Source organism: Anopheles coluzzii, chromosome 3, assembly GCF_943734685.1.
Source record: "Anopheles coluzzii chromosome 3, AcolN3, whole genome shotgun sequence".
Taxonomy (NCBI): Eukaryota; Metazoa; Arthropoda; class Insecta; order Diptera; family Culicidae; genus Anopheles; species Anopheles coluzzii.
Window position 1 is genome coordinate 46,123,996 of NC_064671.1, and position 71,240 is coordinate 46,195,235.

At 42.1% G+C, this 71,240-nt stretch overlaps 5 protein-coding genes across 11 annotated transcripts; 3 read left to right on the forward strand and 2 right to left on the reverse strand.

Annotated features, from left to right (window-relative positions):
* Positions 1 to 1,448: 1,448 nt before the first annotated feature.
* LOC120957353 (dual oxidase) lies at positions 1,449 to 34,025 on the reverse strand. 5 transcript variants are annotated; one of them, XM_040379525.2, is made up of 14 exons: positions 33,892 to 34,025; positions 25,162 to 25,784; positions 12,117 to 12,200; positions 6,980 to 7,534; positions 6,502 to 6,905; positions 6,159 to 6,436; positions 5,920 to 6,087; positions 4,875 to 5,844; positions 4,598 to 4,801; positions 4,220 to 4,529; positions 4,026 to 4,149; positions 2,879 to 3,962; positions 2,676 to 2,804; positions 1,449 to 2,599 (listed from the first exon to the last, which is right to left on the reverse strand). In XM_040379525.2, the coding sequence occupies exons 2-14, from the start codon at positions 25,256 to 25,258 to the stop codon at positions 2,471 to 2,473; spliced, it is 4,536 nt and encodes a 1,511-aa protein (XP_040235459.1). In that variant the 5' UTR covers positions 25,259 to 25,784; positions 33,892 to 34,025; the 3' UTR covers positions 1,449 to 2,470. The 5 variants fall into 5 exon arrangements, with proteins under 5 accessions (XP_040235459.1, XP_040235463.1, XP_040235458.1 ...); XM_040379529.2 differs by having other exon boundaries at positions 33,876 to 34,025; XM_040379524.2 differs by having other exon boundaries at positions 25,162 to 25,920; positions 33,876 to 34,025.
* Positions 34,026 to 34,737: 712 nt separating this feature from the next.
* LOC120957551 (glycoprotein-N-acetylgalactosamine 3-beta-galactosyltransferase 1-like) lies at positions 34,738 to 41,573 on the reverse strand. Of its 2 annotated transcripts, XM_040379806.2 has the most exons (6): positions 41,194 to 41,573; positions 39,354 to 39,890; positions 37,827 to 38,225; positions 37,618 to 37,756; positions 37,172 to 37,550; positions 34,738 to 37,091 (listed from the first exon to the last, which is right to left on the reverse strand). In XM_040379806.2, exons 2-6 carry the CDS (start codon positions 39,370 to 39,372, stop codon positions 36,786 to 36,788), a joined length of 1,242 nt encoding a protein of 413 aa, XP_040235740.1. In that variant the 5' UTR covers positions 39,373 to 39,890; positions 41,194 to 41,573; the 3' UTR covers positions 34,738 to 36,785. The 2 variants fall into 2 exon arrangements, with proteins under 2 accessions (XP_040235740.1, XP_040235739.1); XM_040379805.2 differs by lacking the exons at positions 39,354 to 39,890; positions 41,194 to 41,573 and adding an exon at positions 38,311 to 38,378.
* Positions 41,574 to 42,409: 836 nt separating this feature from the next.
* LOC120957912 (SWI/SNF-related matrix-associated actin-dependent regulator of chromatin subfamily A containing DEAD/H box 1 homolog) lies at positions 42,410 to 46,614 on the forward strand. The gene is made up of 7 exons (XM_040380366.2): positions 42,410 to 42,929; positions 43,255 to 44,708; positions 44,776 to 44,922; positions 45,048 to 45,205; positions 45,274 to 45,421; positions 45,511 to 46,012; positions 46,113 to 46,614. The coding sequence occupies exons 1-7, from the start codon at positions 42,866 to 42,868 to the stop codon at positions 46,244 to 46,246; spliced, it is 2,607 nt and encodes an 868-aa protein (XP_040236300.2). The 5' UTR covers positions 42,410 to 42,865; the 3' UTR covers positions 46,247 to 46,614.
* A 2,046-nt stretch (positions 46,615 to 48,660) lies between these two features.
* On the forward strand, positions 48,661 to 55,036 carry LOC120957092 (zinc metalloprotease ZmpB-like). 2 transcript variants are annotated; one of them, XM_040379089.2, is made up of 4 exons: positions 48,661 to 48,774; positions 48,913 to 49,061; positions 52,891 to 54,648; positions 54,745 to 55,036. In XM_040379089.2, the coding sequence occupies exons 3-4, from the start codon at positions 52,893 to 52,895 to the stop codon at positions 54,816 to 54,818; spliced, it is 1,830 nt and encodes a 609-aa protein (XP_040235023.2). In that variant the 5' UTR covers positions 48,661 to 48,774; positions 48,913 to 49,061; positions 52,891 to 52,892; the 3' UTR covers positions 54,819 to 55,036. The 2 variants fall into 2 exon arrangements, with proteins under 2 accessions (XP_040235023.2, XP_040235024.2); XM_040379090.2 differs by lacking the exon at positions 48,913 to 49,061.
* A 727-nt stretch (positions 55,037 to 55,763) lies between these two features.
* LOC120957093 (putative uncharacterized protein DDB_G0289963) lies at positions 55,764 to 57,338 on the forward strand. Its single transcript, XM_040379091.2, has 2 exons — positions 55,764 to 56,846; positions 56,951 to 57,338. Exons 1-2 carry the CDS (start codon positions 55,946 to 55,948, stop codon positions 57,085 to 57,087), a joined length of 1,038 nt encoding a protein of 345 aa, XP_040235025.2. The 5' UTR covers positions 55,764 to 55,945; the 3' UTR covers positions 57,088 to 57,338.
* The last annotated feature ends 13,902 nt before the right edge of the window (positions 57,339 to 71,240 follow it).

A 71,240-nucleotide genomic window follows, 5' to 3' on the forward strand; every position in this document is an offset into this window, starting at 1 on the left:
AAATAGCCTTGACTGGTAATAGATACAGATTTATCTTTTTATTTGGCAACAGCAGCAGAGATTGATGAAGATGCCTTTTATGTTTGAAATTTATTCTTTCTATTTTTTAAATTTTATAATCAAAGCCTCTAAAGTTCAGCCAAAATACATAGCAAATAATTTCTTCCGTATTTCGTAGCATTGAGATGAATATTTTTAACGTATTTTATAGCTCATAGAAGTAGAAAAAGTCAAATAGAGGTGTGATAGTTTTGTGCTTTAGATAAGAATGAAGTATTGCATTTAATCAGCATTCCAGTTACAAACCATCAGTGATAATCATTGAAGTAAATGCCATCACAAATACAGCATGAATGAAATGTCAAACTGGACGGACGGACAACAAGATGGGTTTGCGTCCTGTTGATTGCAATGTCTTGGACACAACGCTACAACCAGGGCCATCGTTAATAGAACTGATGGCTACAACTAATAGGACTATGATAAAGCACCAGCATCGGATTGGCCGAGTAGAAAATAGGGTTTCATGCGGTTCAAGCTCTCTGCGTGCCTGCTTGCGATGAGTACGAACACTTGTTTCTCCCTTTTGCCTAGTTAGTAGTGAAGCAAATTCCTTGGCCTAAGGGCACAGTGATTTACTTAGTGCTTGGTTTTGATGGTTGGTTTCTTCATCGCGATGTAATTATGTTGCATCATCGGGCATAGGGCATAGTGCAATACTGTGCTTTAACTTCTGTGTGCAGAGCTAAGAAAAAAGATTTCGCTGTAAATGTCAGATGACATTGGAAAAGGGTAAAGGTTTAACTTGACTTATTAGACGATAACATCAAATTGGCCTTAATATAATTTGATTAAATTTGTAACAAAAGAAACAGGTAATTTTTAAATTAACAGGTTGCTGTCTATCGTATCATTTAAATCACTTTAGTGTTGTATGATGAGAAACATAGCTCACAGCTCACTTTTATCTTCTCACAAAAGCTTCTCAACTCACTGCTACCGAAAGCTCTGTCACGGTTTCGTTTGTATGAAAAGCTTGTTTTATAAGCTTTTGGCAGTGATGCCAATCTGGTTTAAAAGGATTGAATATTTTTTAGTATGAGAGATGTATTTTAAAATTATTGTTTTAGAGCACTGAAGATATTATATAACACAACAAAACTCAAAACAATGCAGTAAATTCAACTTTTTAACGACCACTTTCCGAATGATTGTGGAGGTCGCATTGATTGTGCTTAAGGAAACAAACATTCATTGTACCAAATCAATATGTTGTTTATGTATGCCATATCTGAACAGATTCCTGAATCTGCTATGTAATTTTTATATGTAATAATATGTTATTTTCTTTCAGGCAAAAACATTGACATCTACCGCTATTATTGCTTTTCGAAAGATGACATATCTAACTAAAATGCTCACAAAATATAAAACCAAACGCGAATAGATTGTTGTTGTAATGCTTATATTTATTTAATGTATACACGGTATAATAAATACAGCAACGAATTTAATGCATATTTACATTGATTGCTAACTTATTCGCCACGGTGAGCAAAGACTTACTCGATACATGTCAGCGTAAAAAAGGCTTGAGCAAGAGCAACAAACATACCGATGTGAATAAAGACATAATACAAAAAAACGAACTTTCATTTACAATGAACAAGACAAGCTGTACAAAAACACAAAAAGGTACATTTTCTGGCAGTTGATGTGGATAAACTTTGACCAGTGTAAGTAAGATTGCTTGCATTAATCGCAAACTGCTCCTAACGGCGTCTTCTGCAAATCAACGAATGCTAGCTCAGTTTTCTTACGCTAGCATATGGGTGCGATTAGTTGTATATGTAATATCACGCATCATGAAATGGTAGGCATCCGTGTGAATATTGCTTCTATTGATCTTTTAGCGATATATGCTTGCAAGAGACTTTAAAACTAACTGTTCTGCGAGCGAACAAAGCAAAACGATAAACGTTTACTATCGTGAACTGGGTAGCGTTTCTGCTATCATGAACTTGGTAGGAATAGGATTTAGTTTTGCTTTTTAAGGATTTCTTCCTTCTGAAAGGAGAATAAATAAGCCTTTTAGGCAGTGTTTGGAGGGGAAATACAACGTTACGCAAACGAAGATCTGGATATTCTATACCTAACGTTAAAACGAACGAAACGGACACATTTGATAATGACGCTGGAATATCAAATGAGACTAACGCAAATACTGAAACTGCTGGTTTGATGCCGTTGCCGCTCCCTACCGAAAAGCTACACATACAATCAGAAACGCATACAAACATTGAAAACTAGGTTATAAAAAATAATCGACGAGACACGCTTTCGCTTTCGAAATTAGAACAAATCAACCAATCCTCCCAGACTGGTGCGTTGCGATTAAACGATAGCTTATTAGTATGGAATGAGAAAGGACGATGAATGTGTGAACAGCCTTTTCTTGTTTGTTGTTCGATTAGCCAAAGTTTTCGAAATGATGAATAAAGTACGGCCATTTGCGGCTCTTGTTCACTTCATCACATGCCGACATGACACTCTTGGTGAGCGGTCGTGGTCCACAAGAGAAGACTCCAATTTTGGATACCTGTTAATAGTGCGAAAAAGATTAATTACCACTTCGTACGCTATCGTTAGCTATATCGTTAGCTGGCAGAACTCACATAAGAATGCTTCTTTTGGACGAATTTCAGGAAACTGGACATATCGGGACGGCCAAAATGATTCACTGCTTTTAGCCCGGTGAACATAGACGTCTTGGAGAGTCGTTGGAAGTGATTTTCACAAATGTACTGCAACGAAAGAGGATACAAATATTGTATTTGTAACACGTTCATTAGCAACCCTTAAAAAAATGGTGACTTACCAGCATGGTTGTTCGAAGATCAAATTTATGGAAGAATTGTGTGATGAAAATATGAATCTCTAGCACATTCGTAACATCCTTCTTCTCCACATCCCGCAGTACGTCGATAAACCACTCGAAATGCTTGTGCGACGGGCAGATCCAAAGGAAGTATACCTTCTTACACGCCACTCCAGAGTACCGGTTGGTGCTTGTACCAAACACCAGATCGTTCAGAATGGAAGCGTACGGTGTCACACCGATACCGCCACCGACCATAACAGCAACCTCAAACTTGTACCAATCCTGATTGCCCCCACCGAACGGTCCCTCGATGCGTATCTTCGGCTGATCGTCCGGGTTGTAATTGCATGGGTCGAAGTAGTTGCGCAACTTCCATGTCCACGGTCCCTGCGCTTTAATGTGACAGCTCAGGAAATTCTCGTGTGGTGCCGAGGTCAGCGTAAAGCTGTGCATCTCTTCGGGCTTTATTTCCGTGCACGACAGTCTTACCCACTGACCGGAAAGATACTTTAGATTCGGCGGACGGTAGAACTTGATCTTGATTACGTCCGAGGGCAATAGATCCGTTTCAATGACATCCAACGCCATGTACTTGGTGCGTAGTGAGACGATCTTATCCAGTGTGTACACGATACCGGGTCCAATAAAGAACAACCAGAACCGGGGGGCACCGGTCAAACGTGCAAGCCCGTGCACGAGACATAATGCGTACAGCACCACGTACAGGGAATGTGCGTTCCAGAAGAACTTGTATGCCTTCTTGCGAATGGTTGGATGAGCGAATGCAAAAATAATGCACATTGTGACGAACAGCATTACGCCGGTCACGCCGGTGATGGTTTGAAACAGCCAGTACGTTATATCGGGCCGATAGTCGGACGTGAAGTGTACTTCTTTCGTGAGACACTTTAGGTTTTCGATCGATTGGGTAGAAACGTGATAAAAGTTCACGATATGTCCGACAGTGTGCAGCAGCGAAAAGAACAACGCAGTGCAGGCAGCGATCTTGTGGAATTGAATGTGTGAATCAAGCGGGATGTACTGCTGGATTGGAAACTCTTTCAGCTTGGTGAGAAGATTTCTGTTGGGGAAGGAATATGGTTAAACAATGGAATTGTGAGCTTACTTCCAAAATCACTCATACCTGGACATGGTAAGCAACAGAAGAGAGTAACAGAATGATAATGAAGCGGCCGAACCACGAGTTATAGCAATACCGACACCCATGATGTGTCGTAGATCGGTGTGCTCTGCCATAAACGAGTAATCTGGAAACATTTAAAAGGGTTATGATGAGTTCATACAAAAGAAAATTCTCACACACAAAGTAATACTAACGAATAAAGCGCTCCACAAACAGCACGATGGTGATAACGTAGAACAGGAACAGATAGAAGATGTTCTGACGATTCTCCTCCAGGAAGGTCGTGTAACAGTCCCACTTTTCTTGCATCCAGTGACGACGCGAGTCCGAAATTGGTTCAATATGGAAAGACGTCATGCGTGCCACATTGGTGGACGTATCGAGGAAATTCTGCTTAGCACCTTTGCAATCCAACCCAATCGCTACAAAGTCGCCCTTGTACTCCTTCATCATGAGCTTGAAGTCCTCGTAGGTGAGATGGTTCTTGTGCTCGAGACCAACATCCTGTAGGGTTGTAAGTGAAAACATGTTAGAGTAATGCGGACTACTAAAGCTCACTCACAATAACATACCTGGAACATGCCATCGATCAGTTCGTTTACTTGCTCATCGGTAACGCTCGTTGTGCGGGCGATTTCCACCAACGATCGCATCATCTCGCTCAGTTCTCCTTTATCGATCACTCCATTTCGATCGTTGTCGCACATGTCGAAAATGATCCTTAGTTTGTCATCGGTTTTGCCACGTGAAAACAATACCACCGTTTCCAAGAATTCCTGAAAGACAAATCCGAGAAAGACATGTTAAAACATCGCTGTTTTTGGTAGGAGTTTTTCGAGTATCTCTTACCTGGAATGATATTCTTCCGTCCTTGTCCTTGTCGACGATATTAAACATCTTCCGAACGAACATATCGTCCTGTTTCATACCGAGGGCCGCTGCAAACTCTGACTTCGACAAACTGGTTCGCATCACCGTCATAACCTCACCATCCAACGATGCGTCTGAGCGCCGGCGACGTTCACCAGGACGCAAACCGAAAGTCAACGCGTATGCCTCACGGAAGAAGTGCTCCAGTCGCTTTTGACGGCGCTCGCGTGTTTCTGCCTTGGCCAGCATCAAATCACGATTCGATTCCACGAATGTCATTGTCTTTTTGTGAAGTACAAGGAAATCTTCCAGCTTTTTGACGAACTTCCTGCGGGCCGAGTTGGACTCTAATTCCAGCACTAGATCGTGATCATTAGGCACACGCAGCAGAATGTATGGCTTCTTGGCCGTGTAGTTCTCCTGTGATTGCTCCACCGTCACCACATCGACGTGTTTCAGGTTGAAGGTCCGCAGCTTCTCTCCCTTGCGATCCACCGTATAGATCGACGCTTCTGGTCCGAATTTTACCGTCACCAATCGTTTGTGATTCGCATGCAACCACTCCCGAGCAACCATTTTCTCCACCGACACTTTAGTGTTGGCAGTGTTTTTCATGGCTTCTTGTTTGATTTTCAATTTACGACGTCGGCTGTTCTGTAGCTTGATCACGCAGTATCCGGCTCCGGCACAAAGAATTGGCACAAAACCGAGAAACACACACGAATAGATATAGGCCAGCTCGGAACCGGAGAAGTAATCGTACCCCTCGAGATAGTTGCACGGTTCGAGCAATGTAGCGTTCAGCTGTTCCGGCTGCGGGCAGGGATCACCTTGCTTCCAGTGGAAAACATCTCGTTGAATCTCATCCGCCTCGATGTCGGTACTGTTCACGATAATGTCCCACAGTGTAAACTTGCGTATTTCGGCTATTTCTTCCTTGGTGAATATGCTGTAAAGACGATTTGATACAGTTGTCAGAATGCCGGTTCAAAATTTTGTTAATCTACAATCACAAATCACTCACCCATTGTCCTCGTTTTCGAACCAGAACCGATCAGCGTCACGAATTCTGGTAAACTGATCAATAATGACAGCTGAAAACAGTTCGCCCGGCCTTCCATCGGACTCCAGCATTCCGCCAACGTAAACGTCCACGTTGTCCAGTTGGTTGTCGTACGTTTTAATTAGCAGACTGTCGGATTAAGCATACCAGGGGCATTGAAATGAAATCTTACCCACCCAAACTTTATCCAACAAACTTACTCCAAAAGTTCAGGCTGCCGTTCGAACACTGCCGGGTTGATGTCGCGCCAACTCTTCTTCTTGGGCAAACGGTAAGCCGCACGTGCCGTGTTGTAATCGGGAAGTCCGTTGTCACGACCGCGCATAATATTCAAAGCACCCAGATCCCGCCTGGTGAACTCCATCGGTCCAAACAGCTTATCGCGCACGTCCGAACACAGCAGTGGGTCCTCCTTTTCGGCTATCTGTGACGCCATACCCATAATAAACTCTTCCACCGGCGTGTTATCGAGTACATCCTGTGAAGTGATTTTAACGATCCAATTTAGTCACCGAACGTTTCTCACACGCAAAGCAAACCTACATTCGAATTCCACCAGGTAGAGCAAAGCCGCAAAGCTGGGAAGTCCATGTTGGTGCGACGAAAGTTGCATTGACCGTCGCGTCGGAACAGTCCTGGTGGAATTAGCGAGTGTCCAAATCGGAAGGCGGCCGCCTGGAACATGTGGCTCACTCCGGGATGAGTGTCCGCTTTGTAGCCATCGTACGGTGGTATCTCCTTGTCCAGGAACGCTGGCAGATACTCGTATGCGACGATGTTCTGCAAGCTAGCGATCACTACACGTCGTGCTCGTTGGAAAATTTCTTCATCACTCCAATCTCGATGCTGACGACGAACGCGCTTCGCTACCACATTATGCCAACGCAGGAACAGAATGGCAAAGGAGAGCAGGGCTGGATTTTGGTTGGTTCTAGGATCACCCAGAACTGTAAAAGTTTGAAAATGTTGGATACAGTTCACTGCACATTCAAAACAAACGCAATAAGCATGGGTTACTCACGATATAGTCGTTCCGGACTGAGCATTCGCATCACATGCGGTACAGGATTGTTGAACAGTGGCACACGCATCGTGTTCTTTACCGGCATCGTACCCTGCTTGTCCGTCAGAAGCGCACCGTCCTGGAACGAACGCATCGCATTCAGCCATGCCTCCGACGTGCTGTAGATGAAGCTGCCATCGATCCAGGCCGTCATCTGATTGATCTGTTCGCGGGGCGCGTTCGGACTCTGGCCCGTGTTGCGATCGTAAGCCGCACGGTGAAACGGAATATAGCGATCACCACGACACTCTCGATCGTACATTTCGTCACACTTCTCGATCTCGATCCGGTGCATCTCGATCGGACAGCCCGACTCGGACGCCATGACGATCTCGTTCGTCACCACCTGACCGAAGAAAGCTAGCAGGGCGGTACGGTTTTCCATCGATGGTAAACCATCGGTGCCACGCATGAACAATCTGCTGAGCTTACGGGGCGAGGGGCGATTAGAACCGGCCATCACATATACCCCATCGCTGTATGCCGATGGAGCTTTCCTCGTGAGGTGATTATCTGAGGAAGTATTAAAAGAAGGGAAAAATAGTATTTAGAATCCATCAACAATATCTATTATTTTCTTAGTTATATATTAATGTATTGTTATGGAATAAAAACCTTGAGTGCATTGTTGGTTATCGAAAAACAAGAACAACTGACAATTTTGGTTGCTAGGCACCTTTTCCGGTCGTTCGAAAAGCTGAAGCGAAACACCTACTTACAAGTGTTTTTAAAATCATGCTAAAACACAATGCCGCTAGACCAATTTGCTCGACTGCCTTTCCCTGCAACGCGCACCTTAATTGCTGCTACCTTGCGCTTTTTTGCATATTTTAAGGGATAGGTCTTTCTTAATGGATGATGATTTTCTTCACCGTTTTCTTACTACCCTCGGCCCTGCTTATTGGAGCGACCTGGAAGTGAGTTGGTGTGCTGACATTTGCTAAGCGAGCCGTGAAGCCTCAGAAGGAAAAGGTAGCAAAAAGCTACCAAACGGAAGCAGTTCAATGTCAATGGCGAGCTCATAAATAATAATTATTCCTAAATTGTCCATTAACGGTTCCTTCGCATGATGATGGAGACCCGGTACCCGGTTCGGTTAAGCTACGCGGCGCGAGCTATTAGTGTAGGGGTGCAAATGCACTCGCGCTTATGGGTGTCGGGTGACTAGGACGCACTAACTTTATGGCTGTTATGACACGCGTTTCTGTCTGTTTGGACCATAATTTTTATTTTTCCTACAAACTGTTTTTTACGTGTCGGAGCTGCGATAGAACAGCGCAACAGAGTGGACCACCGACGTGGTGCAAAAAAGCGCACAGGCTACGTCATCGTTGCTAGAGATAAATTATGCACCAATAATTACACGTGTAAGTGTGTTGAAACATATGCAAAGTATGTTGTAAAAATGTGCCATTGATTTTGAAGTAGCAGTATACAAACGGGTTTGTTTTACCGGTTTAGTATATCTGAGGACACATTGTGAATAAACCTTGTCGATTGTTGACTGCACTTTGTTCATATATTTTATGCTGCTTGTTTCTTATTGCATACATCTTGTGTATCTGATAACTTATCGATCATTCCGATTGATCTCGATAATAAATTATAACACTTCATAGAACTTAATTTAATTGATACCTCATCCATCATTCAAGCAAGAAAAAGCAACGCGTTACTAGTTTACTTTGCCTCTGAAACGAGACATAAATTGTCATTTAATTTCTACACTCTTGTTACTGTTACATATTAAATACCGCTGGCCTTATCAGGCATGCAGGTATCTAGATCAATGCCAAAGATTACCGCCCGTACGTGCCAGGCCAGCGTGATATAAGTAATTAAACTTTGAGCGAGTGAGTTGTCACCTGTTGGGTCGAAAATGTTGGTCGAAAAGCGAACATACATAATGCATATTTATTGCCAGCCATAGCTCAACAGGATGAAATTGTACGACATGCAATAAGGCAACACTTGTGCCAGAAACACTGTGCGGCTAGAATTTTGCACATTCATCATAGTAAAAAATAGCGAAATGCTAGCAGATACATGTCTATGCAAAGATTAAGTATTAAATGAAAGTTTTTTTTACTTTAAATAAAAGGAAGATAAGAAAAAAATTTAAATCATTTACTATAAACACAGAAATTAGCCTTGATACAAATCATTAACACCACCCAATATGGTACGAATAACAACAATAGACATATAAATGTCTTTTATTTTTCTTTTACACGTAATGCATTGCTTCCTTTTCGGGAATATTATGTTCTGTAAAAGGCAACAGTAATGTTGATGCTTGTTAGTGAGAAGGAATCGATACCACCACACTATTACGGCAAATTAATCGATGAATGGAAGTGAGCATTATCATACCACACAAACCCTCCTTTCGAATGGAGCAGAGAAAACTACTGCCTGCACAAGACAACAGCCAAGAAAATAAAGCATCTACACCATCGTTCGATAGCCCTTGCACATTCAGCATCAGCTCGAAATTTGATTTCGAGGTCAGACGCGAGCAGACCATCAATTATTGCTTTCAGACTTTTATAAATGACTTCGAGCGGGCAAATTGTTTCATAATGCAATAAGCCCGGGGAAGGATTTGTACGCCGATCCTGATGAGTGGCAACAGCCAACCGACATCTCAATGGAGTTGTTTTGTTTTTGAGCTTAATCCTGTTGCATATGCTGCAGAAAGGCAAATGTAAGTACAAATGAAGGCTGTTGAGGTGGTTCAACAAAACTGATTGCCAGGCATAAATTATGTCGGTGAAAAACTGTTTTCTGTGTATTTTTTTGTATTTTTGCAGATGTTTGAATGATATTATTGTATTAAAAACAATGCTTTAAAGCAGGGGTCTCCAAACTTTTTAGTTCGCGGGCCACATTGCTTCACAATCAACGTTGTTGAGGGCCATTTTGACGCTACCTTTAGAATGAGTTCAAATTTAGTTTTAATAAGAAAATACTAACAAAATATATAAAATTTCTGCAGCTTTCTTTTATTAAATCTTTATTTTCGTCTTTCAGAAAAAAAAGATTATTTAGTCAGAAAAGAAAGCTATTTAATTTAACCTTAACCCGGTCATCGCGGGCCGCATTAAAGACTCTTGAGGGCATGCGGACGGCAGGCCGTAGTTTGGAGACTATTGCTTTAAAGAAAAATAATATAAAATGAGCATAAACATAAAAATGATAAAAAGCTTCCCAATCCTTTCAACTTCTGAATACTTTGCCTGAACGTATCGCCACAACAGGTGCATCTACATTACTATGATTCATTCATCCCCGCTTGAACTGCATATCACCAATATGGTGCAACATGCACGCGCTGTGTGAGGCATTATTCATATAATTTAGTAGCTGTTTAGTGGTGGCTGCTGTTGCTCACAAAACAAAACGAGTTTCGTAGGACGTTGTTAGTACCGGTGTACCTCCTGCAGCGTCAGAAGCTACAGAAGCACGGTCCAGCCCTTTTGCTACTAACGGCGGTAGGGAAGGGTGCACCATATCAAGGTAATCCATCCATCCATCCAACCACCCATTCATCGATCCTGCAGTGCGAATGCTCAGCTTAAAAGCTGTCCGGGGGTCTGCAGCTTGTAAGGTTGGATGCAAGAATGCACCTTGGGTGTGATGCACTGAGGGGGGAAGGTTTGGAGGCAGCTACAAAGTTAACAGGCACTGCACTTAAGGTATGCTTAATCCAATTAAGTCACTCTGAATTTTAACTTCACGTGCTATGTGCCTGAGCCATTTCGATACACACACGCACATACGGCCCGGTATAAGAGATGTTTGAACTGTTTGAACACTGCACGTCAAAGAGACTGGCTGTGAGGCACCGAATGATGTATGGTTTGGAGTCACTCCCTGAAATGGACTTGACGTGTGATGCTGGTGGGCATGATGCGGCAAACAGGTACATTTTGCTACATTTTGCACTACACAGCGGGGCGTCTGGCACACACCAGGCAGGTCGGTCGCGTGACTTGGCTGGTGGGTTGTCGCTCACGTGCCACAGATGCTGTATTGTATGTGCCGTGGAGCGAACGCGTTAATCGATTACTTGAATATGATGGAGGCGCAAGTGCTCTCTAGTGCCAAGAAGCTTGAATTAATGTTTAAACATTATGATACAATTGTTCAAAAATTTCATGAACAACATGATTTATATCAAATTGAATCGAAATTTTAAAAGATTAGTAAAAAAATTAATCATGTAAACGTATGCAGCAGCAACAATAAACTCTTCTCTTTGAGATTCGAAAAAAAAAATAATTTTGAGAAATAATATCACTACTACTAAGCAGATTAAACATTCCATGTTTATCTCTTGCCACGAAAACATTCATCCAAATTTAATGAATTGCTCTGCCGCGAATGTGCTACACAGTCACGTTCGCTAATTAGCCATACGATGGGAAAATTGGGAACAATTTAAGTACCCGCATATTCCCGCCTGGACGGAATGTAATCAATTGTAGTGATCAGTGTTCCCTCGCCCAATCGATATGATGGCCGATAATCATAAATAATTAAAATTTACATCTACATTTGCGACTCGACCGATACGAAACGCCGGTAGAGCATGTGGAGTAGCAGGGATCGAGTAAGTGAGGCTTAAAATGCAATAAAGTAAACATACTACTCGGATTTGCGGACCAACCCTCGTTTCGCAACAACGCGGGAGTTCTCAGCAGCTCAATGCAGACGCACCCCGCTGTGCTGGGGTGTTCGAAAATTGAGCGATCGCAGCGAAATCGGCACAACTCGCTGTGACACATCGCAATATTTCTGCATTTACTGCTCACAGGTAAAATCGGTAAAATAGGCACATAAAAGCCCTCCAGTTAAGCAAACGGGGAATCGTTAAAGCACCGAACAAAACAGACTGTCAACGGAGACGTTTATACTCGAATGGGTGAGGGTGAATTTGGGCGGTGTGTGTATGTGTGTTTTTAAGCTCGTTTTGGACAGTTTTGTGAAAAACCCTCCCTGCTGAGATTGCGCTACGTGCGGGTTGTCAGTTGATCGTGTGTGATAAATCAAAAAATTATGACCAAAAGGGTGGTGTGCGCGCACAACTTACCGACAGCTCCCCAGTCCGGATGGGCCAGGTTGTTGTACCATCCATCGTAGCGCTGCTTTTCGACGTGGCTCATCAAGCTCGATTCTGAAATGAGACGAAACAAAGTGAAATTGAGACGGTTTTATGCAGTGTAGGTCCGGGGTTTTTTTAGATCTTTCGGTCAAGATTATGCGGTACCGACTCGGCTAATAGCTGCTGGTTAAGGGATAGGTTACCCTTACCCAGACACCCAGAGATCTGATCGTGAGAACGGGTCAAGGCGAGTGAAAGGAACAGATTATCCACATTTGGGAGTGGAGTAGCTCATGGGACAACACTCACGATGACTCAATATGGGAAAGATGCCCAGATTTTTTAGCCGCTGTCGCCGATCGCTCAAAACGTATGCAGCGAATTGTGAACAAATTGACACATTCCAATCGATCGCGAGCCAGCGGACGCAAACGGGGGATGTAATATTTTGGTAGTAGTCCCGCAAAAGGAACAATTTACTGTTCCATGTCACTGATACCGCGTTGATTAATGTTGCGTCTTGCTGGATCGTAAATCTTCGATGCTAACGTTTTTATATTTTTCGCAACAGTAAGCGAATAATCCCGGCTTTTAACCGTACAACGCCCGCAAAGGTTGAACGAGCTGACCACTCGCATAGATGGTTGGTTTTCACAGCTCGAGGTCACCTTAGTGGTCAGATTTTAATAACATCATGTTCATGTGCCCCGTGCCAGCATTCTCGCATCGCAATGTGTGAGCCCTCGGGACTCGTTTCGGGCCGTTGGGCTTATTCGCAGCGTCCGTTTTCGTTCCGTTTTTGCACCGCGGCTGCTGGCTGGCACGTTCACTTCTCTAGACTGTGGTTTCGTTTGATGTTTAGGCGTTTTTTGAGTTTACCTAGTCCGATGGAGTACGACAGATTTCGCGATATTGTCCCAATGGCTTTAGGCTTGCAAAATCCTAAAGCCATAAACAATGCTAAGCAAGAACAAAATGAACAATGGACGGTCCATTCCAGACGTAGGGTTAACATTATTGAAGATATTTTGGCCATAGTATTTCCATCACGCTCTGCCGTAGAAGCTGACCCGTTGTGGCGGATCAATTTGGATTGGTTTAATTATGACTTTTGTTTGAATACCACCTTAGTTGCTGCTACTGGTGTGCAAATCTGTCAAAACCACGCAGCGTGCAGCTAATATTGCATCCGGGATTAAGCTCAACGCCACTGCTTTAATAAAGCCGTGAGAAATTGTAGCTTCCTGCCGAAGAACCATAGCGGACGCCTAAATTGATCAGGAGAACGAATAAATCTTTTTAATTTGGTAATTTTATTGTTTCCTTCATTGGTGGCTTGGCGATCTGGCGATGTTCATTAAATATCTTATTTTTACACCATACACTCTGTACTGGGGCGGTCCAGTGGTACAGTCATCACCTCGAACGACTCAATAACATGCCCGTCATGGGTTCAAGACTAGACTATACGGCTGCGTGGTAATGAATTAAGTCTAGAAAGCCTGTGTAGGTCGGCATTTATGCGTAGGACGTTAACTACAGAAAAAACTATAGAAGAAGAAGATACTTCGTGCTATGTGCTAGGTCAACTAAGCCTTAATATCTTAAGACTTGGTTCAACATTCACAAAATATTACATATTAGTAAATCCAATGTCTTTCGGAAGAGTAACGGTTCATATAAAGTCCTTAGGGACTATTTCTTCGCATGTGTCAATCTCCATAGTTCCAATCCAAGCCATAATGCCAATATAAGATGATGCTGAGGCATTACTATTGACTAATCGACTACGTGTTATAAATGAAGTGAAATAGCCGGAAGGTTTAACTACGTAGATTGGCTTTTGGCTAGAAGAAGGAGAAGATGATTTTAAATACTTTTTCCATAAACATAACTATTTCAGCATAACTATATCCCCAGCAAAATAGGCAACGATAACCCGCGTTGGGGTGAAACAATTAAGAATCAATTACGGCCAAATCCAATCACTCGACCGAACTCCGCCCATTCCCTTTTGTCCCGTTGGCATTGTGCGAGAAGCGAGGTTAGAAGGCTTTTATTCAAAATCACACCTTAAAATTGGCATCACCTCAAGCAATTCCTCCCAAATCGTTAGCGATACCTGTGACCAGCGCCTCGAGCTGTTATAGATGGTCAGCCCCTTCGAATGGCTGTGTGGGGATGCAAATAAAAAATGGCTCACATGACCAACAGGGCGAACTTTGTCAGAACGTTCGTGCCAAACAAGGCTCATTCATTCAAAGCCACATTCGATTTTAGAGTGTAGCACCAAATTGGATCTCGCTCACGTTCCCACTCTTGTGGCACGGCAGGACAGGCAGGGTCTTGTCTATTTGAATTGGCACCGGGTATTTGGTGAAGTTCCATTCAATTCACGTGAGAATGCACACCCGATCGTGTGATCGGGTGATTTATACGTTAAACAGTTGTTTGATCAACGACCGCACGGCACAGGTTCTGCCGTGCCTTTCGTCCAGCACGGTCCGCGTGGCAAACAAATAAATTCTGCGCGTGGCAAACTAACAGGCGCAAAGGCCTCGGTGCACGCATGCAAAACTGGGCTTCTCGTAGGAAACCTGTCAAGTGGTCGGGCGCGTAGAATCGGGGACAAGTTGTATCACCAGATTCCTCTGGTAAAACTATTTTTACCATGTTTAAACGTTCGACACTGGAACGCGTGAGCTGTTCTTGCATGCGTAGCAACACGATCCTGGTAGCAATGTAAGACCATAAGACAACTGAGGTTGTCCGATGCTCCACTTTTGCGGTCGCAGCATCCACGCAGCGTAGACCCCTCAAGGGTCAAACGAAACCATGGGATCAGGTTCTGGCACGAGATTTGCCTTTCACTTAATACGCGATAATTGCACGAATTCAGAGCCCCGTCGTCACGAGCCCCGGTGTATGTCAACCGTAGTGTCGATACACCGATCTGGAGTGCTTGAAATGACTAGATTATTGGGTTGGTTCTTTTGTATGTTTTTTATGAGGGACAGTAAATACACTTTGCCCTCTCAACAGTATCCAGAACAAACCTTCGAACAAGTCGTTACATCCTTCAGCACGTCTTGTATATCATATATGGTGAGATGGTGCTTGAAATCACAACGCACCTCTGTGTGAACGACGGTGCTTTTCTTGTGGGCGATAACTTGATGCTTAACACGAGCTTTACTTCACGTAGGAGTATCTTTAGACCCATTTCGTACCGTGTTACTCCCACTGGTAATTTGCCGTGATCTGTTGGAACGTTTTGGGGCTTAACAATTTTGGACGGTATTCAGAACATGTTAAACCAGTTTATTTAATATCTGCTCACTGTATGGTAGCTACCAGCAACGGTAGGAATAATTCGCGATAACGCAAATTGTTTCTGTACTCTCCGGAGAAAAAAAAACACGAAAAGCGATCCTAATTGATGGAGCGATAGCGGCTAGAAGGAAAGCGGTGGTTGTAAGTAATATTCATCCGCCCAAAGAACGGCCGATCAGATGCTCCAGATTGGGACGGACGAATTGGGTGCTCGAATTGGGTGTTACACGATCATAAAAGGCGTAATGAAGATAGCCAAACTTGGAAGGAGACATTTTTGACAGCAAAATAAATGGCCTAGCATGAAAGTTTGTGGAGCAAAATTCTTCAAGAAATCAATCAATCTAGACCTCCGCAGAGTATGCTTAGCTATTTAGTTTGTAAGGCCCTAGAAGAGACGGTCTTATATTACTGCAAAAAAATGCGCGGAAAGATCAACGATAGTAACAGCGACCACCCATAAACATTGAGTTTCTTATTTTGTAATATTCTTGTTTTCTGCGTGTGTTGAATTAACCATCGTTAGGCGCTTAGCAATCGGTACGCGTCCCTTTATTCTTAGACTGACGCCATTAAGTAGGAAAATCAATCATGGATTAAGGCGGAAGAAAACTTGTATAATAAATCTACCGCCCAAATCCCACGATTTCAAGTAGCATTCAAAACACAACGAATGGAGGAAATAACAACCCTGACGTACTTCTCCCTCTTTCCTTTCCCATTTTTTTACAGTTTCATGCGGACAGAAGTATTTGCCGTATCATAAAATTTGAATTGCCGTCAATCACGCATCTATTGCGATCGTGTTCGCTGCGGTTCCGTACAATATACCTTGCCCGTTCTTTCGAATCGGTGGTTTGGTCGCGTGCTGCCTGGCATGACAACTGGTAAGGTGTGCGATGATTAAGCCCTACACAACACTAGTCTTGAGGTGAAAAGGCTTTGCTGTCCCATTGGTATGCGATACATGCTAAAATCAAGTGGAAAAGCACCATCAATGTACATTGTTGGTATTCCTTGGACGCTTCAGAATGCATGTTAATGGAAATCACTTTTCACACATACAAAAGGGTGTTAAAGATCAACACGTGCTTCAGCCGTTTCGTTCTGAAGAGTTTCCCCCTACTTTCTTGTACTAGGTCCGGTTCTTTGTATTTGGATGTGAGCAACGCTATGACGTAAATGGACACCACGCAAGACAAGTTTGCTAGATGGTGACTTGGATGGACAAGAGTCTTGGAAGGTGTTTGGAGCTTGCTAGGTCCAATCTTGGGCGGTGTTTCGCAAAGTGTTGACGAAAGATTGATTAACTGAAGATGGAGTAAATTTAATCGCACTCTCGTATTGCTTTACATCAAGAAGCTGGTAAGCGAACTCATTTAAAAAAAATTGTGTGTTAAAGAGAGGTAAAGCGTCCTGGCAATTCGCAACCTGGCTAGACATATTTACAAAGTTTTCATTTCGTGAACATAATCAACAGGATTGTCTATAAACTGAATTTAACATCTTCTACAGATTTTATTATTAACACCGACGAGATGCTCCCAAATCTACTACAATGAGTAGCATAGTATCACATAAATGTGTTGAATAATTGAAGGCTCGTTATTCCCTCAACGAAACAGCGTCGTATAATGGTGACCCTGTTGCTCGCGCAAAAATAAATAAATTTTCTTCTCAAGCTCCCCTCGCAAAGCGTCCCAAGATCAACGATTATGTCTCAATTATTAGGATAGCCAATGGTAAAAAACGTACGTTGCTGCCCATTTATTATTGTGTGACCATTAAATCGGTCTCGTTATAAGGGAGCGTAGTGTATGTTTTATTTTATGCCAACACTTTGTCTCAGCGCTAGCCCCTTGCACCTCGGACGGAACATTGCGAAGAAGGGAAGGGTTTATGGCGATGTTAAACTCGGTTTGTAAAGTGCCACTGAAGGGTATAGGTCAGCGAGCTATTGAAGTTTGATCTGTATCTACTTAAAGGTAAGGCACCACATTCACGAAACAGCTGCAACTCACAATTGCAGTGCAACCGTTCAAATGGTGTGATTCACGCATGACGACGCATTGAACTGCGGTTTAGCTCAGCAGTGTACTTACACAGGTGCAATCGAAAGATCTTATGAGCCGCCCAGCGAAGCCGCTGAGCTTTACGTTTTCTATCAATTAGCGTAGCAGCAGATGTGAAACGAGCAACAGAACGCAAACCCAACTAAATCTTCCATACCCCGCAATGGAAGTGAACGCCAGAAAGACCGAAAGAGATGGGGAGAACCGAGAGTAACAGATGATATATTGACAAAACGTACCGCCATTAGGTGCACCAGATCCGGTTCTGCTTACCTTCGATCGCGTTCGTTAAAATACTTCTAATCGAGATGCTTGTCATAACTGTGGACGAATTCCAACGATGCCTTCTGAGTGCACCGGCAGGCATCGGGTAAGCACTGTGGTGGCGGTGCATTGCAAAGTTAATTAAAACCCATCCGAAGGTCAAAACTGTGCAGCAAGTGGCACAGTTGGATGCTGCGAAAACCGAAACGATTATTAACGGTCTCGTCGTCGCAAGCGTCCTGCAGATATAGGCGACAGTCGAGATGACTCTTACTTTAACGAATATAATTCATCCATTGCTGAAGGACAATTCATTATTTCACTGCTTGCTACAATCGCTCATTACGAATTATCATTAAAACAGTAGTGACAGATAATTTGCGCTAATACAGATTCACTAACTAAAACTAATTTTTAAACCAAGAACTGTACTGAATTATCAAAAACATTGATTAATAAGCTATAGATATAGTATTGGAATTATTTCGAAATTGCACAACACTTCATAGTTCACTGGCAATGACACAGCACTACGGCTTTGTCGTGGCTGCTGATGTCGAAACTAAGCGTTAGATTGATGTGTCGAATTGATTAGCTACGGAGTAGTACGAACTGTCAATCGAATGTATTACCTCATCATTGCAAATACGAATTCTGAATACATCCTTTTCGTTTTCTATTCGTTGATATCGTCTAAAGATGGTCTATTCGTTAGACACATTTGCTCTTACAATGATGCGCAGGATCGATTCCCAACCGGACCGTTCCCTTGTTGAATGGAGATGGTTACCCAGTTACCGAGTAATATTACGGTTTGTTTTTAAGAGGCCTTTTAAACATTCATATTTCTTTGCATAGATCAAATATAGCATAGAACATGACATATTACATTCTATAAACTTTGTAATGATCGCATTTAAAGTAAAATACTGCAATTTGGGATCAAAAAGGCAAAAATATGATTCAAATGTACAGTGCATAAGTGAAGAGCGAAACGATCTTATCGGGTAATATACCATGCCCCGATAAAAAAGAAACATTCACTATTCGCATGCGATTCGGTGCAGATATTTGATTCATTGCACGTTAACCCTTGTTTGCTCAACCAAATTGGGCAAAAACAATCCGCGGAATGTCATACCTTCGTTTCGCATATTCTTCAATATTCCGCGATACCATGCGCAAATATTAACGATTCTCAGCGTTACCTCATCGGCACAATTAAACCGTGCAACACACACGGAACATGCTGCACATTCTCGTGCCAGCACGCCATCATCCGGTGCAGTGTGTTATGCAATTCCTTAACCGGCAAGTGCACGTTTATCGTGTACATCTTGGCGCATCACCTAGTATGTGCGAACGGTACGTCTCTGTCTGTGTGTTTCACTAATGCTTTCGTTTCTGTAAACGTCATGCCGGTTGTGTGCGCGTTTTTGTTGTTGTGTGGTTTCAATTATTTTTATTCAACAACCGGGGCGCAATCTTTACACGTGCTACACGCTTCGACACAAAAGGAATGAACGTTATAAGTACCCGGCAAGTGTGGGGAGACGTTGGTACATATTCGTGTGGATCCGGTTCGGAGCTCGCAGCCGGATGTGGCTAGCCACCACAGATGGACGAATCCTGTCTGACAGGTCACGGTTTCCAAACGTGCGTTCCCGGTGCCTTGTGTTGGAGGATCCACTGGAGCTGGATGGATTGTACATCTCGCGTTGGAAGCGTTCTCAAGGTCGCACTATCTCATTTGCAGAGAACGATCGCAAGTCGATGGCCCAGGTTCTTTGCTCTATTAATGAGCAAATCGATTCGGTTGGATGAACGAAATTGTTAACTTGGAATTGTAAACGTTTGTTTGTTATGCGGACAATACACTGCACGTTTCATGGTTTCGTTTTACTATAACGGCTTGTTTTTTTGTCGATGTCGATGGTTCAAATCTTTCAATCACACGCGTATTCGGTGGACGAAAATTCCAAAATTAAATGTATGAAGCTTCGGAGTGAGTGGGCACATTTTTTGCCGACCATATTTAATTGGAAAGGGGCTTAAGCTGCCACTGAAAAGCAGGATAGCATAACGACAAGAGCTCGATCTGTGGATCGTATAATTAGGCATTCAATTTTTGGGGCGGAGCAGTGAGCCTGCCACGAAATTTAATAAGCATCATAAAAGGCTGAACTACAAAACTGTTCGTTAAAAATACGGTTGCCATACAAGGGCACAATGATCGATATGACGGTATGGTGATGGTTTATGGCAGTTAAGAAAGTATGGATGATTAAAATAAAGTACATTGATTACATAAGATAATAATCATAATAACGATAAAGATTTAAGAAATATTAATTTCGATCACATTAAACGTTTATGATAACAGTTTATATTGAATCATTCACAATTAAAATGACACAAGGTACCCATGTAAACATTATTTGTCCTAAGTATGTTATAAAATTAGTTAAACTGGTTTAGTAAAATGACTAAAAATACTTTTAATCCTGTCCTAAGGTTAGATATTTTCGGTTCTACTAATTACAACCCTAGAAATTGTTAATGGAAAATATAATAGAATGTTTCCAGTTCTTTGAACACATGAAATACTATACAGGAAAGCGTAAAGTCACTGACCAGGCATTCGAATTGATAGATCCTAGTGTGACTCGAAACTATAAAAAATATGTCTGTCGAGAACTACCTCACCTTAAGTCGTTAAATGACTGAACAGCAACAAAAAAAAACATGGAATTGAAATATAAGTTGCTAACAAATAGGATTTTTGTTGCCTAAGGCAATTCTTATTTTTTGTTGTATTGTCATTTCATCGTGCATTCCAAACATAGCAATAGAAATTGAAGAAGCTAAATTGATGATGGCTATTCATCAAGACGCGCTGTAACGTTTGCACATCGTGACCTGCTGCTGGGGGGCAGTTTTGTTTATTTTTTTGCCCGGCATGATTCGAATTGCAACTAATTTGAATAAACAATTGCTGCACACTGCAAACGATCGTACGAAGCATATCATTGCAAACCGTTGGAGCAACCTTCGCATCTAGCGATTTTCTCTGCACCATTAAACGGCAAAGGCATCAAACGGCATCAATGAATAGGAACCACAACAAAGGTAAGATGCTTAAAACTACCACCAACTAATTTCAAACCATTGAAAAACTGCGTGATACTGATCACACAATGTAGTTTGTTGGAAGTTTAAGATTAGATTCTTTAAATAAAAAACAAGGATTAGTCACAGTGTTTTGAGTTTGACCCTGAACAGCCGATTGTTGGTGAAGGCATTTGGGCGAACAAAAATGACCAACTGGTTAGCCATTCGAGGGGCAGTGGGAGCATCGTCATTAAAAGATAGAGCAATAGTGTGGTAAAATGTCTATCCCGACATTTGTGTGCGTGGTGCGCTCATCAACGTTAAATGGAACGAGCTCATTTATCTCATTCGTGAGATCATGCTTCAAGACCGGCATCGATGGATGGCATCGTCTGTTAAAAGCTTCAAGTAACGATTACAACAAATGTAATTCTTCACCCAGCACGAATGTTTTGTTTATCTGGACCCATCTATACCGCAAAGCAAAACATGTGTCGTGTTTCGAGCAGCATAACCTATGCTTATAACCATAACCTTGCTTTTATTGTAACATATTAGCTCTGCGTCACGTTAATACGTAGTAAGTTTCGGCACAAAAAAGAGCATAGCATCAAACAAACACAAAAAAACACATAAATCTAGGTGTATGGCTATAATGTACGTATTAATAGTTGTATTAATCACACAGTCGTGCATACGCCAGCCGTCGTAGCGTGTGCCCTTGCTGTGATCAGCCAGTGGTCAGAAATCAATGATCGGCCGATAGCTGAACCTGTGGCTACTTTTTTCAACGTCCACTACCATGGCCTTGAGCACGACAGATCCGGATGAGCATTGGCCACTGCCACCGTGACTGTTTTGACTGGGGTCAGCGAGTGAAGAATTTATGTCTGCACCAAGCACCCACCAAAATGTCCGATCAAGGCTATTGGGGCACTGCACAGCGTGGGAAATGGTGGTAGGCAAATGAAGCAGAATGAGCTGCAGTTTGAAACAATTCTGGTGTCTTTAAGAGTACAATGAAAAATGAAAAAAAAGTGAGACAAAGTTAAAATCCGTCTATGGGATTAGGGGAACCAGGAAATTGCAAAGATTCCTTTCAGTTTAATTTCACAACCGATTAGGTAGATTGCGATCAATAGATCGTTCGATAGCCGGTTGGAATCGGTTGGTTTCGTTTCCGGCTTGCAGGATATTTAGTGGACCGTTAGCACGGGATAAAACGGTGGAAGGTTAGGGCACCCCTTTTCACAGAACCGTTCACAATTAGCTACAAATGCGATGTGAAGATCGCTGTCAGATCTGTATTAGCTCATGCGTATGTCGGTGAATGTCAGTAAGATTGATCGCGCCTCACAGCAGATCGATTACAGACTGGTTGGCAGCGCACGAATCAAGATATCTTCCCAATTATATCATCACATTTAGTATCAGCGGCAACGGCTGCTTTACTACCCAGCCAGCATAAAATTGCTGAAGCTCAACGAGGGGGTCTCATCCGACCATTCAATCCATCCGGTGGAAGCTCCGAGCACGAACAGTGTGCTGCGATGGGAAGGGTGTTATTATTGTCACGGCCAGACGGAGTGATGTCCTTCTTTCGATCGACGGAAATCCGTGCATCTGCTTCGCTTTGTGGCACAGTTACGAGGATGACCTTTTTTTTGGGTGAGTAACTAATACACCATACATGTTTCTTGTTCGTTTAAACAATATTAAAGACACCGTTAGCGTTTTTATTCATCCAGGCTATAACAAAATGTAAAATCTCTTCTCGAGATATGTATTCTAAAATTCTACTGATTCTACTGAGTAGTAAGGCTGTTTTCTTATTCAACATATTTGCTCATACGTAAACGGTGCTCCATGCTGTTTAAGATTCGGTACGTTCGAATTCCTACTTGCAGATCAAACAATGTCAACCTTGAAAATGCGGCATGTACTCCAGTGCAAGCCAGTTTCATAAATCATAGCTTAAACACGCCTGCACTGCTTGATGGTGAGTAATTGGCGGTTAATGATAATTATTACAGAAGGCTCTCTAGTCGATCCCCTGCAGCGCGATGCAACCACGGTGGCTTCGTGCGCTGCAAAACGATGGAGGTGTCAACAAACGTGAGCAGCAGCAACAACAGCGACATCGTAACGATGGGACCCCATTAGACGACGCATAATGATTGTCGTTCTCTGCACCGGTCGTTTAGAATTCAAATTATATCTATAAGTAGAACGCGAAACGCACCGCGCATGATGGTACACATACACTGTACGCAATAGCTGACGACGTTTATTGCGATTGCGAACCCTAATTAGCTCCCTTTTGCGCTGACCAAGAGAGATAGAGAAGCGCTTGTGCGGTCTGCCTTACAAGGTGTTAAATGCACTGCCAACGGTCAAAGCAGCCCTTGTGTGCATGCATAACCAAACGAACGGCACAACGAATTGACACGCGGTTGATGATTTACTGCGTGGTGACATGCATCGAAGCAGACCTTTCCGCAGATCGATGCGCATGCTTGCGGTTGCTGCAGCGATCAGTTTTTCCACTTTTGCAGCATCGGATGTAGTTTTGAAAACTCTTTCCGCTTTAAATTCCGTAAAAATTGGACGCTTTTAACAACCATTGAAGGACAACTTACATGATCACCATAATTGACTTGATGAAATCAGCCACAAAAAGACGATTAATTCGAACAATAAAATGTATGGTAAAAGTAACAACCATTGCAACCAGAGTACCATGTTTAAGATCGTTTCGATAAGCAGTGTAATGTTAAAATGTGACACAGAAAAAAATCGAACGAATGATTGCCAGATGACAAGCGAACAATGTTGAACTATTGCATAATTTCAGTTGCTGCTGCTAGTTGTACTGTCAAGTCGAATGGATCAATGCAATTCGAATGCACCCGTGCCCGGGATCCACAATACGAACCACCATTGTTTCCCTTACTCACCCCCAAAGAGGCTGCCACACGAGACGGGCTGAGTGTTCCATAAAATGAAGAAGCACGCAATGCGAGTATCTGAGAAGTACATAAATTGCCGTCGATGGGTTAATCCATCTTGATAACGCAAAAAAAACAAGCTTTCCGATCACATCCGGGACGAACCCGGAGAACGGAATGCATTGAAACTGAATTGCAAATAAAGGTACTTTACATACTATGTGAGTGTTGCGGTACAATGGGAAAGATTGTTCAGCAAATGTTCGTCTCTTGATCGTATATTTGTCATACGTACATGCGGCAGAAGGGGCTTATGACTTTTCACGATCGAATGTGAACTTTGAACCCTTCGTAGGAATGCGAATAAATTAAAAAAAAAGTTCACAGATGTCGGCGATTACTGTCAGTGTGGATGATTTACATCAAATAATTGGCAACTGTACTGGTTTGCAAAAATGCCTACCAACATAATTCAGGAATTGGTAAATGGTCAAAATAATAAACTGGTTAGAGACCAAAGTGCAATGAAAGAAATATGTTTCTGATATTTAAAATTTATTTTCCAAACAAACTACTCGATCACGCTTCAAACCATCGACACAACCAGGTTGAATTATGACATATCTTATCGAAGAAAATTGTATTCTATAGTAAATGTCAGTTGGTAATGTCACAAAAGTACTGACAGGATTAATAATGTAATACTCGTTGTAATCTACTAAGGTGTAAAATACCTGATGTTAAGTGAATTTTACGATATTTCAGACGATTCACATCACTTTATACACACACCAAAAACCACAAAAACCTTGCTGTAAATAATGCGCATAAAGACGGGAATTTCGTGTTTTGTACAAATTTGATGGGTGAGAAATTTACGCCTAACTGCCTGTTTTAAATGATTCTGTTTTATAAATCATAAAAATTTATGTTATTGTACTTTCAAAATTATTCCCCAACAAACTCGTCGAAGAGCGAATAAAAACAGACAATCATCGCGTGAGTTTGTTAGAGCTGGTCCCCGTGTATGTGAGGTCAGCGCAGACATAATCGCAACAATGGCATCGCAATTGAAGCTTGTACTCCCGTTGACGTACAAACAGTCACCACTTTAGCTTCCATTTCGCTTCGATTAATGTCACTTTGGGCTAATTGCATCATTTGCCGTAATCGAACCGACAGCCCGGCTGAACGATAATCCTTGCGCTGGCGGGATGGAGCGGGTTAGTGTGCATTACGGCGAACCAGAAAGGTGGCCAAAATCGAACTCGAACTGAAATGAAACGAGCAAGGTGGAACACTTACCGGCGGCACCGACGGTGGCTGGTATCGTAAAGTGCAAGGCCAACAGGCAGGCCGACCATAGCAGCCCGACTGCTGCAGGTCGGTCGAGGGTCCTCATGGTGATAACTCCTGCTTCAGTTCGGCTGGACTGCAGGGACTGCTCTCATTGAATGAACATTTGCTCTTGCTCACTGTTGCTCACAGGGCAGCATCGATTTCGACTGGCGTTTATTTGTATTCCACTATCCGTATCGGGTCACTTCAGTTGGCTTCTGTTTTATTCTTTTGTTTTTCGCGCAAACCCCTCGACAAATTACGACCGATGGTCGGTACAATTCGGGTCGGGTTTTGTTTTCGCAACACAAGGCCCGGACAATGAATATCGGCGCACCAAAAGGAAGCGGCAACTTTCCTCACTTGTGGTCGAATTATTTTTCTGCACACTCTTCCTTTCACTTTTAACACATCGGCAGTGATGATGGCTACCGGAGACGTCGCTGAACACACTTATCACGCACTGAATTTTATCGGCTCTGTTGCCGACAATATTTGCACCAATACTACTCTAAGCCGCTAGTATCACCACCGCTATCCACGGTACCACGCTTTTTACGACGCCTACGGCCCCTTGTTGCCAACGAAGGCTAGCGAAGTGAAACAGAGACACACGGGGTTAAATTCAATTCAATCGAGTATCGAGACACTTTGAAATAGAAAGTGAGTAATTTGGTCGTAAAGAGTATCACGTGGTTTCGATGATTTATTCGCAACTGTCGCAACCTTCACTTAGCGAAACACACAAAGGGGGACACTTTAAAATGATACCGATAAGTACGAGGCACCAAATAGCTGTTAGCCGATTATGTGAAAATGAGGATTGATGTGTATGTGTGTGTGTGTGATTCGTCATTCGACAAAAATGATTACAACTACATCAAACAGTAAAGCTAAGCCTCATTTTACGAGGACGAATCAAGAATTGTTCATTAAATCTACTTCTTTCTATTTTCAAAGGATCCGTTTAATACTTGAAACACATTTTTCACCACTTACAAAAAATTATACATTTAATATACAATTACACTAAAACTACTCTCTGCTCTTATAGCCACACTGCCCTAACCGTGCGATAGTAAAGGCAAAACCCGTCCGTGTGTGCGTCTTTTGGTGGTCAAACACTACGCATTCCTAGATTTCGAGTGAACACCGATTTGAGCCTGTGTATCGTGTCGATGAGGACCAAGGGTAAGTGAGAGGAAAATCGCCACCACGGCACGAGGGGCAGCAACCGGGGGCGACAGGTGCTGGTCGGACTAGACGACGCACAATTTATATCAAGGCCGATTGCCGATGACACGTTTTGGAACACCTTTGGCGTTTTGCGATAAAAAAGGAGGAAAGCAACAACATGAAAAATTCCGTAGTTTGTGTGTGTGTGTCTTTTTTTTTTTAAATATCGTGTATTGCACTACAGTTCACGACGGCAGCGGAGTACCTGTAAGAGAGAAGATGTAAAAGAAAATAATTAATATAAATGCAGTGTAATTTTATGAGTGGATATATAAAAATAAAGTGTACAAATAATCAATAAACAATTATATAAATTGAATAAAAAGAGTTAAAGAAAGAATTTTAAACAATTTTGAACAATTCCCGCTTATAATACTTCCATCGAATGCTACCACTGTTTGACCGTAACTGTAACGCCGTTACACACCTGCGGCGTTATTTTCTAATCACCGAGGTCACTAGAGGAAATTAAAGCCTAACCACGGTTCACTGAATGTCTGGGGGGCTATCGCAAAAATAATAAATCCTCCAACGTTGCTTGTCCTTTATTTTCAACAGCACACTGAGGCCCTGAGGCCATTAAGCCGTGACAGAGCCCATCGTTTCATTTGAAGTGCTAATTTTTTAAACCCGAACTTCCTTTTTTGTCACAAGCCGCATCAAACTGGCTTTCTACAAGTCACCCATTTTTATTAGACGAGGAAGGGGGGTTTTTTGTTGTTGTTTTTTTTTGTTTTACAGTGTTGATTTTTTATAGAAATAATCATTGAAGACACATTCATTGAAGAGGAGGCGTTACATACCAGTACGATGAGGATAAAACCTGCGCATGAGCTTCAGCGAAATTGACATGTATAATTGCGAACAGTTCCACAATTACCTGCGGTGAGGATGCACTTGCGACTGGAGGCATTGGAAGCTCATAAACAACAGGATGGTCTGTGCGCGTTGGATCCTTAGCATGGCCATGTGTCGAGGTTTATGCCATGGGGTGGAATGAGGCAATGTTGGCTTGGTGCAAGTTCAAGTGCCATTAGAAACACTCTTTGAACACGTTTTCCGTTTGACAGCTCTATTGCGCAACAAGTAAGATGAATTCGCAACAAGTAAGATGATCTTTTTTGTTCAAATAATCAAATGATTGCAATATTTAATAGAGGGAATGAAAAAGCTCATCTTATGGTTACACTTCAAACATGCCTATCAGTTATCGACATCATCGATATGCTTTTGTGATTATAAGTAGCTAAATTATTTATGACGAAAGCATAACTCACCCTTTTCAGGCCGGTTTGAGAGCTTTGAGTCAAATATCAAGATGTAAAACCAGTTGTTTATGATAATCGCAGCACGAAATTATGCAGCGATGACGTGCTACATCTTGCTCAATTAATAAGCTTCCAGTGTGATAAGCAATGATAGTGTCACATCAAATAGCTCTTCTCATCAATCGAATATTTTTGTTTACTTACTTAAGTGTAGTCATGTTTGCAGTACTAAAAGCAACACTCTAGACAGGGATTATATCCTTTCTTGTTGAAATTATTAAATTTCAATATTTTTTAACGAGATGGACGCATGCAAATTGGGTAAAATTGTGTTCATCGTAGTTATTTTCAATATTTCTTTTTAATAAATTTTTCGTTTTTTTGTCAATTATTTTCATAAATATACTTCATCATATTATTATACGGCCGAAACCATTCCTTCAGAATTTTAAAAATATATACATTCATAATCATATAATCTTATACAAATGAAGTTAAAAAAAATACAGATGGTCTGCTTCACCAAAGGAAAGTATACATCGCACGAAAAAGATGCACCAGCGATGTGGGACGATGGAGAAGGCACGCGATTGCAATTTATTGCAATGGTCTGTCACGCAAATTGTGTGTAGGTGAACAACTCTATAGACGGCTATCTGACTGTGATATCTTAGGATGGAGGAGTCGCTCTTGGATAAAATTCAATCACCTGGCGGGACGGACACTGCACATACGACGCACTACGTTCGATAAATGTTTCGTTCATCTATTCGAAGGTTCGTCGCTTATTGCCTTGCGAGTCAATGCGAGAAACGTCAAGTGGTTTTGTGGTACCAAGTGTCAGGCTCATGCTGAGTAGAGTAACTCACCCTCGATGACTAATAATTCAGAAATGTGTGTGCCCCTTTTGCAGCACCTGTATTGGTGAATCGATCGATTGTGTGTTCATTTGCGTTTGAATATGGCGTACCTTGAGGTAGGATTGCGCATTAAATTGTAACAAAACTAATAGTAAAAATATTTGAAGTAACAGAGTGTTTTTCATGACTACAAAACTACTTACAAAATGACAAATACATTTGCAAAGAAGTGATCCAATTAATTACACTGCTTGGTACCATATTTATGTATGCAATAAATCGGCCACGTTGGGTGAACATTTATGAGAAATTCATCGCCTTTACCGTATCGGTGGGCTTGAAAGCAACACCAATGGAGAGAAGAAAAAACAAACCGTACAAAGCGGGCCTAGTGCCAAGGTCTGGGATGTGATTGTTATCCGCACTGAAGGCTCTCTTTCGAACCATGTAAACAGCTCACAAAAACAAAAAACCAACCCATCGTAAACAGCTTCGGGGGCAATCGTAATCCACTAAAAATGGCAAAAATAAATAAATAAATAAAAAGGCAAACAATGCAGCAAATGGTACTAGTCTTGGGTAACGATCGGTTTAAGAAATGTTTCTTAATTGTAAACTTTGCCCAGAAATTTTAATACATACATAAAATTTAGAGAGAGAGTGTCATATTTATAGTTAAAACCATTTAAATATTACCTTCTAAACCGCTCTTTATAGTTTAGTTTAGTTTATTAATCAATATAGATTTGCAATAATTTATGGCTCTTAACACCGATATTTATAAATAAAGCAGAGTATAACAAATACTTGTAAATTTTGAGTTTTTTTTTTACTTTGAAGAGAGTTTCTTTATATTATTTATTCTCCTACTAACTTTCCTCTAACTCACTGATGTTATATCAATAGCAATCAATCAACATCAATAACGAGATTCGTTAACGATCGATATTTCATGAACTGCTGCACCTTTGGCGAATGTGAAGGTATGAATCACTTGCCAACAAAAATAAACGAGCGTGTCTAACCGGATCTATTCAATATAGCACAAATAAAAACGTCCTTGCGCACAGTTTTGGCCCCTACACGTTCAATTTCCAAAGATCTGCTGCAAACGATACTATGACACATTTCGTTTAGCGATCATTTAATATCAGGGCAACGTGTCAGCTGCATTGTGGGGTTAAAAAATCGAATCCGTTTCGCACAGCAGATCAATCGGATTATGTCTGTCTGTCTGCTTTTCAGTTGCTAAAACTATGCAGGACAATACAATGCATAAAATCCATGCTTTCCATGTGCGAAGGTGTATCCTTGAAGACTGAAATGCACAGACTTTTGAAAAACTTCAAACGTTTGCTTTGAAAGAAGTGAATAAAAGGGGTTTACAAATAAGAAAACCAACAAAGTTTGTACCGAAACACATTACACAACATGATGAAAATTGCGGCCCCACTGTGCACTGGGCATATGTAGGTATTGCATTTCGATCGTCAAGCAGATAAGGAGCTAAATAGTTCGTTTAGTTGCGTTACCCCTATTGCACGATTTTTCATTCCATTTACCCTCTCGGGATTTAATTCCCCGCAGCTCTGTACGTCCAAATGAAAACCTTCAACTGACTCATTTGGCTGGCAATTACATTTTTCTTGAACTTTATGGTGGAATAGTGGTATTGTCGTCTGTTTTGCAGTGTCTCACGGAGCTCCTCTCTCAACTAGTCACGCATTTTTTTTTACTGGGGTGCACCAGTGCACTAATGCACCTGCTGTAATGCACAGTTCCCGCGCGGAAAGTGCCTCCTGTCAATACAATCAATTCCGAGGACAGTTGGGCTTCGATAAAACAAGTGTCCGAGCAAAGTGTGCCGCTGGTGGGCGATAAAATACATCGAAAATTACCACAGCACTTAATCGCGGTTCAATGAAAACTAATTTACATGCATTAGGCCACGTAAGTTGACAGCCCACACATGCAAAGAACCAAGATTTCTGTCCGCCATGCATTAGACTCGGAATCTTACCATTAGCTAAACAGAAAAAACGAGGTCACCGATACAGGTGCTTTCCGAAAAGAAGCTACCATTCCTCTAATTGATAGTGCTAAAGGTGAAATAATTCACGGACAATCACGAAAGCTTAACGGAACAGAAGATGTGGAGCTAATCTAGCGCACAGCGCGTCCTAATCGCTCGACAAGCAACCAATTTTGCTTGGTAGACGCGTGAGACGACCTTCTGCGCTTGTTTTTTTTTTTCATGGTTGCTGAACCGGCCACTTGATCGCTCGCATGCGACACGTCGACGCGGTAGTGGCAATTCACTTTCAAAAAACCACATTCACGTTCCGTTTCGCACACGTTTTGCTCGGTGCCCGCTTTCGCATACTATGCGTATGGGTTAGAGAGTACACTGTACCAACACAACGCGACCGTACGCGTAAGCGCGCTTACTCGGACCGCTCGCGCGACTCGTGAGTGGTGCCTGCCGTCTTAGTTAGGACCGGTGGGGATCTTGTGGCACTCCCACGGAGCAACCCGTTTGGTAGGTTGTTGAAGTGTATCTGTGCGCTGTGCTTCGGTCGATACGGTGGTGTGCGAGATTCAGTATAAGAAATGTGAGCCATGCTTCACAGCTGACTTTCATCAGGAAACGGCATGGACGGCATGTGTGATAGCAACCGCTAACCACGCTGTTACAGTTTGTTCGTGATGTGAATCACGATTTTGAGGGTGAAGACAAGCACTTTCGATTAAACAAACATTGACGATGATCATTTTCATTCGAAAGGGGATGCACGCCATGCTAAAGACATGTGAGTCAAATTACACTTGTTGGTTATTTTCTTATGTTGATTGCTAGCGAATTAGATCTTAGTTTGTATAAACAGAAATATTTTAGTAGAATATTATTGTAAAGGAAACTATCTCTAGTTCTGTCCAATAAAAAATGCTGAGCTATATATTTTATCTGAGAAATAATTCTTCTTGTTAACGGGGATTCACGCTTATCCGTTCGTTGAAGTCTTTCATTGCTTTGTGTCAAAAAATAGACCATACGCGCGAAAAAATGCTCTCGCAGTTTACTTCCTGCTGATCGTAAAACTCTCTTTAAACTTCTCTCATTTGGCATTTTCTTAGCTCATCGCTCACAGATCGAGAGCACCGCTATAGCTCACAAGAAATGAGTTCCAGCTGAGTGCAACATCACTTTCAGTTTCATTTTTCTGATGCATTTTTTATGCTTTCCTTCATCCATCGCAACGTTAACAAACAGCAACGGTGGAGGAAAACTCTCGCTGCAAAAAGATCTTCGTACCAGCTTCGGCTAGCGAGCAAGAGAGACGGTATGCAAGGGCAGCAAATGTTACCGTGCTGTACGGCAAGGGACTTGATCTTCGGTATGCTGCTGCCATCGGGCGCACCAGACCAGACGCACAGGCAACAATCGACCGCACCGCACAGCAGGCTTTTGCAATTCATCATTGTTTCATCATCATTCCGAAGGTAGCGGCGACCCAAGGCGAAGAAGGTAACGTTTGGGGGGATTAAACCTCCGTGGTTCATCGTTTTGCGAGCTTTTTTCCGTTTCTTGGCGTCGCACACACCGGCACTCGGTCAGTCGCGTGTTCGTTGAGCGACCTAATGATGAAAAGTGGAAGGAAAATCCAACAGCGGTGTGCAAGTGTGTGTGTGAGCTTGGCAAAGGCATCACTACGCAACGAGAGGAAACATGAGGGCAATGGAATCCGCCAGAATCACTACACTATGGAAGAAGCCAGCAGCCAACTGCCCGGGTGGCATCGTTCGTTAATTATTGCACATACATACATATACTCACATTGCGTTGCGCTTTATCTCCGGTCGTATTGCCCATTATGTAACTCGGCCTCTTTGTGCCTTGGTGGTGTCGCACGGTGTTGTGCTAGGTGACGATCTCCACTAAAGATGCGAAGCGGTGCATGAAGGTGGAGGAAATTCTTTAACCACAAACGGACGACCTCCACAGCCACGTTCTCAACCTCAATGCCCGAGGTGTCGGGGAGGGCGGTTAAGCGGTGTAGTTGGTGATGAGTTTTGATTAACTTCCATTATCGGTGTGCGCATGTACGATCAGCTCGCGTCTGCTTAATCAAGCTAAAGTGTGCCACCAGCACAGCGGCACCCTCGTCGTCATCGCGACGAAACAAACGACTTGAACGCCGGGCACGGCTACAAACCCTAACCACCCCTAACGCGCACAGCCAAACAGGGAAAAGCGTTCAGTGTGGACGGACTGGTGCTACTTGGCTGCTTTGGTGTTAGTAACGCGGTGCGGGAATGTTTTCACTTTTCAGTGCCAGTAGCATAGTAAGCTATGCCACACGCATACGATATATGAACATGTTTTGTCTCTATCTCTCTCTCCTTCTTTCGCTCACTCCCGATTTAGGCTGACTATCTTGACTCTTGCAAACGATTCAACTAAGGATGGGGGTTTTCATGCCTCAGCAATACGCACAACTTCTAAGACTACGTTTTGCAATTTTTATATTATTATCTGTTTCTTGTATCGTTATAGAGTGCAATCAGAAAGCAATAGAGACAAAAAGAAAAAAAAAATGAATTTCGAATCCGATCACGACACGAGTAACTTTCGAAAGCTTCCAATGGTGGTGCACAGTCCAAACAAGATCTTACGACCGACTATCACTATATACGGGCAGAAAACGAGACAGAGTATGATACAAAACCAACATCCTCACCTACCAAAAGCAATGCAAAATGGTGATTACTTATGAGATTTTTTTTTTGACTTGGCATTCAAACCATCGCCTCAAATTGGTTCGTTAAAAATGAGGAACTGTAAACTCGAACCGTTTGTCTTTTAATTTCAGTCGCGGAAATCGATTCGAGCCCGCAACCAAGCACTTGAAATTGTGCCCCCGGGGGGCTGAACGATGGGTAACGGGAAAATAACAAAAAACATAAGAAACGAGCACAAGGCAAATAAATGGCACTCTTCTACACAATACACACCACTGTACACTAACACATACACTTATATATACACACTTAAGGGTTGGAGATGTCCGCTGCATGCGTCTCCTCCCGGGCGCGGAGGGTAAGGATGCAAAGGAATGGAGCTGGAGAGGCCACTATGACAAGACAGTCACAGTCATACGCTGGTAATCACCCGAAAACCACCCCTAAAACCTCGTCTCGACGTAGCCACTTAGGCTCCGGTCGCTGCACGTTCGATCGATGCAAAGCTGAACGAAACCACGAAAACGAGTATACGACGACAAAAACACCCCAAATCCGTCCCAGCCGAGAGACCCACCAATACAAGCACGTACGGACGAAAGGAGGGCGGGTGTGCGGGACGCACGCTTTTGTCGAGTTTCGCGGCCAGAAAGTCTAAGAAAAGCGAAAGCACAACCGAACGGACCGAGATGTAAACGAAGACTTCGGTGTAGCGTTGGTGATCTCGCTGGTTTTAGGGGCTGGTTTTCGCATCGCGCGCTCAACTCAACGATCGTGCTCACCCACGGAGAGACGGAGAGAATGAAATGGGTGAGACTCGCTTTCGCGAAACGCGCGAGTACTTAGGAGGTTCGCTAAGTCTCTTATTCCACTCACACATACACATATGGATTCCAGCGGATTAGCCAGATAGTCAAGAAATAGAAACATAAAAAATACTTTAGCCGGTAAAGGTATCTCATTTCGTCGAAAGAGAGAGAGAGAGAGAGAGAGAGAGAGAGAGAGAGAACTCCCATGCAACGATCGATGAGTTTCTTCCAACTAAATCGATGCATATTTAGCTACATCTTAGTATATTAGCATATAAGCATTAAGAAAATTGATCATTATCGATTATGTTTTCAAATTAAACATTACCTATTTCTTGCCTTTCGGCCACTGCTACAAGGCAATCGGTTAATAAGGTGCAACCTAAAGATCAATAGTTACTTATACGGTGTGCATTAGTTTGTCACTTAATTGTACGCCTTTGGGCAGTGGCTGTGCCGCATAAGCATTGTTGAGTTTGCACTAAGCAGTTGTAGTTAGACAAGCAAACTACTGTCCAACACACTGCTTCTGCTCACGGTGTTTATATAGCCCGGCAGCATCCGCCAGACAGCTTGACGGTTGTTAGCGCTTACTCATAAGCACATCTTTATATATCCTTTAGAAGTCAATTTTTTACTTTAGTAAAGATTTATTTTTCATATGCTTTGCTATGTGTAAATGCTTACAGCTCGACTTTGTTCGATCTTACAGAGTATTTTATAGTTTTCTTGGATGTATTAGCCCTGCGACAAAACCTCATCCTGGCCGTTCCTGCGATTCTTACAATAGCTTTAAACTGTTGATATTACTATTGCTATTCACGTCTCAATTTATATAGCTTAAGGGCTACTGCAACTTAAATCAACTACTAATATTCCTGAATGTGATGGCAACTTGTTAATATTCTTGTTTTTTTTGCGTGTTTGATACAACAAACGATGGAAAATACAAAGAACACATTTTTCCACAACATTGCGAGGGATATTTTAAAATAAAGCATACACATAGGTGTTTACGGGAACGGAAATTCATGCGCTCTATAACAGCACACTTATCGAAACCAGTTAAATATTTGTTTTAAACAGTCAACTCAAAAGCTCAAAACATTACTTCATATCATTCTGATTCAACTGTCAGTACGTCTTAGTTAAACCTTGTTATAAAGAAGTTGAATTTGATATACATATCAATAAAAACATTCTCTTTTCAATTCTTTTCTTGGGAAAATGTAAATTTTACAGAAACGTTTCTTACTGTTCTTCATTTAATCATATAAAGCTGGGTAATCTTTTCGAGTACAAGAGATGCCATGAGCCTTGTCGAGTTGTCGTATGCCTTGTTCGTAGTACAAAGACATAATGATGTAGCCATGAAGACCCAAGAACGCATTAGAGCCATTTAAGAAAAACCAACGTTTCTGAGTTTTTTTATATGAATGCCTCAAAGCTATCTCACAGAAAACAAAATTAGTTTCGATAAAGACAGCACAATATAAAACTAATCGAGTATATGTCCGCTAAGGTGTATCAACTGACAGGCGCATAAAAAAGAGAGAAAACACTGTAGATGCACTGTTTTCATTGCCATCTGTTGTGGAATTGTAAGTATTAAATATATTGTAAATGATAACTGTTTTAGATCATGCCAATTTTGACCATTTCAAAATAAATTCTTGCATCTGCATTTGCGTAAAGTGACATCTCCTTTATATGATTTCTCTTTTCGCATTAATATACCCTTTTGTTCGTTTCTTGATGGTTAACATTTGACGTTTAAATGATTTATAACTAAGATACATTCCGGTTACCAAACGTCTAGTAAAAAGCACTCCAGTAAAAAAAACACCAAATTAGTAGTGAACACATACCATATTAGGATTCACTGATTCGCATTTCGAAACACCGGTGTTTGTTATTCATGCAATGTCTGATAGTTCAAAAATTTTAGAAAATAAACAATGAAAAGAAACATTCAAATCATTCAAATATTCAGATTACGATGTATCCGAATGGATTTACAAAATCTTATTTACGGAATTGATAAGAAACGTTTAACGCAATAGAAACATAGCGATTAAAGGAGCATTCACAGATGGAAACGATTGATTGTTCAAAAGGATATTCAAAAGGTAAATTCCTAATTTAAAAAAATAAAATAAAATAATGCAAAAAGTCCAAGGCTAGAGGAATAAAACAACAACTTAGTTTTGAGGAGACAAACTAGCATTTTGAACACTCGCAAGCATTTCCTATAACAGTATAGTTTATCTAAACCGCAGCAGTCTGATAATGTTTGGTATAAGGAGGAAATTTACCTCTTTTTGCTGCAAAAAGTATATATCATTAATGAAAGAAATTCAGCCCTTCTGTTTGTGGTTCTTACTTTCCTGTTATGTATAGGATTTTGTTTTTTTTTTACGTTAGAGTAATTCTTTGTTTTACATGAGAACATTCTTAACACTAAATGACATTCTTTTCAAGCGAAATTGCATCCCCCATCTACTCACTCATTCATAGCAAGCACCCTGCAAAACCATTCACACACCACGTTCATTCATTTGCTAACAGCAAACTATCTCCAAACATTCCATTATACACTCGAGGCGCAAGTTCGCTCTACTTTACTCTCGACCCACGTTGTGATAGAATTTGGTATTACGCACTACACCTAAATCTTACTAGGTATTTGGTTCTTTAGCTTTCATATCACTAAATGTAACTTCCTCCTGCATTTCATTTCCGGCTTTGCCACGGTTACTGCTGACTTTGTACCGTCGATGTTGCTGGGCTGACGGTTTGGGGGTGGTTTTTCCCAGATCGTCCACTCTTACAATATCACCTAAACTGAGCTTCTTTGGTAAAGGCTGCGAGTGTGCAACGATGCCGTACGGTCGCAGATGATAGATCAAATAGTCTAGCACGTACATTTGATTCGGTGACACGTAGTGGAAAGAGATGGCATTATCCGAACAGCATTCGAGACCCTGGAGGAAAGCGAAATCAGTAAACAATATTAGTGACCGGTTCGCTGCACGATATTGCGTTTTTTGTTGTTGTTGCATACCTCATCCGGCTTGTAGTATGTGTATTTTAAATACCAAAAGTCTTTGTCCACGTGATTTGGGATAAGATGGTGCTCAGGTACAAATGGGAAAAATCTTCCCCGTCCGACCGTATCCCTTGAATCACCGGCCAACACTTTCACTGCTTCCATGCATTTTCCCAACTCCACGTCCTCCGCACCGTCACTATCTTGCCGACACAAGGGGCTGGGAATGGCATCTTCGACAAAGCGTTTCACCGCCTCCTTGCTTAGCACATATCCCGCTCCACCGGACATGTAACCTTGCTTTACGAACGGCTTAAAGCGGCACCCAAAATAGATCGGGTGAGACGGCGAGTACGAGTAAAGCATGTAACGCAAATTTTCCACGACCACGTACCTGTAAATGAGACCAATGTTTTAGTGTTAGTAATCGCAGTTATTGTCTATCTCGAAATATGCCTTACGTGTCATCGTCTGCCTTCATGAACCAATCAGCGTCGTCCAGATGGTTCTGATAAATATACTTGAAAGCTTCTTTCGTTTTCGCCCACAGATTATTGCGACCTTCGCTCACAGGCAACGCGACGGAGTCTATGAGGGGATCTGTGGAAAGTGTAAAACAGAATTAGTAAATATTTAAACAATACGATTCCATCGCAAAAAAAACCCATACCTTCTACGGAACTCATGAAAAGTACTTTGTTACACCGACCAGCCCACGTGCGCTTCACGTGTAACGCTTTCGATTTGTGATTGCTCGGATTGGTCATCACCCAACACAGGACGCGCACTTCCCGATGCAACTGTTGCGCAATGGATGCATTTTCGTGCGCGTGCGCTTCTTCGTGGGCTGCATGCTGTCCAACATCCTGCTCAGGGCCGGAGGCTCCACGCAATTCGTTCCCGGTGTGCGGGTCACTTACGATCGACGGTGGCTCGCGCTGACGATAACTCTCGGGCATCCATGGTTGGCGTAAAGTTGTAGATGAGATAAAGGTGGCAAACATAAAGCCCAGTACAGTGCCAAACAGTAACGTAATGAATGTTCGAGGATGACTGCCATTTCGTGGACCTGAAATACAACAGAGTTGAATGTTACATATGTATCTTATTGTTACCTGTTTTATTTATTTATTCTTATTTTTAATGTTTCTAACCCAAGAGAGGCACGTTCATCTGCATTTTAAGATTGACTAACTTAGCAGGGAGATTGAGTTTGAGTGGTTTCAAACGAAGAAGCACAGAGCCCAAGCACAAACCACTTTTTGGGAAACAGCTGTGTAACTGCTATGCATAATGTGCTTTTCGTTTCATTGTTTGTTAAGAATGTTTTACCCCACCGACGTAAACACACGCTGGTGCAAATATGTGAGGCAATGCTCGTTTGAAGGTAGCAGCTAAGGTTTACAAAACATTCTGCCGTTCGTTCTGTCAACGACGCATAAACTTATGAGAGCCATGTGGCACACAATGTGAAAAAAAATGCCAGATTTTATTGGGGCACATTTCTAAAGCTTCAAATACCACCATGACCTGACGGCGCAGTGGCGAATAGAATGTTGCCACGTGATAACCACTGGTTTGGATCGAAATCTATCAACGAAAGTGTAGCCAAGAACGTGACGAAACATAACATTTTGTTTGTTTTGTCTTTGGTGAGGGGATTGTGTGTTTTTTTTTTCATTCATCCAATTCATTTATACGGCAAAACACGATCGAGACGTGCTGCATGATCAATAAAGACCATAACACGACAAAAATGAGTCTAAAGATATCATCAATTTTAATGAATCACTCTTCTGCTCTTATTTTTTAATTTTTCAAAAACTTTCATCCACGCACAGACTAGTCTTTCGACTAACGATCATTCCATTAGTAATTCTAGATAGTAAAACACAAAATATATTAAAGTCTAGAAGATGAACAGTTAAAAATGAGTATAATTAAACATAGGAGCTTTAGGCGTGAAAGAAAATGAACATTATTGTTTTCAATAACAAACTATTTAATAGCAGCTTACAATGTAATGCTTGGACTGTGTTGTAGAGTTCTATACCTTTATCTTAGAAAACTATGTAGTTTTTTAAAGCAAATTGAAGCTGTCGTCTTTTTGTTTTACGACTATCTATTTATGAACTTATAGACGGGCTTGTGATAAATGTACTCTATCCTACAATATGTATAAAAATAAGATACATACCCAAATCAGGAATTTTCATTGCGTTGAATGATGTTTTCTTTTCCAATGGTATCCAATGGTATCAGGGTGCTATGTTACGTTTTTATCAGTGCACTAGTATGAATTAAGATTCTAATGACCATAACCATTTGCCGTAACTTTAGCTCTAACTGTTCAGCACACAGCACAGCTGTTACTGCCAATGAGTGTAGCTTAATTTCATTATAATATCAAACGAGTATTCCTTAGGTTACACATTTACCACTGTGACGACTCGTTTTTGATGCTTTTATACAACGGTCATACGGCTCCGATATTTAGCACAGCATTAAAGCACAACAACGAAGGTCGGTTGGCGATCCGATAGCGTATTGTCCGCATGTGTATTGGTTGATGAAAATCTAAATGAGCTCGCTCGGCCCACTGGTCATTATCATTTGCAAACACCACCGATTTGTCGCTATTTTACTCGTTTATTTCACTATTTGCTCGTAGACTTCCGGCAAATTTGTTTCCGTCCGACAGTAATCGTGATAGTATGGATGTTAGCCAGCACTCCTGGAAATGAGATATAAGCGACAGATTAAATATCGATCGGTGTTAAAACAACCAGTATCGTATGCGTCCACAAAACAAAAAAAAAGTACTGCCCGCATGAACTGAAACTACACTACAAAATGAATGCAAACGTAGATCAACGACACCGCGAACAACCAAAAAATACTAGTTACAGATGCACTAGCGCACCAGATCGCAAACGCTCGTTTATATGTAAATTCAATAATTCCTGCTTGTCCTAGCTCTTCTGTTCTCTTGACGATGCGTACTCGAGCTGGTATTTGCTTAGGGTTGAAATAAACCAAATTACAAACATGCTAATTTATGCAGGTCAAGCTTTGTTCACAAATAATGGACCGGACAGAACGTTACGGTTCCGTGTGTTACAGCGTTCACGAGCACATATGCAGCAACAAGAGATAATTATTGTTACAACAATACTTTGGTTGACTGATCTAACTGGACTGAAAATAGAATATCGTCTCCTATTTTATAAATTCGTTTTTTTTTTGAAAATTCATCCAATGTAAACCATACCAAGAGCGCAGTTTTTATCACCAAATATGAAAAAAACACTCGAAGAAGTCTCACAACACAACTGAAACCAACGAATGAGTTCAAAAATTAGTATCATGGTACATATATGAAACTCAGATCAATCTAAAACTCAATCGGCTCTCCCGTAGGTATAGGACGGGCATAATTATACATTCCTTACCGGCTTTTGGGGATGACTAGCGTACAACAATTATTTGAATTACAGTAATCATACAAACACAAAACGCACTTCAAAAGTCTTCATTGGGCAAGCGTCTACGATAAGACATTTCTGCAAAAGTAATTAAATAATAATGCTCGCAATTTAGGAGGAAACGGCTTTGATGTGAAACCCATGTTTCGGCGATAAAAGTAATGGTAGTTGCAACAAAGCGTTGTTTTGCTGTTGAATCTCTTATCAGGCCGTTTCTATGTGCTATTTACTCGAATGAATCAGGGAGGAATATGCTATATGCGTTGTATAAATTTACATTTCTTCGCACTACACATACGCCTTCCATAGGGGGGTGAAATCACAAAATGTTGTAATAAGTGTGTGTTCCGAAATGATAAAATCGCATGAAATGAATACCACCGGAAACGACAATATGGATGCGTCTGTATCTTCTTTCAAGCATCATCAATTTGGATCAATAAAGGCTAATTGAGTATCTAGGGGATTAGAAAGACCCAAACACAGGAGGCAGTGACGCTAGGATACGAAGCAAGACTGGAGAAAGGCCACCACTTCATTCACCATACTCACCGGCTAGCAGCACTGAACAACTCAGTTAGTTGCGTGCATCTTTCGGAAGAATCCTACAAGCCTGCAATGGTCCATGCACACAGGAAGCTGGAAAGTGATAAGCCGAATCGCGATGTGACTAGCAATGTTGTTGCCCATGCATTTGCCGTATGCTTTGCATGTTGCGGTGTACTGCCTCACTTTTCACAGCGTAAGATCACCATCGGTAGGGCCCTGTTTAGAATGAGATTCTGCGAGATTCACAACTCAACTACGGCAATTTGTTTCCGGACGCCCCTATCGAGAAAAGTCCGCACACCGCGGCTAGCAAAAACACAAAACACAGCTTGGACTCTTTCGATTGCAAAAAAGGCACCAACAAAAGCAATCTACAGCTGTCAAGCGAATCGCGTACAGTCTGTTCCCGAGTTATGCGGTTCTCGACTCGGAGATATGCCGTTTCTTCCCGGGTTGAGGGAAAGCTTTCCATCTGTAATGAATAAAGCCATATTGTGAGCCATATTTATTCGTAGCAAATATGTAAATAATTTGTAAAACAGTGCTAATTTTGGGTCGGGTATGGCCGGGTAAGTGACAGCAAAACATTCGACTAAAACTGCTTTCATTTATCAAAACAAACATCAAACAACAAACAAACAAAATAGATCAAATGTTTATCAAATCAGTAAAATATGCTTAAGAATTTTCCAATGCAGTAAAAATTATATTTTTGGTAATTAAATTAAGGTGAAAAGAACGTGAAAAACGAATAACGCGGATTCCTCGGGAACGCATAAACTGCGTATATCGGGAACAGACTGTAATTGACAGAGGCACGTGTTTAGGTTACCTAGGGTTTAGGAGTGGAGAACGTATGCCCTTGTCACAGCATCAAAAGAGATTGAAGTATTTTTACAATTTGAGACCTTTATTAGAAAACTATGAATGAAACAATTTGTTTTACGGTTATTACTTGAATAAGCATTTAATCTTGAATAAACTTGAATAAGGAGAAATAATCAAATATGGTTGAATTGTTGAACGGCAATTTTACTGTAGTAGTTTTTTTAATCAAATATTTTTCGTGTGCTTAAGTAAAAGTTTATCAATAATTTGAAGCATCAGATTTCATGCAATATTATTTAAAGTTGAATGAAAATTTTTAGCAACACATTTTTGTTGTGGCTCACGAAATAACGTCACGCACACCACTAAACATGATCAGCTGTCAAAAAGCGTCGGCTTTGCGAAATAAAAAGAAAAAAAAGTTAAATGAAGCTGTGAAACAAGATCGTGCTCCACTGTGCTGTGTCGAAGGGAGAAGAAAATCGAATGTTTTTCGAGAAAATTCATGTTCCACAAGTGTACAGAACGACATTGTGAATGATTAGATAAGTTTTATGTGTGCATGTTGCCGGCAAGAACGACTGCAATCGTTGTAAAGTTTTGGCTTTCTGTGCTTGAGACATTTGTAGTCTCCTCTTGTTAGGTTTTTGTTGTGTTAGTGGGTTCGTGGTTTGAAAATTACGTGTATTGTGCCTGTGTGTGCGTGTGTTTATTGTGCGTACGGAAGAAGACGCGTTTGGCGGGATCCAGAAAGGTGCTTTCGACACGAGATCTACAAACGGAAGCTTTTACCATCTGCAATCAAGGGGTGCTTCTAGGCAGGTTCATCTCCACGGCAACCGAGATCATGTCGCTGCGCGGATTCAGAAAGCCTGCACAGAACGGGAATGCCGATGGGAATGAAGCTGGAGGTAAGCAGGGGATGGTCAGATAATTGATGCAGTCAAACAAACGATCTGTTTATGCTTTGGCGAAGGATACACACCTTAGTATGCAAGCCGAGAGCGTCATGGAAGTTTAATCAGCCGGCTCCTATTTTGGATGTATTATGCCGATGTATTAGCTCCGCAGCACAAAAATGTTTCTGTTTGTTTTGATAAATGAAAGCAGTTTTAGTCGAATGTTTTGCTGTCACTTACCCGGCCATACCCGACCCAAAATTAGCACTGTTTTACAAATTATTTACATATTTGCTACGAATAAATATGGCTCACAATATGGCTTTATTCATTACAGATGGAAAGCTTTCCCTCATCCCGGGAAGAAAGCGCATTCAGATGATGGGAGATAGTGATAGCGAGAGTGATGCATCAACTACCCCCATTAAACCAGTACCGATCCCGGTTGTTGGTGCTGTAAAAGAGAATGGTGCTACCAAGTCACCAGCAGCACTTACGATTAAGGAAAAGGAGCTGCGACTTCAAAAGGTAAGGCAGGCCTGCATGGATGTCGATGCAATGCTGCTACAATCCTCGTTGGTATCCAATGAGTGGGATGTTGACAAAGCGATAGAAGAACTGAAAAAGACTGCCGTCAAACGAAAAATCATCGTGAGCCCATCGCCCGTAAAGCCGGCGACCGCCGAAACGGCGACTAATGGGAAGGAAAAAAATCAGCAACAAGCGAAGAAGAGACGTGTGCAGGAACCGAACAGGAGCGATGACGAAAGCGACGTAGACTCGGACCGTCCTGCCGAGCAGGTGTTCGACAGCGATGAAGACAGTGATGGTCACGGAGGAAGCTACAGCCATGGGAAGCTGTCAAATGAGCGCAAAAATGTACTCGAATTCCTTAACACTGCCGGGCTGAACGAGATGATTTGTGTGAAAACATTGTCAATGAAAAAGATCGAACTGTTGCTAGAACAGCGTCCTTTCAAGGATTGGTCGAATTTGGTGGACAAGCTGAAATCTCACCGATCGCTTCAAACGGATATATTGAACTACACACAGGAGTATTTGACGCGACGTAAAAACATAGCGGCAATGATGAGCAAATGTAAAAAAATCACCAAAAAGCTTGAAGAGGCAATAGCGTCCGGCAGCGGCACGTTGGTGGAGCAGCCGGGAAACATAGCGGATGGATTCAAGTTAGCCGAGTATCAACTGGTTGGCTTGAACTGGCTCACGATCATGTACCGGCACAAAATGAACGCCATCCTGGCGGACGAGATGGGTCTCGGAAAGACGATCCAGATCATTGCGTTCCTCGCCTGGTTGAAGGAAAACAATCACCAGGAACGACCGAACCTGGTAGTGGTACCATCTTCCACGATGGACAACTGGGAGCAGGAGCTGGTCAAGTGGTGTCCCGAGCTAGTGATACTGAAGTACTATGGAAGCCAAGCCGAGCGACGCATGATACGAGTGGATTGGGCCAAGAATGGTATCAACGAGGTAGACGTCGTGCTAACCACGTATCACATGATGGGTGCCTCTGGCGAGGAGAAAAAAATGTGGCGCGTAACGCAGTTCGACTATGTGGTGTTCGACGAAGCACACATGCTGAAGAACGTTCACTCCCAGCGATACCAGAACCTGATACGTATCAATGCAAAGTATCGCATTTTGTTGACGGGCACTCCGCTGCAGAACAACTTGCTCGAGCTGATGTCGCTGCTATGTTTCGTGATGCCCAAGCTAATTGGCAGCAAGGTGGAGGATATCAAAACACTATTCCAGGGCAAAGTGGTACGGGTGAAGGAAAATATGTTTTTATTTGGAAATTATGTTAAGAGCAAATTTTTACCCCTTTCAGAAAACAAACAAAGGAGAAGGGGAGGAGGAACTGTCCTCGTTTGAGAAAAATCAAATTGATCGGGCAAAGTTAATTATGAAACCGTTTGTTCTTCGCCGTCTCAAAAAGGATGTGCTCGCGTTCTTGCCTCCCAAAAAGGAAGTTGTTGTAAGTGGTTGTTTTGAATAAGATTTACTTCTATTATGTCCTTTCTTTTACTTCTGTCTTTCGATCATCGATGTTGTGTTCATTTTCTTGTGATTAATTGTGCATAAATTGTATAAACATTACAGCTGAAAACCTCGATGATCGATTCACAGCAAGAAAAATATAATGAAATCGTCAACGAATACCAGAATGCAACAGGAAAAGTGAAGGATTATACCGAAATTAGCGGAATGTCCATCATGATGGATTTAAGGAAGCTTGCCAACCATCCTCTGCTGTTGAGGTAAGTGTTGAAAAGAGGTATTTTGAAATTTAAAAGCTATGTTCACCATCGATTCTTTTTACGCGCAGATACTACTATTCTGATGACGATGTACGCAATATTGCAAGAAAATTGGCAACTGATCCAGATTATAAAGGCACCAAAGAGGATGATATTTTCTATGACATTGCGTACCTGTCCGACTTTAAGCTGTACGAAATGAGAGATAAATATACGGTGAGTTGCGAAGCATTCCAGTGCCTTACTTATCGGAAAACAATTTTCTATACAAACATACAATTAAAACTCATTTTTGCCCCTTTTAGACATTGTACGATTTGCAGCTGCCAGAAAAGTTGATCACTTCTTCGGGTAAATTCCGACAGTTGGATGAGTTGCTGCCGAAGATGAAGGAAGAAGGGCATCGCGTACTGATCTTTAGCCAGTTTACCATGATGCTGGATATTATGGAACGATACCTAAAAATTCGTAAACATGGTTTCCTGAGGCTAGACGGTTCGACCGCCGTAACTGAGCGGCAGGAGCTGATCGATCAGTACACGCAAGATCCAGATCTTTTCATATTTCTGCTGTCCACCAAGGCGGGCGGATTAGGCATTAATTTGACCGCAGCGGACACCGTAATCATCCATGACATTGACTTCAACCCGTACAACGACAAGCAGGCAGAGGATCGGGCCCATCGAATGGGTCAAAAGAAACCCGTTACGATTTATAAGCTGATATCGGAAGGAACGATCGAGGAAGGCATGCTAATGATTGCACAGCAGAAGCTGCAGCTGGAGAAGGATGTCACGGAGCAGGACGGTAAGTGGGGCCTACCAAGGGCAGGGTGGAAGGTGTTTGCAATATATTTCCTCATTTAATCAACGTTTCCTCTTCTGACGCTTCGATCTCGCTTATAAAGGCAAAAACCCAATGGATGATCACAAATGCATGGTTGGCTTGTTGACGATGGCGCTCGGTTTGGACGAAAAGAAGGCCGAAACAATACTGAAGAACGAGTCTCCCATGAAGAAGCCGATGCAGGAAGAGTTTTAATTGCCAGCAGCTAACCGGAAGAAATATACTTACTTGGCATCGGTTTTACGTTAGCGTTACCTGAAATCCCCCGGAGCTGTGCGAAGGGGAAACAAGAACGACATGCGGCTACTAGGGCTGATTGTTAAACGTATCTCTCTTAGAATGAGAGCAAATCGTGTTGCTTGGCTAGATTATTGTGAGAAGCTCTAGCTGGTAGTTCTAGATGGACTTAATTTCTGAAGATTGCACATTTTTTTATTATTATTATTATATTTATACGAGCTACGGCAGATGGAGCCCTGTGAAGCAGAGACATAATGTGTAGTTGATTAATGGAAGCAAATATATTTGTCCACTATTTGTTAAGAAAATGAAAAAGGCGAAATGACTTTCTACGTTTTTTTATTGCAATGTGTACCTTTTGACCAGTGGCCAGTGTTTGGTGCGGGGCTGATTGATGCTGTTGCGACGAGAGTTGAGAAACAAAATGGGCCACGGATCTTATTTACGAGGTGAGTAAACATATCATTCGATTTCAAGGTAAGACATACCTACTGGTAATGCTATTTGAATAGGCTGGCAATGCAAATGCCAGTCAAAGTGTATAACCTTGCGGTGGCTTAATTGGTTCGACTGATGAGGGAAATGAGATGGGCGGATCATAATATTTCGACCTGCTTCGTTAGTCTTTCATAGGCGCTTTAAGTTGTTGATTTGGAGTTTTTAGTCTAGAATGAATGATAGTAACGACCTTCAAAAGCAATGCGGAAATATATTCTTATCTAGGTCTTGTAATTAATTATAATAAAGTACTTTAGCTAGAAGATTTATTGGACGCGTTATGTGTAGCATAACTGGTCGGCTGCTGGTGGACGAGGGAATAAAGGTTTTAAATAGATGGTGCAAACATTATTCTCGACCTGCATTTATTTACTTACGAGATATGCTTGGGAAACTTAATTTATTTTTTTATTATTTATTTTATAAACCTACCATCTCTCACCAAAATCATCTACCATCTTGGGATGAAAAGAACCAACCGCAAAACTGACGGAAGAAAAGCGAAGCAGAACACAAAACTCCCGGGCAGTTATTAATGGGAAATGTTTACGATTTTTCGGTTTTCGCTTTCCTTTTACCCCGCAAACACCGAAATCGTGTTATAGCATCGTGCTGTATATATTATCTCGTCTTCCTTGCACAATCGGCGCAATAAAAACCAAAAAAAGAAAGAAAAAAGCACATACAACCGTTCCCAGAACATCCAACAAATCCAAACGATCCAGCCGTTTGGCTATCCTTTTACAACAGGCAAGCTCAGATTGATCTCACGCGATCTAACCTCGCAAATCGCAGGAAGTGGTTCAACCTCCACGGCGAGCGCGTGGAAAAAGCCTTCGCCCCATAGGAAACGAAGATGCGAAGCGCTGTTGTGTGCTGTTTTGCAATTGCGCCATCGCAGTGACGCCGCCGCTTTGTTCTCTATCTTCTCCGGCTTCTAAGCGATGAAAAACGGACGGACCCATTATTATGTGTATCTTGTCAACTTCCGTTTCGGCGCTGTCCAATTTCTTCAAGAGAGCCCACAAAACAAGTTCAAGATCAACCAGTTGCCTTTTGCTGGTGCTGGTGACCTCTCCGATCTTCCACCGCCATGATCATCATTCCCTACGATCGTCCTCTTCTGGTTCGTTTATAGGTGGAGTATCTCCATTGCCAGAATGGTTCGATCGCGCTGTGTCTATGCGTTGGAGAAGGTGTCATTGACCCAAGATTTGGAGATGTACAAAGACGCCTCACGAGTTGCCTTTGCGCCTCGGACGATTCAAGTGCCAATTCGCATCTTGACGATCGTTCAAATGGCTCCCGAAATGGCCGGTCGAGCGTATTTTAATTGGATGCTCTCGGGGCTTGCGAGGCGCACTCGATGAAGAGTAGCTTTGCATTGAACGGCCTTGAAAATGATGAAGTATTTAGCGATCTTAAAATGCTTGCAAAAAATTACAATTACGTTTTGATAAAACAATCTGCCTCTGTGGATGGCAGGTTTATTATGCTGCTAATTTTATTTTGCATGAAAAAACGCGTATAATCAAGGCACAACAAAATGCTTTGAAATCTACACAACGCTAAATCGATCGCCAATCTCTGTTCTCGATCCAAAAAATCCTCTGCTACTACTGTTGGGTTCCCATCCGCTTGGGATGAGCGTTATTATTGGCGTGTGCCTTTTGCGCACATGTTGGAAGTTCTTCTTCAGCTCACGCGTTCCCATGTCTTTGCCAAAAATCCTGCTGCCAAAGAGTGGTGGCGGCCGCATACGATCGCCAACCGTCGCCCCACCGGTGCCAGCGCAGCCACAGGCACAAGGCGACCGCGCGCGAAGAAGGGAGCCAGATCGGGGCAGCTATAAAGCTAAGCACGAGATGTGTGCCAGGTTTAGTTCATCGAAAGTGACCGTAGCATAAACAGCTGGAGAGCCCATCCAGCGCGCGCTGCATCGCAGGGGGAACGTGTGTATTTTTGTTTGCTACGCGCAGAGTAGGGTTAGTGTCCGAGTGCGTGTGCGTTTGAAAATCATTCAGTAAAAATAGTGGTGCACGTTCGACGTAGTAGTAGTAGCTCGCTAGAAAACTGGTTTGAATAGTTGTTTTCTTTCTTCCTTTCCATCTACAAACCCATAGAGTGCCCCGATAGCCCCCCCTCTGTTTGTGGTCTGAAGTAGTAGTTGATCGAGGAGTGTGATCGTGATCCGTACGCAAAAACCTGCTCCTCTACGGCAAGCGAGAAAACAATACGCAACCTTGCGCCCTTAGCATCTTGCAACGCACAGGTAGGCACACATTAGCCAGTTAGTGAAGCTCGGTTTGACTATGTGAGTGTTGCCCGCCCGCCCAGGAATGCCCCTGAAACTCGACGAAGGGCTTTCCACGTTACACCCATTCCGATCAGATCGGCAAACTTGAACTAATCACCTTGCGAGGTTCTGTTTTGTTCCTTCAACCGTAATCTTATAATGCGCTTTTTTATTTATGTAGTCAATCACCCAGTGTGGGGCTGTTTTGATTGTTTTCTGTTGACCTCAATCAAAAGATATATGCCCGCGATTAGTGCTATCCATTTTTTTTTGTTTGGTTCCCTTCCTTCTCTCCAGCACAACGCTGGAATTGTTTCGCTAGCAGCCAAAGGTTTTAAGAGGTTTTTTTTTTGTGTGGAACCTAGTCAGGGAGTATCAATACAACGAAAGTGTTTGGATGGACGGTGGACACACCTGCTCGAAAGTGGGAGGGTTCGTCGCTTGGTGGCGATGGTGGCTACTGCGAGATGAGCCTTGCGTAATCGTGTCTTGCCGAACGCGCACCGTTCGGATTCGGAGAAATTATGAAATGCTACTCACATTATCAACATGTGTGTGCACGCGTTAATGGTCGAGCCGAGTGTGGGTCATCGAAAGGGAAATCGATCGTGAGCTGGCTCCCGATGGGTGAGGAATGGTAACCGGGGAGCGGGGGGCCTGATGACCTGTTTTGGAAGAAGGAAGAAGGCCGCATCACATCGCGAATGCTTTCAAGGAAGTTTCCAGTGAAAGTGGTGCAGATAGTGGTTATCATGTGATTTTTTTTATCGCTTGTAGTTTCGTTTTTGCAAGTGACGCATTGCTTCATACCTTTCACGAAGATACGGGATTTAATGTGTGTGATAGGAAGATTGATGTAAATATGGATGGATAAGGGTTATTATTTTTATTTTTGTTCTTATTTTGTCTTGCTCATGAAGTTCAGTCATTGGATGGGAGTCCCAAACCTTCCCGTATGATCATCATCTAAAAACAACCTACCATGAACAGGATATTACCTTTTTAAGATAAATATTACCATGTTTTGGTTCGTTGAGCTCGTATAATGTTTAAATGTATTTGTTTGGCACTTTTCTCATTCAGCACCTATAAAAAGCAGGATCGTAAATTCCTCTCTCCTCACTCCCTGTAGCATATGCTCGTGCTTGATTCCTCTTCAGAACTTCAGGCTGGTGTTGTAAAGAAGCAGACAGCAGCAGCGATGTGTTTTTCCTACGCTTGTTATTATTCAAACATAATTTCGCGTGCCGGTGTGCCTGCCCAAACTCGATTAAAAAAACAAAAACAAAAAAAAAAAACATTGACGCCCGTACATACGCACAAAAAGCGTTAGAAACAAAATGTTAGCGTCCGGTTCCGTGGGTCGAAAGAATGGGTGGAAAAGTATGTGGAGAGAACAAAATCAAAAAAAAAATCTGCATACTTAATTAGTCCTCCACGGCTACCCATGGGAAGGCTACCCCGAGAGTGAGATAGAGAGAGAGACTGTTAAAACAAGCATAGCATACCAAGCCGGGAGGAGGGAGTATCATGGTTGGAAGTTCATTAATTACAGTCTACGCCGAGTTGGCACGAGTCGTCAGTGGGCATCTTCTAACGTCCGGCTCGCTCTGTGAGCACGAAGTGATCTTCTCGCGCGGTAAGCGACGAACCGGCTCGAAGAAAACAGTTTTTAAAGCCGTCCGATAAGATTAGCTCGGTTAGCTTCAGATTTGTAGCAGATGAGCGGAGTTCAAGAAGCTTCTGCGTGGCATTTAGTTTCCTGTCTCTCCCTCCCGGCTTCAATGGGGATGGGGATGGATTTCACACGCCAAACGATCGAATACAAGTGGACTTTAATGAATTCCGATTGTGAACTTCACAAGGTCGCTGCCTAACCAACCACACTTTGGTCGCGTTTCGGGCTTCGGAGGCTTCGAATTTGAGTTGCATTTCTGTGCCCAATCGCCCTGCCTCCATGGCTGTATGTGCTTTTCTTTAGGCTGATTGGGTGGAATTTCTTATCGTAACCTTCCCCGTTCATCCGACACCCATTGTCCGATCGCCAAATGGTGAGATCGTTCGTGGGCTTGGTATTGTACGGTGCCGTTTCGTTGCACTAATCTAATCACCCTTTGTATCTAAGGTCACCATCCGACCCTTTTGAACGACGAATGTTAGGGCGATCGTTAGCCAGGTACTACAGCGCCAACGAAAACAAATTTCATTACTTGCTCCACCAATGCAAACGCCACGGTAAACGGCATCTCGGCATCGACCTCGTTTCGATTTCGGTGCTTTGCAATTGCAGCAGCACCAGCACATTGCCCATCTTGGGCGTTCTTCTTGTGCGCGCACACACACACACACAAACGTAATGCACGGTACACAGCAAGGGGTGGGTGAGAGTGGTACGCCACAGTCTGCAAAAACCAAAACAACATAACACTCCATCATCGTACCCCCAGCACTGCGAGCACCCCCGGGGCGCCAGTTCCCAGGCCCATGCTACACGTCACGTTCTGGGCATTTAACTCGCGACGGCCGCGAATAACAAATTGATCAACGCGCGCACCGCGACGTAATTAGCGTGCTGCCCCGTAAATGGCAGGCATCTCACTCGCCCGAGCTGTGTGACGTCGGTAACGGTCCCAGAAGAGGTCTGTGTGTGTGTGGTGCACCGGTGAGATACGGTTTTATAGAGTGAAACAAAATAAACGAGCAAAAAACAACACTTTTTCAGCGAGTGTTTTGCTTCTTCTCTCTGCCGGCAATGCACTGTTACGTGTGTGGTGGGGAGGGAGGACCTCCCTTGCGCTTAGGAACGCGAGCAACGGGGTAGAAAGGAAGATTCACATTCACTGCACCACCGTCGAAAAACAATTTCAATGGGTGGAGCGCGCAAACGGCCAACCGTAATGGAGTGTCTAATTTCGGGTTAATTCTCATATGCCGCTTATGCCACACGATGTGCCGGACCGCGTGCATAATCGACTGCTGCATGCTGTCATCCTAATAAGCAATGTGATGGGGCTGTGTATGTTTTAAAGCTCACCCAAACCCATCACCTAATGAATCCCATTCAACAGCTCGATTCCGACGGCACCCAATGTAATGTAGTCCGGTACGACAAGCGACCAACAGCTGTTGGGGGTAACCTGTTTCCAAAGAGTTCCTTACCCTCTGGTATGCGACATGTACCGAGGTGATGGCATGAAAATAAGTCATCAATTATGGGCCAAGGCCAAAGCGATACGGGAAATTACGTAGCCAGTGGTTTGCGTGGAAGACAACTTGGCTTTGGGGTCGAGATGCTGCGCTTCGTAACATCGAACAGCTTCGAACGGTAGGCAAACAGGCACCGTAGCAGTGAATACTAATCATCACGGACGCTGCCCCGTAGCGAGTACGAATCACGAACAGGTTTCGAATACACCTGAAGAATGTGACCAGTGGCTTTACGGTTTTCGGAGAAGCATATCCAATTTGCATATGCAAGATGTACAGCTGTCTCAGCACTGTCGATTACTATATCAAGTGAGATGCTCCGCTTAAAATGAATCGACTAACTCGATCATTCGATCGACAACTCGAGCTGGCTTTTCAATTTGCTTATCTTGTGAAATATTGCCAATCGCGGTTGTTTCGTTTTCGAACATCACACGTGATCGTGTTGATAGACTATGACGATTAAAAGGTTGCTAATGGGTTTAATAAGGGTGCACACGTTAAATGTGCATTCAAAGACAAATTGCTTCTGATTGTTCGATGAAATCTATTGTAACACATTACTCACGTAATTACCTTATTATTTGCCCTTTTGCAGCCATGAAGCTTTGCCTGCTGATCGCCACAGCCGTGGTCATTGCCACGAGCTATGCCCTTCCCGTGCCCAAGGAAGAAGTTTTTACCGTGTATCCTGTGAACAGTGCGATGGCCCAGGAATCCTCCAACCTGCCTACCGAAGCAAAGCCTGCCGAGCAACAAAGTACACCCGCGGATGGTGCGTTGGCCAAAGATCTTAGCAATGAAAAGAAGGTTGAAGTAACGGAAAAGGTCGATGATACACCAGTAGAGAGTAAGCCGGAAGAAGTGAAAACTGTATCAGAGAAGGTGAGCGAACTGGCTTCTGTAAAGGAAGAAGCTGTAAAGCCGTCTGATCCGGTGGCAGAAGCAAAATCTGCTCCATTGACAGAATCCTCCGATGCAAAGGTTGAAGAAGCTGCTGCTACCGTTGCTCCGAAGGAAGATGATGCATCCACTACTGTGGCAAGCAATGACGAGCTACGACTGGTAGTTTCCGAGTCAGTTGTTGCTACTGAACCGAAAGTTGCTGTACCGGAGACTGTAGCCGAGGAACCTAAATCGGTGGAGGAACTGCCAGCGAAAAGTGTAAGCGATGAAACTGCCGCTAAAGCCGAAGAGCAGGAACCAGCCGGCAAATCTGTCGAGAGTGTTAAAGTGGAGGAAACTAAAGAGGAAAAAAGTGAGCCAAAAGCAGCGGCTGTAGAATCGGAAGTCAAATCAGTAGCGAAGGAAAAGTCGGAAAAGCTCACCGAGGAATCGAAAGCTGAAGTAGCTGCTGAACCGTCCCTAGTTCGTTCTGTCACCGAGGAAAAAGTCATGGCCGATGAGGTTGCCGTAAAAAGTGACGTCGAGCCTACCACAGAAAAGCAAACAGTGGTAGAGAAAGCTCAGGAATCAGTTGCTGCTGCACCTGAAGTTGTGCCCGCATCAGCTGCTAACGAGCCTGTACCCCAAACGGAAGGCGTAGATGAGGTAAAGCCCACCAAAGTTCGTGCTGCTCCAATCGTCGAAGGTCTGAAGGTATCGCAACCTGTTGAGGCAGAACCGGCTACCATCGCTAAGATTCACGTCACCGTTATCCAGGAAGAGGTAATGCTTGATGACAAGAATGCCGCTCAGAAGGAAGCCGTGTCAGCGGACGAGCCAGCAGTGACAGAGGCAGAAGAGAAAAGCACCGAAGCTGCGACTACAACTACTGTTGCCGCCGAGCAGGAAGTGAAAAGCGAGACAAAGGCTTTGGAAACGGTTCCCGAAACGAAGGATGCAGTGAGCAATGATAACCTAAGTGAAGTGAAGAGTGTGGATGCGGTAGTGGAATCCAAGGCAGAAGCTCCTAAAGCCGCTGAGGTTAGCAAGGAAGCAGAAAACAAATCGACACCCGAAGCCGTTGTGATCGTGATGCCAAGCGTAAAGTCCGAAGACGTTACCACGGTCGTTGCAAGCGTTGCTGAGAACACGGATAAGCCCGCCGAAACCGCGGAAGACAAAGCTGTGCCGGAGGTACGCTCTGCCGGTGCTTCGGATGAGCTTCCCGAACCGGCCACGACGGCGAAAGTCGAGGAGCAGCAGGCAAAAGCCGCGGAAGGGAGTTCTCAGCCGGGTGCAAGTGAAAGCTCGGATACCGTTCAAGAAGACGCTCAGGATCAAAGTGACAGTGTCAGTACAACAGTGAGCAGTGTCACGGAGCAGGATACTACTACGGTGAGCCCCGTTACCACCACCGAGCCAGAGTCCGTACCGACGCCGGCGAAGCAGAAGGCCAAGAAGCAAGTTCCGCGTAAGTGTACCCCGTCGCCGTGCCGTAAAGTTGCACAATTTATGTACGCTCATGTTAACGGTGATTTTGTATTTATTTCCCCTTTTTATCAAACAGCGAACCTTAAAGGATACAGCAAGCGTCTGAAGCTGCAGGAAGCGCAACGAAAGCAAAGTACCGACAGCGAGTAAGGTTGCCGTTAGCGGCTACCGCTACTAAATGCAGATAATGCAGCTCAAGGAAGCGTCACACAAGCACGGGGAGTCAATTATGCCGACTCTGGCCGGGTGATGCCCATGCCCATCTAACGTCTTTAGCCTGTAAGATCAACCCGTACGAGATAAGGAATAGTTTAGTAAGGTGACATCATCAGGCCGAATAAAGTATTGTTCGAAATCGTCATACACAACACGTTGCGGGTATTGCTATTGGACTTGGATGCATTGTCGCTTCTGTTGTCATTACATGGTAGTTAATGGGGGGAGCTCTAATATTGCTGCTGTACGTGAAATGCAACGTAATCTCAATCAATGGGCACAATATCACAATTGATATTCAGTGTCGAGAGTTGCGGTTAGTGTTCGGAACTGCTTCGAGCGGAACTATTCCTTTGCATCCCAAGGGATTCACATGTTCTGAATGAGTAAGTAATGTTAATTACAGCAATAGCTATAATTGTTAATTTTTTCAGCTACTTTAATGGGAATTCAATTTTGAAATCACTTGTTGTGTGTGGTATTTTACGAATTTTTCAATTCAAGTTTAGGTATAATTTCAAAATAATAAAAAAGAGCTCATTATTATTAATTTGACGTAAAAGCTTGGTAGTTTTTGATACATATTCGCTTGTTCTTGACTTATTTGATGCACTCCTAATTAACGACAATTATTGTAAAGCTCATTAGGAGCACTATTAGAATGTATTTCATCGAATAGTTTATACCTCCTGCCATTCTGTATATTTGTTTTTTACTGGTTGTCTTATTTACCTGCCTGCTTCAGTAATCATATTGAATCGAGCGTTGCCCACTAAATCTTCACCAGTCTTAGAGCACTAGTAAATGAGTAATCGTCAGCATTCGTTGCGCATTTTGCGCGATAGAGAGAATAAATTAACGATTGCCTATAAAAACGGGCCGCATTTCCTGTCCCTGCGATCAAATCTAGTCGAACGGTTCCACCGATCGGTGGTGGCACGATTCGTTACGCGCTGTGGAAATAGTGAGCTTTAGAAGGTGTTTTTGTGAAGGCGTTGACTTCTGATTGCAAAGCAAGTGAGCAAGTGTACTTGGCATTCCTTAGCAGCTGGTTCGCAAGCATGATCATGACTCGTGCGGTGGAGGTGTTGTTTTTGGTGTTGTGCTGTGCTCTCGTGCCAAGAATTCAATCCGCTCCGCAGCGAAGCATTGACTTTCTGCTGGGTGATGAAGAACTGCAGGCGGTAGTGAAACCGATCGCACGAGATTCACCTTCTACGGCATCTGCACAGGAGCAAACGGAAGCGTATGAAGATGATCAACAGACCGAGGTGCAGGCAACGGTGGATCCGGTAGAGAATGAGCAGCAAACAGAAGAACCACAACCGACCCAATCTGATGCGGAAGATTATACCGATGAGGAACAATTTACAGAAGATCCACAGGATGAGCTGCTTGACCCGATCACAGAAAGCCCTCACGAAGATGAACAAAACACCACAAGTGCTAAAGATTTACCGTCAACAACACCGATCACTACCACGTCCACCACAACGAAGGATACAACAACTCCGGTAACTACGGTAGCCCCTACATCCTCAACAACTGTAGATTCTGTGGAAAATAATTCGTCGGAGGAACAGTTGACGACCAATCCCATCGTTGTGCCTGAAAGTGAAGAACAAACCACAACCGAATCCAACGAGGACTCGAATCAGCTTGCCCAGGATGTGAACGACTTTATTCATGATCTGGCAAATGAAGTGCGATCGAGTGCAAGAGACAAGCAGCAGCGCCCACAGCAACCGAAACCTAGCCCACCTAAGTACTCTACGGTACTGCCCACTACGCTACCGGAACGATACGACTCGAAATCGGTCGAAAGCAATGAAGATGATGATCAGGTGCAGCTGAAAGTGAATCCCAACGACGAGCAGACGACCAACGGCCCTTCACTTACAGAGGATCAGTTCCGTACGCTGTTCGAAAAGTTGCCTTGGATTGGTCAGCAGCGATTCCCAGGTAGGTTACACCCAAGAGTTTACAACTTTTCCTATGATTAGATGAGGTCAGTTACGGAGCATGGTTAAAGAAATTCGTCTGTGCTTTGTTTTCATCTCCGTTAGGCTACGATCAATGGCAACATCAGGGTTTTCCGCAACGCTCCAGCTGGCAGCATCGTGACGATCGTCAACGACACTATCAAAGCCACGGTTCCGACAGCTTCCAAGGTCACGGATTTCACCGCAGCTCTTGGCATTGAAACGTGCGCTCCGCGGCTTTCTATGCTGACCTTACAGAGCACGCGTCGTATCAGTCACCGACAGGGAAATACCCGAAATTTAGCCAAATAGTATGTAACGATAAGAAGAGCAAATGGATTGTTTAGGATGCGACATTCATGTTCAACTGTGATTAAGCGCCACCGATGAGAATAAACTACACAACCATCGATCAAGCGTTAGCTATGGTGAATATCTTGAGAATAAATAAAAAAAAAACTAGTGCACAATACATGTCCGGCGTTTAAGACCATGTGTCATATTTACATATCACGGTCAGGAACCGGTTTTCCTATATGAACCCACCAGAAAGGCATTAGTCATAGGAAGTTGCTGTTATAGCTCTGCTGTACTACGTCGGAAATAGCTCTAGTTTTTTTTTTGAGCCACCTCATATTGATGAATTGTTAATTTCTAGAGCGATCGGGAATGGTATTGCTTTCGAACGTACACGCGCAAATTACGCGAATGTTTCGCTTGGATGATTCACGAGAATGATAAATTGGTGGCAAAAAAGTTTAGAAGGCTTGAAAGATACATCGAAAAAATACTAATTTTGACACACGACTACAAGCTACGTCGCAGGCTTTTGTAAAAAAAATCGGTATGTGTATGTGGTTCTTGTTTGTAAAAATATGCCTAATAGGTCGAGGTGTACGATTCTGTTATAAAATAAATTTAAAATGTATCGAAAAATTTGAAATATTAGAAAAAAAAAACAATTTAAAAAATCCATTAAAATGCAATTCATTTGATATAGTACATTAAAAATAGTAAAATGTCAAAGCTTTGTCTTCCTTTCCAGTGATTATTAAAATAAATAAATTATTCGGACTTAAACACGAATTAATGTTAAAGAGTAATATGACCTATTGTAATAAGATCAAAGATGTGAAAGTTTGTTTTTTGTTTTTATTTTTTATATTTTAAAATATTGTTACAATTACGATACAATAAGGCAGCCGTATAAAGAAATATTAAAAATCACATCCTGGTATTAAATGACCAGACTATTACATGGATAGAGATCAGTGTGCAACGGAAACAACATATTGCATACCGTCAGGCGCATTCCTTTTGAAAGTGTTATACGATAATTATAACAAACAAAACTCTCTCGTTAATTCTGGTTTTGTGATATTAAAAAAAAAGTGTGTTGATTTCACATTCAATTTGAGTCAATTTGAGCGTTTCTGTGCCAAGTTGGTACGATTGGTTTTATAGACTACATAAGCGGTATATTCAGATTACTACAACAGAGTCCTTCCGTCCTGCTTATGATAATCTCAAACTAGAGTAATTATGCCGGTCTCGTAGTACAGTCGTCAACTCGTACGACTTAACAACATGCCCGTCATGGGTTCAATTCTTAAATAGACCGTGAAGCCATACGTAGGACTGACTATCCTGCTATGGGGAGAAATCAATTTGTCACTGAAAGCCAAGCCCAAAAGTGGTACGGGCAGGCCTTGACCGACAACGGTTGTTGAGCCAAAGAAGAAGAAGAGTGATTATGCATTCGTTCATGTATTGTATCTGATTATGGATGTATCTGTGATTATGCATTCGTAGGAATAACATTTATTTCATTTAAACAGTCAAAATGACAGAAATTGTATTCAACATTTGCTTGAAATAATCAGGCAGAACGGTATTCAATAGTTCCATCAACTATTCAACTTAAATCAGTTCATGTTCATCGGGGTGCCGCAAACATACTAATGCAATATTTAAATCACAGAATATATTTATTACATTGCAGCAATTTCACAGTGATCAAATATGCGATGAGCAATATGCACTTGTAAGCATTTTCCTATTTAATATTGCTGTCACTGTATTTTTCGTAATTACTAATCCAGGTTATCATGGAATCATTTAACCGCGATATTACCAAAAAATAACAAAAATTACAATGATGATATTCCAAAACATAATTTAACTTGACCGATCATTTGCTTTCTCTGTAGAATCTGAAAAATGTTAATATGGTACTTGCACTTTCAGAAGGCTGTACAAGATTTGCTGATCTTAATTAATTACATTTCAAGCATAGCAATCAAGGTAGCTTAAGAAAATCGATCGTTGGAAAGGTTCGTCATACAAGCATCCTGAACCACTGAACAGCATTCTTTTCACATTCGGTTTGGATCGCTTACAATGTACAAAATTTTTCCACCAGCATTGTTCCATATTCCAGCGTATAAATGAGGTGCGGCAGACACACTTTTACTTGCCAGATCCTCATCCAGCAATCCTGATGCATTCCTGATGCAAATGGTCCCTTGCATGTAAACCTCAGCGATCAGCGCGCACTTCATTCCGCTGCGAGTACTTTGGGTATTTATTCCGGGAAATTGTCCGCTCCGATCACAAAACTCCCCAGAGAGCGTCAATGTCATCGCGCAGATGAAGTTGTGGCCACAGTCGCACGCTCTTGAGTTTCGGGTGTTTTTCTTCGTTCCAGAATGCGCCCTTGGTGAATGCACCCTAACTCTGTTTGGATGCGGCTGCAGCGAATGACAGCAAAGTGCAAAATTGCGCTTCAATTGCATCGGAACTTGTCGCACATACTTACACCGTGTCGTATGGCACTGTGTACAGTAATCGATGAGCCCGCCCGTGTCCAGTTTGTTGCTGAATGTGGACACTCGAGCATCACGCAAAAATAGCTTACACACAAAGGGAAGATGGCGCCAACTACGCGCCTGGGAGTGTCGGAACAGATGACCAAAAAACACGAAACAGGCCGGTACGGTAGGAGATTTCCTAGAACTGCGCCATCGAGTGCGTTTAACGAGCCAACTCCAATCCAGAGCAAGTGAAGACAGGGCTGTACATGCCGACGTTCTTTCCCGTCCACTGACAATGGTAATTCGTCATTTGAAATTCTTCATCATTTCGCATTCACTCTCGTTTGCGGGCTCTTTGTCGGTTAGCGGTGGCCATGTTTGGGTGCCGAGATTTTTCACCCTGAATTTAGGTACACCGTATGCTTGCAGAGTAATAGTTAGCAGTTCGCCACACGTGTTCCGGTATTTAATAAACACATTTTTATGCGTTAAAGCTTACATCTAACTTTAGCTATGCGTGTACTTAAAACACTACATCAAATATAATCCATAATATGCTTTACATTATCGCGTACTACAGTAGTTTCACCAGTTCCTGACAGCGATGGCTGTTACACGCAACTTTGTTGCAGTTCCAACTCCCAACAGAAGTTGTAATAACCAATACTGATACTCTTCGATTCCGATTCCAAGGATCGGATTGGACAACCTCGCCGAGAGCCATATTTCAGGCTTGGAGCTCCTTCGGCCTTGCAGCAATTTGCATGATGCAATCGTGGCCACCTGTTGCACTGGCCGATCGCAACCCCAGCACAGTCTTAGAACATCTGGCATCAAGCGAGATGGGGTGAGATATGGGTGTTTCCCCTCAACCCCGCACTATCAGTTTGCGATTAACATAAATTTGTAAACTAACCGAACGGCACGGACGGCTTTGATCGCCCAACGAACAACAAATGCTTCAGTTCTGTAAAGAAATTCTACTTTGAACACGGATTTTCATGAATGAAGCAGTAGCTTCAGGAATCAGGAGTAACAATTGCTTCAATTCTGCAAAGAATTTCTTTTTTGACAACGGATTTTCATGAATGAATCAGTAGCGAGATTAGTAGTTTTGGCTCGATGAAGCCATTGAAGTTGCAGTTTTGATTGCCTGCATACTCGCTAAACGAATTAATCATCTGGTCAACTGATGTAATCCGCACCGCTGATTGCATTGCCTGGAATGCGTCGTCGATTTGGACGAAGGCAGATTGCATCGGACCGATTTCCAGCGATGCGAAAGTGTCGGGAAGAGCAGGCAGCGGGGATTGTTTACATGCAAATGACACCAGCTGGAAATAGACTGATCAGTACGATCTCGTCGGCGATCATTACACCCCGGCGTCTGACACTTGTGAGCGAGCGTGTCGTGGCGCAAGTGACGTTGCGCTCAGGAAGCAATCGTAGTGCAGCTGGTCGGAACTCGGGCGGAGCTGGTACGTACGTCTCCCCGTGCGATTCCAGCTGGAGAGTGGCGAACGCAGCAGAGTGTAGTACGTAAACAGGTCAACGAAGGCGAAACCGCTGCATCGTCATTTGCTCCACGCGTGACGCGCTGGGAAACTACGCGTCTCAATTCCGCAGCGGCGCGAGATCGGAACGCGAGCGCGTGGGACGACCCTTGCCCGCCGGGATGGGATGCATCTGCTGATGTGGTTGTTTGGGGAGGAGGTAAGATGGACGATGGCCGATACATGCGAGTTTGGTGATGTTTGCGAAATGCGGCGTAAACTGATGAACTGCATCTCCACGGTACGTGCGAGCTGCATCGCTCGGTCACCCATTACCGGAGTTGTTTATGGCATGCCAAACTTAGGCCAATAATTGCTCAGTTAGTGTGACGGGTTGCTGTGGGTTGCAAGTAATATGTTCACTTTTTTCCAAATTTAAAACATTTCACGCAACAACTTCGCGGTCGAGTGTACTCAGCCGAATTTTTGGAAAGCATTGCTATGGCCAGTGAAGAAGCGGGTGCAAAATGAATGCTTACGCCATGCATATTTCCTGCAGAGCAAATATTTGAAATTATTCTGTCACTCAACGTTCTACACGAGCAACAACAACCACTTTATTTATTCCTTGCTGGAAAACGGAACGCACGTGCCGGGTATAGTAGCCTAGAAATGGAGTAACATGACGCATGCATGGAGGGAACAGATGTAAAGAATCTGAAAACAAAACTAGCAATATAGGTGATCAATATTGATGCAGTGAGTGAAGAAGAAGCTGATCAAATAGTAAATATTATGATAAACACTAGAAGCTACTACAGCTGAGTATTTTGAGCATAAAATACTAACTTGCTGGGTTTTGTCAAGACAGATATTAGTTTGTATTAGTAATTTGATATGATTAATAATTTATGCGTGAGTTATATTCAGGAAAAATTTAATAAATAACACTGCATTTTTACAGATCACATTTTATTAATGTTTTTTTGTAACTAATCATTATAGCAGTATAAGTGTAATAACTATTTTTATTATTTATTCTCTATTTCTATTTCTATTATTTATTATTTATTATTTATCGATTTTTTCATATTAAATTCTGACATATAGGAACTTATGACAGGAATGGTTTGGTTTGTGCAACTTGACAAATGTACCAACATAAATCTGATTATAAATTTACTTGTCCATCCTCGGTTGAAACCTTTTTAAAGTAATCAGATAAACTCAAACATTGTTCCTATGACGATGTCCATACAAGCCTCAAAAAGCTGGCCTATTGGTTTAAGTAAAGTAACTGTATACATCTATAAAAAATAATATAAAATTCGTAAGGCTGGAAATAGACGATCCGCATCGTACCGCAAAAATCGCGTATGACTTGAGCTGTCAATTCTGTTATAAAATCTGACAGATCCGAGGTCTGCTGACGATTGAATGTCCCAAAAAGAAGTATGTTTTGTTAATCTGCGAATCAAATTATTTATTTCATATAGTTTATGCAAAATAAAATACAAAACTTGTCCCTCTACACGTTTTTTCAAACAAATTAACCAGAAAAAGTAAAAACCATCGGTTTGCGCTACCGCGAAAATCTCAGGAATACCGAAGTTGGGTATCTCTGTGAAACAGCAGGCGCGATCGGAGGCGCGGAATATTTGACAGCCCATCTGTTATAAACAAGGCGCGAATTTCGCGATACCGCGACGATCTCGGTTCGTCTATTTCCAGGCTAATGTATGTCCAGAATCAAACCAATTAGCAATATTTGTCTATTTCCAATAGTTCTGTTTGCAAGGTGCTACGAAAGCCATACTTTCGGAACAATTGATCTTTAAAGATGAGATATATGTACTGGCTCTTGGAAAGATAACTTGCCAACTTTATAGCTTGTCCACGAATCGCCGATATTAAACCGCCCTGTAGACATCGTTGAAATTGGTCGACATGTGAAGAACATGATCAAATCAACCAGCTCAAGTAGGAAAATACACTAAAAACAGTTCCTTCACACAAACTTACCAAAGGGCTTTATTAATTGTGTATTTGTTGTTCGTTAAGGAAAATATTTGAAATTAAAGATCATCTGTGTTGAAAAATGTATTCGTATTGTGCTTGAACATAAAATAAAATGAGTAACATTCATTCGTTGCTTGGTGCAATAACTTTTCCCTTGACATCGGCCGTGCCTTCCGACCCTCCCAAATCACACCTGAACTGATGCATTTCGTTTGTTTCTTGCCCCGCATAGAGTAGCAAATGCGCCGGAAAGGTTAATTGCTTACTTCACAGCTGAAAAGCAAACCGACAAATCGAGAAATGGTACGTGGAAGATTACACAAATCATAAAATTATACGCCACACAAAGGGAACCGTCTAGACTGCAACATCACCACCACCACCACCACCACCAACAGGAGCGGTACCGAATATCCTCGCTGATGCAGGCCTGCGATCGATTGCACAACAAATACATCGAGAAAACGATCCGGGCCTCCAATACGGTAACGTTTTTTTTTTTGGTTTCTCACAAGGTGTGGTTGTTTTTCTTACGTTTATACCACCTTCTTCTTGCTGTTTATGCCACTGGACTTTTTTTTTGTTACATGCTCTTTCTCTTTTTATCTCTCCTTTCTCTTTCTATGTCATGAAATCAAACATCGACTGAAACCTACCTTTCTGGTCTCGAAAATATCACATCCCTCACCAAATGATCCTTTAACTGCTTTTTTTTCCTCAATCACATACTTCCACAGCATTCGGTGCTTTTTTTTTCTCTCTTCCCTGAGAGTCCTGCTTCTCTTCCTACGCCCAATTAAAACAACATTCGTCTCCACTTCACTGCTCGCCGCATTCGTATCCCCTTCTGTGCCCGATTTCTAGGACTGATCGAGCGAACTGGTCCAGCGACAACGGATCGTACGGTCGCATCTTTGGGGAGAGAGAGCCTCGTAAATGGCACCGGTGCAGCACAAACCACAACCCAAACGTAGCGTACGGAGGATTAAAAAATTAAAACGAAAAAAAAAAACAATGCCCATCATCACAACGATTCAAGGGAAGTTTAGAATAAGGTGAAGAATAACAAAAAACGTCAACCAAAAGCCAAAACCCTTTAATCCTGCGTATAAATCGAAATAACATGAAAAATGTTTAATCAAAGTTTTAAATTTAATGTGAGTCAAACTAGAATATCTTCACATAAAGCTATCTATAAAATGATATGATACATTATGACACTTTTTAAGGGTTTTAGAGCTTTTAATAATCTATGAATAATAGTAGTAACGGTATTAGTAGTAGAAGCAGTAAAGGTTTTTTCTCTTGATAATGTTGGTCTCTTAAGCATTCATCTTTAAACTTTACTATTTATTAATTGTAAAGATTCCTAAGTTGGGTTTGAATTTATACTTATTGCGCGGGAAAAAAATCTATAAACATAATAACAAGGTGATATTTTTGAAACCAGAAATGTTAACTTCATTAATATTGATCATATTGAATGATTGATTTCTACTTGCTTACATCTATTTCCTACGTTTTTTAGCAAATTTGAAACTAGTAGCTATTAATTTATACAATTAAGTAAGTAATTTTTTACAACAGTTTATAAAAAAAAGAAACAATGCCCTACGTCCAGTAAAGGAACAGCCCTCTGGCAATACGCTACAAATAGAAGTTAAACATAAAAAACGATCCCTCCGTAACTGATCGTACGTTAATGATGATCCGTTGGGTTGGATCCTTCTCACACTTTGTTGAGTTCGATGCGCCTTCAGGTGACTCAATTTTTCTTATTATTCTCCTCTATTCTGTATTGTTGCACGGTTTTATGTGTGTTCGAGTTTCATCTGGGAAGCAGTAAGTAAGGTAAAAAGCCTCATCCTCGTCTCCCCGTCCCAAGCTGGATCGTGCTTAAGGAGCAGGATTTTGTCTTTTCCCTTTGCTTCACTTCCTTCGACACACGGGCACGGGGTACGCTGTGCGTTTGTTGCGGCCTTGGAAATCTGATTTAACCGTGGCGAGGGATGGTGTTTTCATAAGGGGAATAGTGCTGCGGTTTAGATTTCCTAGCGTGATCCTTATTTTCTTGTCCGAGCCTTGACCGGGTCCGAGTGGAAAAAGTCTACACCTGCTAAAAGTTCTCATGTCACTCGGCCCGCACGATGGGATTTACTTCAATCAAAAGGCAACAACTGATGGCTAAAGCACCGTTGTTGGTGTGGTGTAACCGTGGGATACCTGGGGGGCAGTAAAACAGCTAACGAAGAAGCCACTGCCAGATATTTTTTTAAGGGATTGCTATTTCATTCGGCTCACTTACCGTTTCAAGCCAGGATGGACCAATAAATTGCGCTTTAAGTGATTTTTTTTGTACAGATGGGCGGCTTTGGGTAAATATTTTCAAAGTGTTTGCCACCATTTACAACAACTACAGAGGCTTCGGTAGTGAAGGTAATGAGCTTAGCTGAAGTGTTGATGACTTCTTCTGTACCATAGATTATAGTTATTTAATTTAATTTGCAATGCTGCCAGAAGTAGCATGAATCCCGTCCAATTCCGACGATGGGTCAATTAGAAATGTTACATTTTAGCATATTGTTATTCAATTCAATGATTTGAGCATTGGAAGCATGAATGCAATTGAATCATCCAGCAGAACCTTTAGAATTGGAATTTGCATATTAGTTCTTGTTGAATAAGTAATCGTTTAATACAGGGGCTGCAAAATTATTGGCTAATGAGCCAGATCGAACATGAGTTTTCTGAAATATGCTTTCAATTCTTGGCATATTGTATAACGATAATAAAAATGCACAAGAAGTTCTTTATTTCCATCAAACTTTTTTTTATATTTGAATGAAACTATGTAAACGCTATGTTGAATCAGTTCGATTTTTTGTCAAAATATGAAAGCAAATCTTCTATTTGGCGTAACGTCCTACGCGGACATGCCGGCCTATAAGGCTTTCGAGACTTAATTCATTACCACGTAGCCGGATAGTCAATCCTTGCTACGGGGGGACTGGCCATTCTGGGCTTGAACCCATGACGGGCATGTTATTGAGTTGTTCGAGTTGACGACTGTACCACGGGACCGCCCCAAATCTTAACCAAATCTGGATTATTCGAGGCATCATGACTATGTGACCTCGGTAGGGCTGCTTTGTATTTTTTCAAACATAATCAGGAAATATGGAAGTCATTGTTTTTTTCACTACTACTTCTACAAGACATCTGTCTAAAACTTAAAGTTAAGTTCTGCCAATTATTGTTAACACGCGTTGATGTGTTACACATCGCGGTAATAGTAACATATGTGAAATCGATTTTGTCAATGAGCGATCTACGATCTGATACTAGACTAGAATCATATGTAGTTCGGGTTCTAATCTCAAGAAATAAAATAAAAATGATATCTTCTTTCACTAACGTTCTTGACGTGACTACCTTAATCCCTCTAGGCCTACCAAATTCACTGATGAACTAGGACTCTGTGACTTGTTGGTGTGATCATCGCAGGATATTGAGTCCTGGCATCATTTTTTATTGTTAGTAAAAATAGGTCTCTATAACTTCTTGAAAGAACAACTATGAATAACTTTGGTATTATAGTGACTAATCAGTAGTATCAAATCATAGTTGTTTGGCTATTATTCACCATATTCCATAAATACGACTTTAGAAGAAAATTGTATTACCTTAGATATAAGACATTTAGCATGTAATAACTTAAACACGTATAAGAAATGAATCAAATATACTGTTTAATACAAATTACTTTTATTTATTTACTACATTTACGGCATCTGGCTTCCATAGCTTACATACAATACTAAAATCAAGCAAAATTTTAGAACATTTAGTTAATCTAAAGGACAGATCGACAACACTATAGCAATCATTTAATATTTTAGTCATACTAAGCTACGGATCATTAGCACAGTAGAGAGGATTATTGCATTACTTAAGGTCTTTAAGAATGTTATGTACATTCCAAATGGAATCAGATTGCATAAAAAAAATTAAGTAGTACGACAATCTCGCGAAGGCTAGTATTTTACTTATCACAACAAAGGGAAACGTAACAGCGTTTCCCTTTTTTGTTTATAATCAAGATGTTTAAGTAAATTTGTAACAGAAATCTATTTTATTATTTTGATATTTTTTGTTTGAAATATTGGAACGCACTCGTCGGTAAAATGTTCTATTCTTCAATAGAAAACGTTGAAAACTCGATCATCAAAAAGGATTTTTTGCACCCGAAGGATGCTAGTTCCAGAATGTTTCCCTAAAATAATACTCATCTTCACACTGTGTTCATCAGTTTCCTTGTGTCTTTGCTACTTTTTGCCGCGAAGCAAGTGAAACACTCTTCATCAAATCTCTCTCAATCTTGTAGAAATTGCGAAAAGGTGCGATAATAAATTCGAACATTCCAAGGTCCACTTTGCGATGAACATATAAAACTACCGGGAACGCTACCACTCTGACAGAACAACTCTTTGCAGCCCATTTGGAGCCCAGGCAATCCAAAGAATGAAACCATTAATTTTATACATTTATTTTATGTGTTTTCGCTGGCGTTATTGAGCCGGCTTGGTTCGCTTCTCCTGTGACCATAATCAGTGTACGGTTTCATCCTTTTTACTGAAACTCCCTAGAGGCAGTTGAGAAAAAGGCTTAGTTTCGGAAAGTTGTAACATGTTTTGTATGAATAACATTCCTCTTTTAAAATCACATTTTAAACTGTTATTATGCACACATTCAAATACATCACGCATAAATTTATTACTATATTTATAGCATAATGGTTTCTGCGAGTTATGAACATCAGAAATGATAATTTGTGTTTAAGTACAGCAGATTCATTTAGAAAATGTAGAGTAACGTTCAACTGACATTAAACATGTTCCTAGATATTAAAATATGAGCAGTATTTATGTAGGTTTGTTATGACTACCATTCAATGAGTATTAGCTTCGTTAAAAATAATCCCTGAGAATTCACTTATTTAAAGTTAATAACATCTCTGTGTTTTGCAAATTTCTAGTCAACTTGTCAACATGTCCATAGTTTCCGATTTTTATTATCCTATTAAATTGTTTCCTTCTTTCTAGTCGCAAATATTATTTTACCTACCTTACGCTGCAATCAATGCAACAACATATGTACAACGTTAAACCAAGGCACCAAAGTGCGGTAAGGCGTTCACTTTGCTTCAAAGACACCCAAAGAGTGCCCATTCGAAGGAAACGACCGACCGACCTGTCTGTGTCGCCAGTTTCCCTTGTCGTCACAAGTTTCTGACCGTTTGATGAATAATGGTTCACCGTGCAGATTGCGAGCAGTGGGAGACGAGATGTACTTTCAAGGGACGAGATGGATCCTTCCCTGAGCAACAGGACACCTCGCGTATGCTGTCACTGCTGTCACTGAGCGAGAGCGGAGTACCGTAGGAAGCATTCTCTCCTTTTGTTCGGTTTCTCTTTCGAGCGATGCAAAAGAAGCTGACGAAATGCAGTAAGGGTTCGGTTAGAGTGTGTGCAAGAAGCACAGCTATGTCGAAGTCTCAAGTTTCCCAGACGTCCGGTTTTGGGGGTTGAGTTTCTTGCCCGCTGCCCGTGGCAACTTTCAATCAAATTGAAATCAATAACAGCGAAATCACTTCCTCTCCGGCTGGCATCGTTGCACCACCCATAGCAGCATTCGTAAAAAAGTAAGTGCCCTTCTTTACTGCTGCCAGCTCCTTCCAACCTGCGCTGAAAGCCTTGACAGCAGCAGCAGCAGCGAAAGCTGGAAGCTGTGGTGGTGGCTCCAAAACATTTGTAACGAATGTTGTTGCTTTGCCACCGATCGTAACAGGATGATATGCGAGGAACATGGCGGGTTGTTTGTTATGTTTTATGCTTCTAGTTCAGCGACTGTCGCCTTGCTGCTCGCTTCCTTTGCCCTCTCCTCATCACTGAACATTCAAAGAGTGCTCCTGATGTGCCATCAATCTATTTCATCGTACAAAACAAAGGTTCTTTTGTTTCCGCTCCACGCAGCTCCACTGCCGGTTCGGGTGAGCAGCGGAAAGTGTGTGCCAATCCAGCGGAAACTCAAGCAGTATCAAACGTAGTGGAAGAGAGCCACATGCATGCATCACAACATCAAACTTCAACAACAACAACAACAAAAAAGACACCAACGATAGGAGTTCAAACTAAGTGGCATTTTCGCGGTCGGTTTTTATGTGCGCTTGTGATTCGCTTTTTACGATGCGCAGATCTCGTTATGAATTTTTATATTTATGGTTATTTATATAGAAACGATACATATTTTGCTGCGGAAAGTTTGCCATCTCTTGACGACTTTAACGCGTCAGTCCTTCGGCTTTGGTCAAATGAGCGAAATTCACATTCAGGTGCTTGAGCCATCTAGACTAAAGGCCTATAAAGCCACGGGAAACGGGTCGCAAAACAGTCACCAAATGATGCGCACCGCACAGTGTCAATTCAGAACGACAGGTTTCGCTCGGACGATTATGTTGGGACCTTGTTTTTTTTTCCATTAGTTAACGATTATGGTAACTTTGTGTTGAACGTGTGTTCCACTCTTCGAAGGACATGTGGCGCCTGGAGGCGGTCAGCTGTGTGCTAATCGCTACTCATTAGGGAAATAATCTCATTTCACACAAATACGATTTGGAGGGGTTCGAGTGTTGTGATATCAACAAACCATTTTCTAATCCTTCTTTTTGTCGCAAACGATCACGATCGCCATCTGATAGAAATCTATCGTAAACCGTCGTAACGGGGTTCGTTCGCTTGGATGTTGAAATAGGTTTAACGTTGATCAATTTGGCCGACTGATATTCAAGTCACACAATAAAATAGTGTCTAACTAATAAAACCAGTGCATTAAAATGAATTGAGAATGATTTTGAATGCCAACGAATTAAGTAGAAAGTAGAACTACAAAAAAAGATTATCTATAAAATAAACATTTTGGCAATTAATTAAAGTAAGAATATTATACGCCACTAACAAACAGATTCTCAAAATGTGAGCGCATTTCAGAAACCTTATGCTCTACTTGTCTTAATAAAAACTCAAATTAATTGATTAAGAAGGACATATCATGTATAGAAATCATACAGAATGCACATACGTTGATTTCATCCAAACATTGGGTAATGTCATTAATTTCATACATAAAAACATGTTGCATAAGTAAAAAACCCTAATCTAAACTACACATATGTTAGTAGCATTCACAATGTTTTTATTCTTCTATTTGTACAACCTGTTGTAGGATACCATGTATTTTCGTTTATTGTTATGAACTCACTTGAATTGCTTTGCAAATCGATATCCAAGAGAAGTGATCGACTAAACCAGTGGTTTTCAACCTTTTAGTAGCTTTTCCCCTCATGTAGGGTCCTACATGCACCCTATTTCATTCCCTACTGACAAGTTAATGAGTGGGAGCGTAGCAGCCCATGCTATTTAGCGAAATTTTGATCGAAATTCCGCACTCGTTGAAAACCGCTGGACTAAGCATTTGCAGCGTAGATGGTGAGTTGTTCCTGTACTTATTTTTATCACATTTTTTATGTTTATGTATTTGGCTTTTCACTTGGTGCTGGTCGGAGAGTTATGATGGCTCAATTGAAGAAAAAATAGTACATTTCCTTTCATCCCATCCATCCTTTCGTTAATTTATTTTGTTCATGTATTTCGTATTATATGTATTGTTCATTTGCTCAAACCTGTTAAATAACTTCCTAATTCAAGTCACAAAAGCCATATCATTGATTTCGTTTACTGATTTTAGACATCAACTGTCAAATAAGTATAAAAAATTATTAGTTTCAAAGATTTCACACGACCATTTAAACTGTTTTGTTTAATTAATTTAATTGAAATCACAGATTTGCGATTTACTTTGCATAACCTTTAAGTTCACTACACAAAACATCGCCTCCTGCTTCTCATTATCGCATCAGAAGGGTGTAAGGTTCAATGCGAAATCTAGATAATTTATTTTAGCACGGAACTACGATAAGGGCGCTAGCCAGTA

Coding starts and splice junctions, on each gene's coding strand:
- LOC120957912 (XM_040380366.2), top strand. CDS start 42,866: ATGTCGCTGCGCGGATTCAGAAAGCCTGCACAGAACGGGAATGCCGAT. Junction 44,709..44,775: donor CACTATTCCAGGGCAAAGTG/GTACGGGTGAAG, acceptor TACCCCTTTCAG/AAAACAAACAAAGGAGAAGG. Junction 44,923..45,047: donor CTCCCAAAAAGGAAGTTGTT/GTAAGTGGTTGT, acceptor TAAACATTACAG/CTGAAAACCTCGATGATCGA.
- LOC120957353 (XM_040379525.2), bottom strand. CDS start 25,258: ATGAGGACCCTCGACCGACCTGCAGCAGTCGGGCTGCTATGGTCGGCC. Junction 6,906..6,979: donor CAGTCCGGAACGACTATATC/GTGAGTAACCCA, acceptor AAACTTTTACAG/TTCTGGGTGATCCTAGAACC. Junction 4,802..4,874: donor ACGGAAGAATATCATTCCAG/GTAAGAGATACT, acceptor TTTGTCTTTCAG/GAATTCTTGGAAACGGTGGT.
- LOC120957092 (XM_040379089.2), top strand. CDS start 52,893: ATGAAGCTTTGCCTGCTGATCGCCACAGCCGTGGTCATTGCCACGAGC. Junction 54,649..54,744: donor GGCCAAGAAGCAAGTTCCGC/GTAAGTGTACCC, acceptor TTTATCAAACAG/CGAACCTTAAAGGATACAGC.
- LOC120957093 (XM_040379091.2), top strand. CDS start 55,946: ATGATCATGACTCGTGCGGTGGAGGTGTTGTTTTTGGTGTTGTGCTGT. Junction 56,847..56,950: donor TGGTCAGCAGCGATTCCCAG/GTAGGTTACACC, acceptor CATCTCCGTTAG/GCTACGATCAATGGCAACAT.
- LOC120957551 (XM_040379805.2), bottom strand. CDS start 38,335: ATGCAGATGAACGTGCCTCTCTTGG. Junction 37,551..37,617: donor ATGAAGGCAGACGATGACAC/GTAAGGCATATT, acceptor TCTCATTTACAG/GTACGTGGTCGTGGAAAATT. Junction 37,092..37,171: donor CATACTACAAGCCGGATGAG/GTATGCAACAAC, acceptor GCTTTCCTCCAG/GGTCTCGAATGCTGTTCGGA.